The 65,729-nt window shown below is 39.8% G+C and overlaps 1 long non-coding RNA gene and 1 other non-coding gene across 3 annotated transcripts; one reads left to right on the forward strand and one right to left on the reverse strand.

Annotated features, from left to right (window-relative positions):
- The first annotated feature begins 4,055 nt into the window (after positions 1-4,055).
- Positions 4,056-45,146, forward strand: LOC108397930 (uncharacterized). Of its 2 annotated transcripts, none has more exons than XR_001853307.3 (4): positions 4,056-4,168; positions 10,736-10,792; positions 20,129-20,374; positions 44,439-45,146. It is a non-coding gene; the product is annotated as an uncharacterized lncRNA (long non-coding RNA). The 2 variants fall into 2 exon arrangements; XR_012129128.1 differs by lacking the exon at positions 4,056-4,168 and adding an exon at positions 4,322-8,817.
- A 3,867-nt stretch (positions 45,147-49,013) lies between these two features.
- On the reverse strand, positions 49,014-49,118 carry LOC118971766 (small nucleolar RNA U13). The gene has a single exon (XR_005060421.1). It is a non-coding gene; the product is annotated as a small nucleolar RNA U13 (small nucleolar RNA).
- Positions 49,119-65,729: the final 16,611 nt, after the last annotated feature.

The following is a 65,729-nucleotide window of genomic DNA, read 5'->3' on the forward strand; positions in this document are numbered from 1 at the left end:
AAATATCAGTGGATAGGCAGCTGAGATATTACCGTGTGTATGCAGAACAAAGTGACTTTGACTTTGGTGCTGAAGTTCTATTTAAGGGTTTTTGTGCTAGAGGAAAGCAGAGGTGGAAAACGATAGCACCATTCAGACAAAAGACAATGAATGCCCTGGGGAAGAGTAAATGTTCTTTTTTTTTTTCTTTCTTTCTTTCTTTCTTTCTCAGTTCTAGCAAGATTGATCCTGGAGTGTCACCTTTCCTTTTCTAAAGTGAGCAGAGCAACTTTGATAAAAGAGCTCAAGGGGTGGTAGCTGCCTGTGGGCTAGAAGGGGGCCAGCTCCACTTTCAGGGGAAAGGTGTCTAACCAGACTGTTGGGTTCTGAGGGCCTGGGATCCCTGGTAGCAGTTGGGGGCACACCCTTAGAAGCAGGGCACAGGGACACCTATCATCCCAGTGAGCCAAGCACTAGCAGCTGAGACCACATAGAGTCAAATTGTGGCATCCCATTAGCTGGGCTGAGCACCTAATGTCATCACCCACCCTTGAAGAAGGGCAGAGACTGAGGGCAGCTGCTGCTCAGCAGTCCTGCAGGTGGACGGCCAGGGATCAGCCTGGGCCATGTGGCTGTGAGCACCAGTGCAGGCCCTGCTCTGTGAGCGGAATCTGATTAAACCTGGCCTGTGGGATCACATGAACCCTCCCACCTCCTGGACAGTTTGAGGAAGAGAGAATCTCAAGGGGGTGAGAGTGGACTGTCAGACAAGATGGCCCTTGAAGGGTGAGTCCATTTTCAGTCATACAAGAAAATAAAAGAGATGCAACACATTTGCAGTCAGGCTTTAGGAAGTTGCTGCTGGGTTATGTGAGGGTGAAGTGAGATCCTGACAGCCTGACATGCCCCAAGGGCTAAAAACCGTTCACTTCCATGGCCCCCACTCTGGCATTCTCCTGCCCATTAAGGAAGAGAGATCCTCAGTCCGGCTGATGCAGACAGTCCTTGAGAGTCTCTGTGTTACAAAGACTGGTTCTCACTTTCTGGGTCTCCTGCAGCTGTACAAGTGAGCTGGCTGTTTGGCAAATCTGTCCACCACACCTACCCCTCTCCTCTTCCCAGAGCTATTTAAGACCTCAGTCCCCAGGACTCCCAGTTTCCCAGCAGAGATAAAAGAGCCCTTGAAGGTTCAGCTCCAGGAATAGTTACCCAAGAGCAGGGGACTGGGGTGGGGCACCAATGGAGTGAGACCCTTTGTGTGGGGCCCAAGCCCCCACCTGTGCCATGTTCTGCAGGTGCCATCCTCTCTGCTCTCATTTATGTCTTAGAGGGGCTGGGCAAGAGGGGCTGATGCAAGGAGGTTTCATTGACACTAGGCCTACTTATCAATGTTAGGAAACTAATGAAGTGAGAAGAGAAAATCAAAAGTAATATGCACTTGAAATTTTTTAAAGTGGCTTATTGTCTCTGCCTAATCACCAGGAAACACAGTCACGATGACTTACCCTTTCTAGGGGTCACATCTGCCTCTGTTTCCCATGCCGTTTGTTCAGCAGTGCACACCTTCACAATGCGTGGCTGTGGCTCTGACAAATGGGCTGGCTCACAAACTGCGCACACTTCCGTGTTATCCTTTTTTAGTGGTGTCTTCTCTTAACAAAAGAGTGGACGCTGCTCCCGAGAGATGACTCTTCAGGCCGGGCTGCAGATCTTGAGTCTCTTGTCAGCCTGGATCCTCCAAGTCACTATATTAGCATGCCTTTGTATTTTGATGCTTTTACAGTGAGGGCCTTGCAAACCTGAGGGACTGTCCCTCACAGGACTGGATGACTTCTGGAGACAGTAAATGATTCACTTACAAGTATACCTCCCGTATGCAAACCAACCAGTCCAGAGTCCCCACCCCAACACCTTCTTTCTTGGGCTCTCATCTGACAGGTCACTATCACCTCACCCTAATCACCGCAGGACCAGATACCAGACAACTAGGCAGCCCCTACACCCAAGAGCCCACTGTCTCTGACATGACCAGTTACTAAATCATGAGTGAGAACGGGTTTGCTTGTCCCCTCACTGAGACCACCAGTAACATCCCACTTGTGACCTGTGGGGTCACCCAAGCCCTGTGATCAGAAGGGCCTTACCCTTGGTTTAATTCTGAGCTGTTGCTGTCTTGAAAGTCTTACAACACTTTGAACAAGGTGCCTATAGTTTTATTTTATGCTGGGTCCCTCAAATTACATAACCAACCTTGGAGACCCTCATTTCCTGCCCAGTGGAAGAAGAGTATAACCCAGGCCAACGACCCCCTGGGAGGCTGCCTTGAAAATTGGGCCTGGCCATCAGGGCACCCAATAGGAGGCTGGCTGTTTAGAGAAACAATCCATAGTAGAAATTTAATGAGCAAATTTAAATCATTAAAAATTTAGTGCATACCAGCTGAGAAAAGATGAACCATTCTAATTCAATTGAAAATATCAGAACAAAAGGAAAATGTAAGGTCTGCATGTTTTTCTTCAAACCCTACCAGCTGGCTGTTCTCTCTTGTTTATCTTGGCATCTGAATCTTTATTTGGTAGCAAATTAATCTGGTAGTGATCCCTATCATAAGTCTTCTGGATTAGAGGGCTGATTTCATTATAAAAGGCTAAGTTTTTGATGCCTGTAGCCTGTTGGAAAGAGCCAGAGTTGGCAGGCAGCAAGTGTCGGCTGTTCTACATAGGGTCGATGGGCCAGAGAACTAAAGTATTGTGTCAAACAAACAACACAGGTCAGTCCAGCCCCAAACCTTTTCTCTTTGTCTTTGGCATTGGAAATAGTGAAGTGGATCACGCTGGTAATCATTAATCAGGGAACAGAAGCTGAGATGAACTCTGCTCTTAGCACCTTCCTATGTCTTTTTGGGTCCCTGTTTTCTCTCCGTGAGCTGTCCTTAACCCCCAGCCACCCTCTCTTCAGATAATGCTGTTGGCTGTCTGATGCTTCCTTCCTCAGTGGGATACTTGACTGTCCTTCCAGCATCCTTATCCTGTAACCTCAGGCCTTGGTCCTCAGCCACTTGTCCCTGGAGAACATTAGGCAAGTAGCACAACTGATGACATTGCAATGGCAATCCAGGAATGTCTGCACTTTGTAAAGGAGGAGACACCTAAATATGCAAGTCTAAACCATAGGTAGTGCCCCCACATGGGAACATTTGAGGCCTACTTCAACAGGGAGCAAGGACATGAGTTGGGAGTAAATGAACTGGAAAAAGCTGTAAAGATTTCCTGTAAGAGAGTTACATTTTTGTTTAAATATTGCTTTGAAAACTTCTGCTGTCAGAAAAGAAGATGGTTTCTTTAGCCAAGGCTGTCTCTCTCTATCTCTTTGCAAGCATTTTGCTACCAACTGGGATTTGCTGGTGGTCGCTCATAAGGGTGTGATCTGGCTTCCCAAAGACTTACCTTCCTGACATGGGTATACTTGCTCCACTTATGTCTTATTTAAAATTAAATAAGAAAACGGAAACTCTTTAGTAAGCTAGGCAGTCAGAAACATCACAGAATAAAAATGGTTATTCCCAAATCAAGTATTTAGAGGAGGTTAACATCAAAATTTAGACAGTCAAGCCAAATTGTAAAAGACTTTGAAATGGGCAATAAGATGACTGATGTCCCATCCAGCGCTCCCACAGTGCTGTCTCTGCCTTTCACTGCCCTTCAGTGACTTCCCAACTCCATAAATTGTAGAAAACTGACTGAAATGTAATTGATTCTTGTCTGTAAAATTCAAATGAGTTGTGTCCAACGGAAGGAGAGGCAGTTGATTATTGCTCCGGGAGCATTACCCAATTTAGCTTTTATTTGCAAATTCATTTTAGCATCTCTGATTGTGTTCGTGTGCGTGTGTGTTGAATTCTTGTTTGAACAGACTATAACATCTTAATCGTTTCCTCATTAATGAATGAGCTAAATCTGTAACACATGTTCATTTAAAAATTGTAGGGAGTTACCATTTGCAACAACATGGGTGGAGCTAGAGGGTATTATGCTCAGTGAAATAAGCCAAGCAGAGAAAGACAAATACCAAATGATTTCACTCATATGTGGAGCATAAGAACAAAGCAAAACTGAAGGAACAAAACAGCAGCAGAGTCACAGACTCCAAGAAGAGGCTAGCAGTTACCAAAGGGAAGGGCGTGGAGAGGGTGAGTGGGGAGGGAGAAGGGGATTAAGGGGCATTATGATTAGCACACATAATGTAGGGGGTTCATGGGGAAGACAGTATAGCACAGAGAAGACAAGTAGTGACTCTAGCATCTTACCAAGCTGATGGACAGTGACGGTGAAGGGGTGTGGTGGGGACTCGGTAACATGGGTGAGTGTAGTAAGCACAGTGTTGCTCATGTGAAACCTTCATAAGATTGTGTATCAATGATACCTTAATAAAAAAATTAAAACACTGATACATATGGAAAAAGAATTGTAGAGGGTTATCCTTTAAAAGAAATGTCTTATAACAAGAGTCCAACTCAGTAATGTGTGATGGTCATGATAAAGTCTCAATTTCTTTCAAAACTGCTGTTAAATTGTTCAGTTAAATTTAGCTGCAGCCTTTGTCCTTAGGGTTCAAAGCCCTTCTAAGGGTAAGTGCTTCTTTAGATGTATCAGCTGCTAATGACCTGAATTTCTTCACCCCCAGCAAAGAGTGAGAATGTCACATAATTTGTATGTGTTTGTTTGTTTTATGTCCATTTTTATGTTTGTTTTTGGTGGATACACCTTCACCAAATGCAAAAGTCCCCATCTGTTTTTAGCTTACTTCCAGTTTTTATGAGAAATGAATATTGAATTTTATTGCCTTTTTAGCATTTGTTGAAGTGATAATATGGTGTTTCTACATTATTTTTTTAATGTAGTAAATTGTATTAAGTTTTTTTTCTGACTGTCAAGGCAGGCTTCATTCCTGACCATAATGTATTTAATTTTTAATATTCAATTTACTAATATTTTATTTAGGATTTTTCATATATGTTTGTAAAAAGAGATGAATCTGTATTTTTTTGTTTTTGTCAAGCTTTGTATCTAGCTTATGCTAGCCATACAGAAAGAGTCAAGGACTTTTCCAACTTCTAGCTTGAAATGAGTTTGTTTATAATATTTTAACAATTAGTGGTATATTCAGATTTTCTATTTCTTCTTGAGTTAATTCATTAAATTATAATTGCTAGAAAATTATCGAATTCAAGATACAAACTTCTGGTGTTATGTTCTCTTATGACATTAAAAGGTTATATATTCTTTTACATTCATTTTTAATATTGTTTCTTTATGCTCTATTTTTATTTCTGGGATAATCTCACTCAAGGTTTGTCTATTGTACTAACCTTTTCAAAACAACTATCTTTCAATTTTCCTGACCTTTTGTCTTTATTTTTATTGTCTTCTTTCATTAATCTGAGGATATCTTTTGTATCTTGTCCATGACATAGAATATAAGGGAATAGCTCTGTGCTCCTTAGAATGTTTTTTACTTGATAAACTTCATTATGCAAACATGATACTAGCTCAAGGGCAACAAATATTTTAAAAAGGATTCTTTCCATTTTGATTAATATTAGAGTACAATTTGATGAAAATTATACATTCAGAGAGTGATGGTTTCAATGAGGTATAAATTATATTAGAAATGTCACATGCAACAAGATAAATAGTAAATGTGGGTGGTATTATATGGACCACATATTCATTCTGACAATATAAGTACTCATTTTCCAAATTAATTTATTCTACATTCATACTACAAGTACTTATGGCATACTATCAGGATATTGGAGGTTCACTGGTAAATAATACCAAATAGATCTGTTTTCCTCATTTTAGTGTGGGAAATGGATAATAAATAAGATAGTAAAAAATGTGTGTGTAATTTCAGATAGAGATAGGTCTTTTGAAGAAAATAAATCAGGATGCAAGACAATAGAGAATAAGTTGTTTTAAATTCTCTCCTGATGTTGATGGATATCTAGTAATGAACATACTTTTATGTTTTATGAACTTCTTAAGGCATGCCTCAGCAGAATCAGTGGAAGAGTAGTGGTGGAGAAGATTGTTAGAATAATTACAAAATTCTGTGAATTTTTATAGACTACCAATAGACTTCTCCAAGTAAGATTTTAAGATAAAAGAGAATAAACATCTACTTTAAAAACAGCCTACTTTATATACTTTCTAAAATATGTTGACACTTTCAGTTAAATACCTTCAGACACTGAAGGATATTTGACAAAAACACTGTAAATGGAGTAATGCTTAATTACTCCATTTACATCTTTGTTCAGAGGCCCCAGCAGAAAGCGATGACCTTCAGGCTGCAGTGGCTTTTCCTAAAATAGGTTCCCAGTCCACCTTTTAATAGGCAGCCTAGATTTACCCTCTTAAGCTCTCTTCTTCTTACCCCCTTTTCTTCTTTACTTTCTTTCGATTTTTTTCAGAAAGATTTTTTGAAGGCCGTGGTGGGGTCAATGATATGTAAATAAAATAGATAAAACACAGAATACACCTTTCTACTTAAACTGTGTCTTTATGAATGTGAACACAGTGAATATGTGCCCATGTTTTCAAAATACATTTTGCCTAAATTCTTCACTTTTTCTTAAAGGATATTAAGCCGGAGCTCCACTTACAGAACAAAGTTGGAGAGAAGGCATTACTGGTTACTTGAGTTAAATAAATGAAACTAGGCTTTCTAAATTATGTGGGTGATTTAAGAAAAGTCTCCTCCTATCGTGGCTGGATTATTCAATTAGTTACCACAATTATTTCACAATCTTTGATTGCAATTGTCCAGTCTCCAGTGAGCTATAATCACTTCCATGTGATCTCAGCTCGAAGTCAGTGGCAGGAAAACGAAACTGACATCCACATTGGAAGAAGACAAAGACACATTTTCAGGAATCACCTTTTTTTATTTGAGTTACAAATTTTAGCAACAACGTTAAACTCAAAGAATAACAGGAATTCCTCCTCTAAGCACCTAGGCAAATGAAACATAAAGAGTAAAAGGGCTAAAAAATTTAAAAGAGGCCCAACCTTTCCAATAAAACATTGTCTCATCTCTTGTAAGTCACTTGGCATACATATTTCTTGTTTTAAGTCATATACCTCTCAAAAGAATAGTGGGTGGTTGGATGAATGAATGACAGATGGATGGACTAAAAATTGATAAATGCATGAGTAGTCATTTAGAATGAATGATTGTGTTTGAATCATAAAGAATGAAAAAATGATTTTTGCCAGTTTGTCCATCCCATACACCTCTAAAGTTCTGAATGTATTTTAGGAATGTATTATTTACCTGAATATGAACCAAATTCAGGTTCATATTCTGACTGTGAACCACACATACAAAACAGATGAAATATTATTTACCTTACAAGAATCCATAGGTCAAATGGAGAAGCAAGCATATAAATCAAATGATAAAAATGGGAATGAAATGAAAAATTATGGGACACAGACTTTGAGTGCTATAGGCATTGAAGGAATGAAGTCTGTCCTCCAACTCAATGTATTTTCCACTTGACCCCTGATCTAGAAGAATAAGAAGGTAGAGCAGATCGGAATCAGAGTAAGTGGGCTGGACGCTCCAACCAGAGGAGAACTGAGATCAGAACTGGGTTGGTGGGGAAGCTCAGGGCTTTGAGCCCTTATGGCTGACACCCAGTTAGGTGGGCATTAATCCACATCTCCTCACACACTCAAGCTTGATGCTTGTGATAGTTAATTTGTAAATTTAGCAAAGCTTTAGTATACACTTATTTAATCAAATACTAATCTAGATGTGGCTACGAGGGTATTTTTTAAATATAGTTTATATCTATAATCAGTTGACTTTAAGTGAAGCAGATGATCCTCAGTAATAGGGATTGACCTTGTCCAATCAGTAAAGGGTCTTCAGAGCAAAACTGAGGTTTCTCAAAGGGGAAAAATATTCTGCTTAAGATTGCAGCATTAACTCCTGACTGGTTTTCTAGCCTGCCAACATGACCTACAGACTTTGGACTTGCTAGCCCCCACATTACATGAACCAATTTCTTAAAATAAATCTCTTAAAACTTTTTAAAAATCTCTCTTTCTCTCTCCCATTGGTTCTGTTTCTCTGGAGAACCCTAATGGCTACGATGCCTTATTTAATATAAACAAGTTTCCCTCTAGGGGAGATACAGGTGCAAACCTGGATATCTGTGTCTGCTGTGGCTTGAATTTAATGACGATTTTTTATGCACATTTTTAGGACAATATGGGAAGTCTGGTGATGTTCTGACAAGGTTCTGAAATATGGTTGGTAAAATATAGGAAATGAGCTCACATGCATGGTCCCTCAGGAATGCTTTCTGCCCCCCTTTTTTCTAGTTATTAAAGTATCATTGATAGACAATCTCATGAAGGTTTCACGTGATCCACACTGTGGTTACTACAATCACCCATATTATCGAGTCCCCCACCACACCCCATCACAGTCACTGTCCATCAGTGTAGTAAAATGCTACAGAGTCACTATGTAACTTCCTGTGCTGAACTGCCTTCCCCATGACCCCCCTACATCATGTGTGCTGATCATAATGCCCCTTAATCCCCTTCTTCCTCCCTCCCCACCCACCTTCCTCACGCCCTTCCCTTTGGTACCTGCTACTCCCTTCTTGGAGTCTGTGAGTCTGCTGCTGTTCTGTTCCTTCAGTTTTGGTTTGTTGTCATACTCCACAAATGAGGGAAATCATTTGGCACTTGTCTTTCTCCTCCTGGCTTATTTCACTGAGCATAATACCCTCTAGCACCATCCATGTTCTTGCAAATGGTAGGATGTGTTTTCTTCTTATGACTGAATAATATTCCATTGTGTGTATGTACTACTCTTCTTTTATCCATTCATCTACTGATGGACACTTAGGTTGCTTCCATATCGTGGCTATTGTAAATAGTGCTGCAATAAACATTGGGGTGCATATGTCTTTTTTGAATCTGGGATCTTGTTTTCTTTGGGTAAATTCCTAGGAGTGGAATTCCTGGATCAAATGGTATTTCTATTTTTAGTTTTTTGAGGAACCTCCATACTGCTTTCCACAATGGTTGAACTAGTTTACATTCCCACCAGCTGCATTAACAACTACAGGGATGGAGTGCCTGAAGCTTCTGAAAGTTCCCAACCTGCTGTGCTGAGGGTGCCAAGATGATTTTCTCCACCTGTCCTTTCTCCTGAGTAGTAAGCTCTGTGTAATCTATGCCCCTTTAGCAGCCCTCTCCCTGTTGGGAAGTCTCTCAGATTGCCTGCCTTTCTTTTGACCCACAGCTGCTGGTGTGTTCTCCACAAGTGGCTGGAATCTCAATCTCTTCAAGTATTCTTTCTTTACTTTCCAAGCCCTTTAATCTCCAGAGCACCATGTAATGTGGGTTCGTGCTCTGGGAGCACATCTCCAGGAGTGGGTGTTCAGCAGTCCTGGGGTTTTACCCCCTCCCTGCTCTGTTTCTCTTCCTCCTGCTGGTTAGCTGGAGTGGGGAGAGGGCCTGGGTCCTGCTGGATTGCGGCTTTGCCACTTTACCCTTTGCTGTGAGGTCTACTCTTTTCCCCAGCTGTAGGCAGTCTGCCTCAGATTTCTTTCCAGTCACTCTTTCAGGATCAGTTTTATTTGCTGTATTTTCTTATTATATGTGTTTTTTGGAGGAGGTTTCAGTCTCACTTCTGATGCCACTATCTTTAAGCCTGTGTCGATTTCTGACCTCTTACGAACATCTTTGGCAAACTGACAAATTCATCCAAGCCCCAGAGTTCTCACTGAGATTATGTTCATGGAAAGTGAAGGGGTACAGCTCCTTCAGGTCTTCTCACTCTGCTCCTTCCACACTGTAACCAAAGTTTTCCAGTATCAGGTAGTTAAACACTTGGAAGATTTTCTTAAGGGAAGGCAAGAAATGTAAAGCATCTCAATTTTAATTAAAAAAAACCATGTTACAAAAGTGAATAGACTATGGCACTGATAATTATCAAGCAAAAATGGTAATTTCTAGCTAGGAAATAAGTACCAGTTCACCCCCTTACTTAATCCATCAAATTTTAATTTCCTTCTTTATATAATTGAACAATAGCTGCCAGATTTGGGAAGAGAGAACCACATCCTTCTGCCTTGAAAGGAAGGGGCTTTCTTCTTAACTGTCACGTAATTAAAGCCTCTACACAGGGCTCTCTCAGATAGCTTTTTCTACTTTCCACTAAGTCATCCTGCCAAAAATAAGAAGGTTCATTAACCTCACACTGTTAGGAAACAGAGCATGTCACCAAGAAGTCTGGAACGTGTTCCTTCTGTGCACTGTGGATAAGGGATTGCTTCTCCTAAGATGAGGGTGATGCCAGGGGAATCAGATGCCATGAGACTTCTTCCTTCTTTAAGTCACCCTTTCTAGCTCACTTTCCCCAACCAGCATGAGCAAGGCTTAAGGAAGCAACGTAGAGTCTCCAAATAAAAATGCCCAGGGGTATAGCAATCAAAATCAAATATTGCTGAATAATGAACAGGATGTTGGATCTATTTTACTACACTGTAGGGTTAGAGACCACAGGAGGGTGGGTGTGAGGTGGGGCAGGGATGCGCTAACGTCTCTGCAGTTTGTTATGCTCAAGTACCGAAGTATCCTGAAAAATCATTTTAAATAGCCACTAGGGCTCCCAGATGCTGTGACACTTGATAGCTGTGTTTTTAACATTTGCATTGTCTTTTCAGCTGTTGAAATAATTAATGACACTCTGAGCCCCATCAAGATTTGGAGATGTTTCAAATGTAAGCATAACTTTTTTTTCCTTTTTTTTCTTTTCTTTCTCCTTTTTTCATTTTCCTTGCTTTCAGGTGGTAGCACCCTTCAGAGTAAACTGACCACTCTTGAAGCATCCTTAGTCAAAGATTAATGAGAGTCCCTACAATATGTTTGAAAGGAGCTTGGGTGGGGAGCATCCCAGACAACGAAGCAGGCAATGTCCACTGCCCTAGCAGGGAGTGAGTGCTACCATAACAGTGCACACTCACTTCAGACACAGTTTCTCTGTTTTGCACTAACAAGATGTGAAATTCTTCTGAGATTATCTTTCTGGTCATGACATCTCAGACAAAATGGGGCACAAAGTTTAACTGTGGGTTATCATGAAGGAGAAATATAATTTCTTTTTCTTTAGAGCAGAGCTACTGAATCTCAGCACTTCTGGCATGTGGGCCATGTTTTCTTCGGTGTAAGGGCCTGTCCTGAGTGTGGGATATCTAGCAGTTCTCCTGGCCCTTACCCCTAGATGTCAGTAGGACCCTCCCTAGCTGTGACAATCGAAAAGGTCCTCAGACATTGCCAAACATCCCCTAGAAGGTTTGGGGTGGGGGCCAAAATCAGCCTTGGGCTAGAACCACTGCCTTAGAATAATGTGGTTTGAAACTGAGCATATGTGAAAGGCATGGATCAGATATTACCTTTGAATTCTACAGATAACATATAAAGTTAGAAATACACTATTCAAATCTCCAAATATTCCTTTGTTGCCCCCTTTTTAAGATATTTGCATATAAATGACCCCAGCTATAACTGTTAATAAAGGTTATTTTGAAATAGTAATGCTGACAGCATTTGCCTCTGAAACAAAGACATAAAGTCTGAATTCTTTTGCTAAGAGTATGCATACTGAGCATGTTTACATTTACTTCCTAGGAGAATAAGAAGGAACCAGCCTCAGTAAAATGAACATAAAATAAAATTGGTTCCCCATAAACATAAATGAACTATCTCATGTTACCTGGTTTCTATATGATTATACCTAGAGTTATACATGATTATCAATTAACTGATATTTCTTTATGGATGAAATCTCTATTCTTTTCCCCCCCAACCCATATTTCTCTGACTGTAATATTATGTGGGTATTGCCAGATATTGCTGGCTGCAGCCAAAATGGAGAATTCTTTTCTCTCCATGCCTACATGGTTCTCTGTGGGATGCATGGTTGATTGTGGGATTTTAATGCAGCTCGGGAAAGGGAGATGCTACTGCTAGCAAGGGAATGTTCTCACTTCCTACACCATCACAAATCATCAGCATCCAGATATATATAATTATGCTTTAAACTTTGGAAAATGTTTCTGCTGGTTCATAAAAATTCAGTTGCCCATACCACTCAGTTTGGGTTTTTAGAACCTGCATTGGGGAAAATGGTCTCAACATTACACTCTGGGTGGGGCCATAATTTCAATAAGAAAAGGCAAAACAGAGCTCCAGATGCCCCACTAAGTTTCCCTTCTAGCAATCCCCCAACACACACACACACCTATATCACCTGTTTTCCAAGAGCGCACCCTGAACAAGGAAAGGTATACACATATTACAGTTACCATTTAGAATATCATTCCCCATAACCATGTGCCTACAGCTTCAGTGGGAATATGTTACCAGAGTCTTTCTGAACACATGTGGGAAGACAGTGCTGCTGAGATCTGGCCTCTCCCAACACGTATCCTAGACAGAATGCCAGGCAGACACCTGAGCCACACCGAGACCCTGCCAGCACCATACCTGGCCTGTATTTCCTCTCAGCACCATGGTCATAACTTCAGCCCAACTGTCTGGTGAATCTGGTGCAGGCGAAGCTTGCCCAGTCTCCTGTGCCTGAGAACTGGGCCAGAGGAGTCCCACATCCCATCTTCCTGCATGGCTCTAAGCCTCAGGGGCAGTGTCCTAGCCTAACACGACTGAGAGAAACTACTACTTGCCAGAGCAAACCCCTCATGTCAAAGGGAGAGGAGCTGAGACTGGGCACCATGAGGGGGTTTGTTCTGCACTGGGAACCAAGACATCCCGGTTTATTGAGCATTTTCTTTGTTCGAGGCACTATTCTGAGACCTGCTGTTGATACAAAGAAGTATAAATTATGGATTCTGCCCAAAGAGTTCACAACAATCCTGAAAAAAGTGACTCTGAAGAAAATATGCAAAAAGACCAAGACCATACTTGAAGAGATAACTCAGGAAATGCTAAATGGTGACAAATAGAATTATCTGTACATCATTAGGTTTTGTTCAGTGGAGCTCATTCAACTGTTTTGCCTAAAAGCTTGGAAAACATTATAACAGATGAAATTAGTTTAACTGGACTTTATAGGATGAGCCAGTTTTGACCAAAGCAGAGGAAAAGAGAGAGAAATCTATATAAGTAAACAGCAAGGTAGGGCCAGGAAAAATCAGTAACCCTGTGTGCTGATGTAGAGGTATGGCCATGGTAAGGAAGAATGCTTGCTGTAGAGCAGAATGTCTTGGGTTCAGATTCCATCACTGGACTTGACCAGCTCAGCAACTAGACCCCTCAGCTTCCTCCCTGTAAGTGCCATAGTGGCCCCCAGCCTGGAGGATTCAATGAGATTGTGTGTACGTATGTCACCCAGATGGTGGCAGCAGCCTTTCTGTGCTTCAAGTTCCCCACTCCACATCTGGGGGAAGTTCTATGACTGCTCCAAGATTTCTGCAAGCATCCAGTGGTTTAAATGGTCATCATCACTTTCCAGTCTCAGAATTCCCCTCCTGCAAATTCTTCTCTCCCCTCCCATGACTCAGTTCTCTGTGCTTGTGTTGACCTTGCAAGCATTGTGCAGGATGCCACAGTGATCAGTGGGAACATAGGTGGGGAGTTCGGAGGCAAGGAGAACCATCTGACAGCTCTTACACTGACTTGGGTGTATTAGTTTCTCAGGGCTGCCTCAACAAATTGCCACAAACGTGAGCCAACAGAAATATATTGTCTCATAGCTCTGGAGGCTGGAAGTCCTAAATGCAGGTGCTCAAGTTTGGTTCCTTCCTAGGCTCTGAGGCACAAATTGTCCCTTGCCTTTCTCCTAGTTTCTGATTGCCAGAAAGTGTTGGCATTTCTTGGCTTGGAGACACATCACTCCAATATCTACCCCAATTGTCACATGGCTTTCTTGCTCTGTGTCTCCATGTCTAAGTTTCCTTGTTCTTATAAAGATACCAGTCACTAGATCAGGGCTGACCCTAAAGCAGTATGACCTTATTTTAACTTCATTACATCTACAAAGAGTATTTCCAAACCAGACCCCATTCCCAAGTAGGCAGTGTAAGATTTGATCATATCTGTTTGGTGGATGCAGTTCAACCCACAATTTTGGATGTGACCTGATGAAAGTCTACAGTCAGGGCCATCAGTGAGAGAGCAAGGATGGGAGGGAATACACAGGTGTTCTGACAGAGTCACCTGATCCTCTTGATGCAGCAGTGAGGGATGGGGAGGGGAAAATCATGTCAGTTTTGAGCATTGTGTGTTTATAAGTGAGAAAAACCCTACAGACTACTTGGCAAATGTTCAGTAATATTTGCATCAGCTGTTACAGTTGTATGTAAGCTCCAAAAGCAGAGGTACCATATTGCCTTGTATCCATCCTCAGTATGAGGCTTTCAAAAAATGTAAGCGGAAGAGAGTGGCAGGGAGTGAGGGAAGGGAGGACTCAGTGAGATCCCAGCGGGAGGGACCGAGAAAGGACAGGAGAAAGGTGGGAACTCAAACCACTTCTGGAGAATGTAAGCCTTTGGTGTCAGTAAAGCGTAACATACATTCTAGAGTCCCAAGAATTAACTGGAAATGTGTTACTAGATCTCAGCAGATATCTCACAGTCATTTGACATTTAGAACACAAACAAATGAAATAACGAATGACAGAGCTCATAAGTGGAGGCAGAATGGTAACAATGAGTTTGGGAATCTTTTGTCTCAAACACTAGCCCTTCTCCTCCTCCCTTGAAGAAAGACAAAATAATATCTTCACTTTTAAAGGACCCCTGGGGCATTCTTGTTAGGACTCATGTTTATAGAGAATGTGACAGATTAACTGAAAGGAGCTTGAGCTTTCAAATCCCTGCGAACCCTACATGTCACATGGATGTTGTGAAGAGACCCACTTCATTATTCTGCCTCCTCAAACCCAAGAAATGCAGGTAATAAAGTCACTGTGAGTTATTTATTTTTTATTGCCTAAGATGAAATTGGAGTGCAAATATATACTTAGAGAATTCAGATTTTAATTGTGACTAATTACATGCAGACTCATAAAAAAGCAAAACAACACCCGAGGACAAGTGAGAGGAAGGTGAAGTTGCATTTCCCAAAAGTGAATTTACTCACCACTTTCACACGTGGTGTCTGAGAGCCATGTCTCATTACCTGGATACCACATGTGTGGGGGTGTTGCGGGGGCGCGATCAAGCCTCCTAGGGGAGAGTAAATGGGCTTGCTTTCCAGTTCCTGAAGCCTTCCAAGAGAATTCAGCTTGCTCATTCTTTCCCTACAAAAATACCAACTACAAGACCAGATGGTCTGCATGGTGCTCTAGCCTAGAGGGTGCCAGAGGGAACAGCCCCACCCACAGGGGGAGCCCTCCAATTCCGGGGCTCCTAGGAGACTGAGTTGGATTACCTATTCCTCAGGAAGGAGGCTATTTCCTATTAACATATGAGGGAAAATATCTGCAAAGAATCCACTGTAACACTGGTTTCCAAATGGTTTGTAATTTTTTTAATGTTTTGTTCACTGCTGAGCCCATTCCCTTAGAACAGGACCTGCTACATAGTGGCTCTCAATAAATATAGGTTAACATGAATTAAACTGCTCTTTAAAATGTTCAGTGAAAAAGGAGTTTGCCATTAGAAGTTTACAAAGCAGTTGTAAAAATCCAGTTGTAACCCTCTGTGGATAAAATGAGAGTTCCTGTGGCCAGGATTCTCACCTGGCCCTGGTTGACTAGCTCACTGCACACCTGTGGGCAATACATGGCTGTTGACTCTGTATAAAGAGCTCTGCCCAGTGCTCTGGGTGACACGATGGTAGGGCTGCAAGGCTGCAGGAGAGCAGAGCAGAGGCTGGAGTGGTGGCAGCACTGAGGACAGAGGCCCAGAGGATGTCTGTGTGGGATAACTGTGCAGAGAGGCCCAGAGGACGGCTGTGTGGACAGAGGGGCCCAGAGGCAGAGACTGGCTTGCTGCATGCAGACTTGCTCTGAGTGGATGGGACTTTAGTGACTGATCTGCCACCTGGAAATAAAGTTGGGTATAACCCTTTCACCCCAAGAATGTTTTGCTGTCAATTTCTTCAGTCATATTGAATCCATAGCAAACTTGCCTGGGGCTGAAGCCCATTGGCAAGAGACCCTCTCAATGTTGAAGACATTCAGTGATTGATTTTGATATTTTACAAATGTCTCTATCTCTGGAACAATGAGTCATGGGAATACATTTTCTGATTTGATGACAATTGCATGACTGATTTGTAACCATGTATAAGAATCATTCATATTTAAAAACTAAAGCAAAAAAACCCCCCAAAAAAACAGAAAAAAAAAGGAAAATAACAAGCATTGGCAAAGACAGAGAAACTGGAAGGTCTGTGCACTGCTGGAGGGAAATTAAATTGGGGCAGCTGCTATGGAAAACAGTATGGCCATTCTTTGAAAATTAAGCATACAATTTCCATATGATCCAAGATTCCATTTCTGATTATATACTCAACATAACTGAAAGCAGCATCTCATAAAGGTATTTATGCACCTTGTTCATGACTATTAGTTACACTAGCCAAAAGGTAGAAAAAGCTCAAATGTCCATCAGTGGGTAAATGGATAAACCAAATGTGGCGGGTATATGTACAATGGAATATTACTCAGCCTTGTAAAGGACACACTGACACACACTATGACATGGACGAGCCTTGAAGAATTATGCTAAGTAAAATAAGCTGGTCACAAAGGAACAAATACTGTATGATTCCAGTTAAATAAGTTATGTATGGTAGTCAAATCCACAGAAACTGTAGTTGTTGGGAGAAGTTGGGAGGAGAGAATGGGAAGCAAGTGTTAAATGGTTACAGAGTTTCAATTTAGGGAGATGAAACCTTCTAGAGGCGGACATATGTTGCCACAATTTAGACAGATTAAAATTTAAATTAAAAAAAATTTTTATAAACTTCTAGGCACACAAGAAGAGTGATGTTCCATTAGATGTTAAGATAGTTGTAAGGAAGCAGTAATTTAGTACTGACTCCCCTGCTCCCACTCAGTGAAATTCAAGATAAAAGCAAAATTAATATCTATATATTTGGAACATAAATAAATTGAGATTTTGAGATAAAAGTAAGAGTGGATAGAAGCAGCCAGTCATGGGAAGCCCCGAGATAGCAACCTCTAAATTTTACATTAAGTGAAGAACTTCAGTTTAACTGAATGTGAAAAGGAAACCAGAGTTCATGAGAGATGTTAACAGTTGGTGTTTAGTTAAATAAACTGCTGAGTCAGAGCTGTTGCTCCGATCAGCACTTCCAGTACTAGGAACCAGAAGCAATATGGGGTTACAAAGCGTGTGTGTGTGTGTGTGTGTGTGTGTGTGTTTGGGGTCGGGAGTGGGGAGAATGTATGTGACTACTTGTATTTTATGCTTCCCAGCCTTACGTAACATACTCTTTAAAAAACCTGACACTAGTTCTGAATTTGCCGTCTTTGAGCGTTAGTGCTGATAAGCTTTATTAAGGGCAACTTGGTGTCATGGGAAAAAAAGATTCACAATCCTGATCAATGAGGAACAGAGGGTTCATAAGGTACATGCATACAGCACGGCACAAACCAATACTGAACACGCTTCATCAGCCAGTCCTGGCAGGTGACAGATGGGACGCTCCAATGGTGTAACTGAGCTGAGTTTAATGAGGGGGCTATTTACAAGGTGTGGGCAGAGCTATGGTAAAACAATGGTGGGTGTTGGAGTGTCCATCAAGCCTGCCCTAGGACCCAGGGTGTGGTAGGGAGGGAGGACGTCCAGACCCAGAGAGGGCTGCGACTGCAGCTGCAGGAAAGGGCTGGGGACAGGGGCCTTCAGCACGGGAATACCACCACTGTCAACACACGGCCTGAGAGGAGCATGAATACCCTGACCATTCTGTCCTTTTGTCCAGTTCCCTCCAGTGCCTCCATGGAAAGCCTCTGGACAAAGGAGCCCCCCTGGTGCTATTCACAGAGGTCAGCCCTCCGGGCCACAGGGGAAGGGGGGAGGTGGGCTTGGAGAGGCAAACACAGAATGCCCAGCACATTGTTATTACAGTTTTTATCTGATGCTCCTAAGCCTAGTCCATAACATACTACATTTGAAAACATATTCTGCCAAATGTTTATATTACTGTTATTTGACTTTAGTTTATATCTGTGATGGCTGAGTTTGTGTCAGCTTAACTCCCAAGGGAGGTCCAGATACCTGGTGAAACACTATTCTGGGTGAGGATGTGTCCAGAAGAGCACAGCATTTGGATCTGTGGCCTGAGTGAAGAAATTGCCCTCCACCATGAGGGCGGGCCTCACCCAATCTGCTGAAGGCCAGAAAAGAACCAACAGGCAGAGGACGGTTGACTGTGCCCTCTTCCCAACCATGCACCAGGACATCCACTTCCTCCTGCCCTTGGTACTCCTGTTTCTCGTCTCTTTAAACTCAGACTAGAATCTACCCTGTAGGTTCTCTGGCTCTCAGACCTTCCAACTATACCACTGGCTTTCCTCGGTCTCAGCTCACAGAGAACAGATTGTGGAACTTGTAGGCCTCCATACTCACATGAGCCAATACTTTATAGCAAATCTTTCTTTCTGTCTCCGTGTATATATTCCATTGTATACCTCCCATTGGTGCTATCTCTGACTAATACAGTATCTGTGCATTTACTTCAGATAAATCAGTTCTTTAAATGTAAAATGTAAATTAATAAGAGAATTGAGAATCATAATTGCCCATTAGGCATCATAAAGGACAAAATATTCTAAGTGTTTTAAGACTAAGAACTCTACAAAGAAAAGGACTGGTTATCTGTGCTTATGCAAATTATTTCATGGGCATTTTATCACCATGCTCATTTTTAAAAATATCTAACCATTATCCTGTTGTGCATGCATTATCTAGAGCTTTTCGTTGTTCAGAATTCCCTGCTGGCAGCCAAACTCCTGTCTGGGAGATGTACGAGCCAGCCTGTATCTTCCTTGATGACTTCCCAAGGAAGCATTACAGTAAGAGAATGTGAATTACTTATAACCAATGACTGTAAATGAAATAATGTTCTAAGCTTTTGTTAACTATCTTTTAAGGCAGGAAAGCACATACAGGAATGCCTTGGGGGTGTTGCAGTTCTCTCCAGACCACTGCAATAGAGCAAATACAGTGGGTCAGGTTTATGTTTTTGGTTTCCCCATGCCTATTAAAGTTATGTTTACACTATAATTTGGTCTACTGAGTGTGCAATGGTATGCTGTCTGCAGAAACAATGCACATACCTTAGTTAAAAAACACTTCATCGCTGAAAAAGATGCTAACCATCATCTGAGCTTTCAGCGAGGTGTCATATTTCTGCTGGTGGAGGGTCTTGCCTTGACGTTGATGGCTGTGGACTGATCAGGGTGATAGTTCCTGAAGGTTGGGGTGGTTGTGGCAATTTCTTCAAATGAGACAACAATGAACTTTGCTGCATCAATTGATTTTCATGAATGATTTCTCTGTAGTAACAGAGAAGCTCTGTGACAGCATTTTACCAATAGTAAGACATCTTTCAAAATTGGAGTCAGTCCTCTCAATCCCTGCCACTGCCTTAGCAACTAAGTTTATGGAATATCCTGAATCTTTTGTTGTCATTTCACCAAGCTTCCCAGCACCCTCACCAGGGGTACAGTCCATCTCAGGACTTACGCTCCTCTGTAAGGAACTACTCCTCACCCATTTCAGGTTTCAGTCATATCTTGAGGTTCCACTTCTAATTCTGGTTCTCTGGCCATTTCTACCACATCTGCAGTTATGCCTCCAGTGAGGTCTTGAACCTTGAGTTTGTCAAAAGTGCAACATCTGGGAAGCACGAAAAGGGTGGAGTGCAATAAAGCGATGCATGCCTGTTCTCACAGCACGTGCTTAACAGACGCCACCTTCCATGAAGGAAGACCCCTCTCACAGTAAGAGAGATGGGTCCAAGTTCCTTCATCTTAGCTCAGGAGGTGGAGGTCAGGAAGGAGGAGAGATCATCTGCCGAATCATCGTAACGACTCTGCTTGTTCTTGGTAATTGCCTCTGCAGACCCAGGACAATGCTATCCATGGCCCCTCTGGGTACTGAGGTGACAGTACCTGCACAGAGGATCGGTGGCCCAAGAGGAGACTTCCTGGCTGGCGTAGAGCACCTCGACTCCACAAACCCAACGAACCAACAGAGAGGAGGGTCAGCAGCCCACTGGACACGCAGGGACTTCAGCCGGGATTCTTGGGGTCCTGAGCTATCTTCGCCTGGTGAGGAGGGCCCCATTTGCACAACACTGGAAGGAGGGTAAGCTCCCTTAACAGTCCCATCAAGTGAAACTGATAACTTCTGCTATTCGTTTAAAATAATGGACATTATGTCAGGCCAACAACAAAGAGGTTAAACATGTTAAGAAACCAAATACAAGTGATGAGTGGCCCAGAGCCCCCTAGGGATTGAAGGGCTTCCTGTCGCAGCTCCCGAGGCTGTGCCACCCACGCCTTGGCTGTCAGGCCCCTTCTGAGCCGCCTCACCCCTTTTCAGGGCAGCCTGTCTGCAGTGTTGGATTGGTTCGGGATGCAGAGAGGCTGCCCTGTCGCTGACTCAGCACAGCTCTGAAAGGTCGTGCCCTCTCCCCATCTCCCGGGAGGACTGGCCGAGGCTGCCGTGGACGCTGACCGCAGCTCCAGTCCTTTCTCAAAGCTTGCCTCCCCTGTCCCTTCCACAGCCTTGGATCCCAGGAGTGTGCCTGGGAATCACACTGCAGGCCATCTCCACTCAGTCGGCCTCCCAGGGGATCCAGCCTGCAACAATTACCAGACTTACCTTTGTTAACTAGCCTTTTTTTTAAACTCAAATATAACGTGTTTTCAAATGTGTTAAAGTCTGTCTGACGATTAGTTTTCTGTGTCCACGAGGCCAGGCTATCGCATCTAGTCATTCAGTGACACAGCAGTCTAGGTGTGGCTGCGAAGATGTTTTGTAGAGGTGGCTAACATCTACAATCTGTTGACTTAAAGTAAAGGAGATTAGCCTCAATGATGTGGGTGGGCATCACCCAATCAGTTGAAAGCCTCAAGAGCGGGAACTGAAGTTTCCCAGAAAAGAAAAAAATTCTGCCTGAGGACTGCAACATCAGCTCCTGTCTGAGCGTCAGCATGCCAGCCTCCCCTACAGAGCTCGGGCTTGCCAGCCACACACCGTGTGAGCCAAAAGCTTAAAATAAATCTCTTAATATATACATCCTTGTAGTTCTGCATCTCTGGACAGCTCTGATGTATACTATCTCCCACCATGATTGTGGATTTGCTTATTTCTCTTTGCAGATCTGTCCATTTCCATTTTACACATTTTGAGGTTTAATTATTAGGTGCAAACAAATATAATATTGTTTCATCTTAAATCTAAAACTTAACTGCTCTTAAATGAGCCACTTGAAGCTCTGGCTTCACAACTTTTCGCTTGCAGGAGTATTTTTCCCTTCCTTTAATTTCAACCTATTTATCTCTATAAGGCGTGTCTCTTAAAAGCAGCATCTATTTTATTATCTGGTCTGAGGATCTATACATTTTCATTGGAATACTTAATCTGTTTAAATTCACTATAATTTACATTGAAATCTACCACCTTATCTGCTTTCTGCCTGCCCTGACTACTCTGGCTTTTCCTATCCTTTCTTAAGATTTTTTTGGATTCATTTAACATTTTATAATTACATTTCTTCTTTTATTAGCTTCATTATACTTAAAACTTATTTTTGCTACTTGCCTATAGATTACAACATGCATTCTTGACTTACTAAAGTACTATTGCTGGTGTATATTTTAATTTTACATTTTAAATCTCATGATATTTGTTATTTTATAGTTAATATTTATCTAGATTTGTCCATTTGTATATTCTTATCATTGCTCTTCACTATTTTCTTAAGTTCCTTGTTTTTCTTTACTGTATGTCATTTCCTGTGATAAATGCATTACATATGTTGCCTGTAAATCTTAAAACAGATTTGCAATGTAGTTTCCATTTTACGGATTAGCAAATCAAGGTTTAGAGAGACATGGTATGAGAGATACAGATACTGCAGCTTAGTGACTACGAGCATAAGCTTTGGAAGCCAGTAGACTGTACCACTTACTGTTCTTACCATTTTGAGCAAATTGTTTGCTATTGTGGGCTTCTTTCTTTGTCTCCACGTGAGACTGATGCATTAAGACATGGCACATGTTAAGTGCAAAGTCTGGCCCTTTGTCAGTGCTCTGCAGGTGCTCACTTTGATTATTATGACGACTAACATTGTTCAGAGAGGCGTGCTACCCACGTGCTCTTCTAAAGGAAACTCGGTCCTCTTTCGCATGTTGAAGGAGTAGCATGGAGGAAATCTTGAGAAAGGGGAGGCCAGAGATCTGACCCAAGGCCAGCCAGTATAGCAGGTGGCTGGTGACCTTCAAAATGGCCTGGGCTCCACACCAAGGGATGGCTGTGATAATCCAAGGCCATCAGACTCTCTCCCATTAGGGTCTGAACAGGGAAGCCCTGGAGAATGGGCAGGCTGGGAGCTACTGGAGAAACAGCAGGACATGTAAAGGGAAGAACAGAGACAATAAAGACCTGAGAGCAGTACCGCCTTGGCTGCGGCTGAGTTCAGGGCATCAGAGTGAGAGGGAGTGAACTTCGAAAGCCCAGCTGTGAAGTGCAGCTGACATTCTAGGCTTGCAGCAACCGTGTCACACTATCCTGACAGCAACACGGAGGACCTGCCGGCACATTCACCCAAGCTGTCCAGTTGCTCAGTCTTGGCAATGACATTTGCCTTCAATATGTCTATCCACCGAGACGTGCCTTCTCTGCTGTGCACTTCAGCCTCTCCGTGACTATCTAAGTTTCTCTAGGATTGGGGTATGTCTACTGTGGGCCTATGCTGCCTAAACCTTACAAATGGCATAGATTGAAAGCTAAATGGACTGTTAAGATATCAGGGTTTTGTGTATGTTACTGTTATTGTTTAGGAAAAAAACATATAAATGGCAACCATGACAGGTTGAACTGTCTTTAATTTTAATTTTTAGACATAAAGCATTTATAGCCTTACTGAAATATGCATTGATTTAGATTGAGTTCATTTTACTATTTCGTATTGCCTGGCTAATCTCTAATTCTTACAAATAAGAAACAATTATAACCTCATGTGGAGAAATGAAATGTTGGTTCATAAAGCACAGCAATATTCCTCCTCTGCAAAATGGGAGTAATAGTGACTGTTGGCATTTATTAGACCAGCCCACTCCAATTCCCACCTGGAACTAGGGCCTCCTTGAATTCCAAGGGTAATGTACTGAAGACACAGAGACCTGCCTGGATTGGGGTCTTGGGAAATGTTTTCATGACATCATACATCAATGTACCACAGACGTGGGTCTATAATATCCTATGTCTCATTTCAGGAAGAAACTGTTCTACATGCTAACCCATCGGTAGTGTAACACACTTTCTAATCCTGTCCCAATTTAAGTTTAGAAGCACAAACCCCATAGTTAGCAGCAAAAGCTGTTACTAAGAAAAGCTGAAGGGGGGTGAGTTTTGAAGTATAAAAGCTTTTCTTTTCATGCAGTCCTATCAATCTCCTGTTGTGACTATTTTGTATTGCTTTTATAATTATAAAGCTCCTTTCCATTCTGAGATACACAAATACTCTGCGACATATTCTTCCAGGACTTTTATGACAGCTAACTTTTAACATTGACATTTTTTTTCGTTTTTTTGAGAGGGCATCTCTCATATTTATTGATCAAATGGTTGTTAACAACAATAAAATTCTGTATAGGGGAGTCAATGCTCAATGCACAATCATTAATCCACCCCAAGCCTAATTCTCATCAGTCTCCAATCTTCTGAAGCATAATGAACAAGTTCTTACATGGTGAACAAATTCTTACATAGTGAATAAGTTCTTACATGGTGAACAGTACAAAGGCAGTCATCACAGAAACTTTCGGTTTTGATCACTCATTATGAACTATAAACAATCAGGTCAAATATGAATATTCGTTTGATTTTTATACTTGATTTATATGTGAATCCCACATTTCTCCCTTTATTATTATTATTATTTTTTTAATAAAATGCTGAAGTGCTAGGTAGATGCAAGATAAAGGTAGAAAACATAGTTTAGTGTTGTAAGAGAGCAAATGTAGATGATCAGGTGTGTGCCTGTAGACTATGTGTTAATCCAAGCTAGACAAGGGCAATAAAACATCCACAGATGCAGAAGATTTCTCTCAAAACAGGGAGGGTGAGGTTCTAAGCCTCACCTCTGTCGATCCCCAATTTCTCACCTGATGGCCCCCCTGCGACTGTGCCTGTCTTAGGTTGTTCCTCCCTTGAGGAATCTTACCTGTCTCTGGCTAACCAGTCATCTTCCGGGGCCATACAGGGAAATGTAAAGTTGGTAAGTGAGAGAGAAGCCATATTGTTTGAAAAGGTTAGCTTTTAACTTCTTTGCAGATTTATGCCCTGTGGCTTCTATGCCCAGCATTTGTCTTGAGGTATCTTTACCACTTGGAGGAATTATGATACTCGGTGAATTCGATATGAGGCACGAATTCTATTTAAGGGTTGTAATTAGGAAGGAAAAAGAAAAGCTATAGAGGTAGCAAATGGAAGAAAACATGGGAAGATTGATTATTTCTTTGACATATCTTCTTGTAGAGTAACTTAAGCATGTATAGGTTTTAAACTACTAATTAAATTGTGCACACACATTAACATAATAAGAATACAGTTACATAACCAAAGCATCTATAATTACCAGCCATCTCCAGTGAAGCCAAGAAAACCAGTTAGGCACCCTAGGCATTTGTGAAAATTTGTCTATGGTATAATGGATATTGTCCAACTGTACTTGAACAGTCTGAGAGAAATCAGACAACTTAAAACAACCCATTCCTGGGAACTGTTCACATCCCATATGTTCTTTTAACAGTAGATAGTCTGTAGTTGTAAGATTTTGGAGCGCTACCACTTGCACTTCTCCTAATTCTTGGTTGAGTTCCAACAGTATAGATCCAGTCAAATTTGTTGTTTTACTGTATGCACAGGCCAGCTTAGATGTCTCCTTCTTCATTCCAATGGCAAGTCCAGGAACCGGTGGGATGAATGCAGCTACAACTGCAACATCACCTGGATCTTTGTTGAGGTTTTTTGATGATCATCTTCTGGTATGCATCTTCCAGAGAGTGCTGATGTTGGAAGTTCTTCATATTGTATCTTAGTTCATTTTCTGTGTAGCCAAATTAGGCTTTGATCCTCTGTATAAACACAAACAGACCCTTTGGCCACACTTTGATATGCCCTTTATACCATTGTGTAGAACTCATAGGAGGTCACCACCCAGGAACTGCTTTTTTTGCTTTTTTTGTTTTTTTTAAGAGAAAGGAATATTATCAGAAAAGTGTACCTCCATAGCCGATCATCTGACACCCTTTAAGTGATCAAAATTAAGGGTATTTAAAGCATGCATTAATTGTTGATTTACAGTTAGTTTTATCCTATCAGGGAGTAATACCCCTTTTCTTTCTTTCTTTTTTTTTTGTTATCTTTAATCTACACTTACATGAAGAATATTATATTTACTACGCTCTCCCCTATACCAGGTCCCCCCTATAAACCCCTTTACAGTCACTGTCCATCAGCAAAGCAAAATGTTGTAGAATCACTATTTGTCTTCTCTGTGTTGTACAGCCCTCCCCTTTCTCCCACCCCCCCATGCATGCTAATCTTAATACCCCCCTTTTTCTTCCCCCCACTTATCCCTCCCTACCCACCCATCCTCCCCAGTCCCTTTCCCTTTGGTACCTGTTAGTCCTTTCTTGGGTTCTGTGATTCCACTGCTGTTTTGGTCCTTCAGTTTTTCCTTTGTTCTTATACTCCACAGATGAGTGAAATCATTTGGTATTTCTCTTTCTCTGCTTGGCTTATTTCACTGAGCATAATACCCTCCAGTTCCATCCATGTTGCTGCAAATGGTAGGATTTGCCCTCTTCTTATGGCTGAGTAGTATTCCATTGTGTATATGTACCACATCTTTATCCATTTATCTACCGATGGACATTTAGGTTGCTTCCAATTCTTGGCTATTGTAAATAGTGCTGCGATAAACATAGGGGTGCATCTGTCTTTCTCAAACTTAATTGCTGTGTTCTTAGGGTAAATTCCTAGGAGTGGAATTCCTGGGTCAAATGGTAAGTCTTTTGAGCATTTTGATGAACCTCCATACTGCTTTCCACAATGGTTGAACTAATTTACATTCCCACCAGCAGTGTAGGAGGGTTCCCCTTTCTCCACAGCCTCGCCAACATCTGCTGCCATCTGTCCCTTGGATGGCAGCAATCCTTACTGGTGTGAGGTGATACCTCATTGTAGTTTTAATTTGTATTTCTCTGATAATTAGCAATGTGGAGCATCTTTTCATGTGTCTGTTGGCCATCTGTATTTCTTTTTTGGAGAACTGTCTGTTCAGTTCCTCTGCCCATTTTTTAATTGGATTATTTGATTTTTGTTTGTTGAGGCATGTGAGCTCTTTATATATTTTGGACGTCAAACCTTTATTGGATCTGTCATTTACAAATATATTCTCCCATACTGTAGGGTTCCTTTTTGTTCTATTGATGGTGTCTTTTGCTGTACAGAAGCTTTTCAGCTTAATATAGTCCCACTTGTTCATTTTTGCTATTGTTTTCCTTGCCTGGGGAGATATGTTCAAGAAGAGGTCACTCATGTTTATGTCTAAGAGGTTTTTGCCTATGTGTTTTTCCAAGAGTTTAATGGTTTCATGACTTACATTCAGGTCTTTGATCCATTTTGAATTTACTTTTGTATATGGGGTTAGACAATGGTCCAGTTTCATTCTCCTACATGCAGCTGTCCAGTTTTTCCAGCACCATCTGTTGAAGAGACTGTCATTTCACCATTGTATGTCCATGGCTCCTTTATCAAATATTAATTGACCAAATATGTTTGGGTTAATGTCTGTAGTCTCTAGTCTGTTCCACTGGTCTGTGGCTCTGTTCTTGTGCCAGTACCAAATTGTCTTGATTACTATGGCTTTATAGTAGAGCTTGAAGTTGGGGAGTGAGATCCCCCCTACTTTATTCTTCTTTTTCAGGATTGCTTTGGCTATTCGGGGTCTTTGGTGTTTCCATATGAATTTTTGAATTATTTGTTCCAATTCATTGAAGAATGTTGTTGGTAATTTGATAGGGATTGCATCAAATCTGTATATTGCTTTGGGCAGGATGGCCATTTTGATGATATTGATTCTTCTTAGCCACGAGCATGGGATGAGTTTCCATTTGTTAGTGTCCCTTTTAATTTCTCTTAAGAGTGACTTGTAGTTTTCAGTGTATAGGTCATTCACTTCTTTGGTTAGATTTCTTCCTAGGTATTTTATTCTTTCTGATGCAATTGTGAATGGAATTGTTTTCCTGATTTCTCTTTCTATTGGTTCATTGTTAGTGTATAGGAAAGCTACAGATTTCTGTGTGTTAATTTTGTATCCTGCAACTTTGCTGTATTCTGATATCAGTTCTAGTAGTTTTGGGGTAGAGTCTTTAGGGTTTTTTATGTACAATATTATGTCATCTGCAAATAGTGACAGTTTAACTTCTTTACCAATCTGGATTCCTTGTATTTTTTCTTTTGTCTGATTGCTGTGGCTAGGATCTCCAGTACTATGTTAAATAGCAGTGGGGAGAGTGGGCATTCCTGTCTGGTTCCCGATCTCAGAGGAAAAGCTTTCAGCTTCTTGCTGTTCAGTATAATGTTGGCTGTGGGTTTATGATATATGGTCTTTATTATGTTGAGGTACTTGCCCTCTATACTTACTTTGTTGAGAGTTTTTATCATGAATGGATGTTGAATTTTGTCAAATGCTTTTTCTGCATCTATGTGATGAGATGATCATGTGGTTTTTGTCCTTCTTTTTGTTGATGTGGTGAGTGATGTTGATGGATTTTCGAATGTTGTACCATCCTTGCATCCCTGGGATGAATGCCACTTGGTCATGGTGTATGATCCTTTTGATATACTTTTGAATTCGGTTTGCTAATATTTTATTGAGTATTTTTGCATCTACATTCATCAGGGATATTGGTGTGTAATTTTCTTTTTTCGTGGGGTCTTTGCCTGGTTTTGGTATTAGGGTGATGTTGGCTTCATAGAATGAGTTTGGGAGTGTTCCCTCCTCTTCTACTTTTTGGAAAACTTTAAGGAGAATGGGTATTATGTCTTCTCTGTGTGTCTGATAAAATTCCGAGGTAAATCTGTCCAGCCCGAGTGTTTTGTTCTTGGGTAGTTTTTTGATTACCATTTCAATTTCTTTGCTTGTTATTGGTTTGTTTAACTTTTGTGTTTCTTCCTTGGTCAATCTTGGAAGGTTGTATTTTTCTAGGAAGTTGTCCATTTCTTCTAGGTTTTCCAGCTTGTTGGCATATAGGTTTTCATAGTAGTCTTTAATAATTCTTTGTATTTCTGTGGAGTCTGTCGTGATTATTCCATTTTCATTTCTGATGCTGTTGATTTGTGTTGATTCTCTTTTTCTCTTAATAAGTTTGGCTAGAGGCTTATCTATTTTGTTTATTTTCTCAAAGAACCAGCTCTTGGTTTCATTGATTTTTGCTATTGTTTTATTCTTCTCAATTTTGTTTATTTCTTCTCTGATCTTTATTATGTCCCTACTTCTGCTGACTTTAGGCCTCATTTGTTCTTCTTTTTCCAGTTTGGATAATTGTGATGTTAGACTATTCATTTGGGATTGTTCTTCCTTCTTCAAGTGTGCCTGGATCACTATGTACTTTCCTCTTAGGACTGCTTTCGCTGCGTCCCACAGAAGTTGGGGCTTTGTGTTGTTGTTGTCATTTGTTTCTATATATTCCTTGATCTCTATTTTAATTTGTTTGTTGATCCATTGATTATTTAGGAGCATGTTGTTAAGCCTCCATGTGTTTGTGAGCCTTTTTGTTTTCTTTGTAGAATTTATTTCTACTTTTATACCTTTGTGGTCTGAAAAATTGGTTGGTAGAATTTCAATATTTTGGATTTTGCTGAGGCTCTTTTTGTGGGCTAGTATGTGGTCTATTCTGGAGAATGTTCCATGTGCACTTGAGAAGAATGTATATCCTGTTGCTTTTGGATGTAGAGTTCTTAGATGTCTATTAAGTCCATCTGCTCTACTGTGTTGTTCAGTGCTTCTGTGTCCTTACTTATTTTCTGCCTGGTGGATCTATCCTTTGGGGTGAGTGGTGTGTTGAAGTCTCCTAAAATGAATGCATTGCAGTCTATTTCCCCCTTTAGTTCTGTTAGTATTTGTTTCACATATGCTGGTGCTCCTGTGTTGGGTGCATATATATTTAGAATGGTTATATCCTCTTGTTGGACTGAGCCCTTTATCATTATGTAGTGTCCTTCTTTATCTCTTGTTACTTTCTTTGTTTTGAAGTCTATTTTGTCTGATATTAGTACTGCAACCCCTGCTTTCTTCTCGCTGTTGTTTGCCTGAAATATGTTTTTCCATCCCTTGACTTTTAGTCTGTACATGTCTTTGGGTTTGAGGTGAGTTTCTTGTAAGCAGCATATAGATGGGTCTTACTTTTTTATTCATTCTATTACTCTGTGTGTTTTGATTGGTGCATTAAGTCCATTTACATTTAGGGTGACTATTGACAGATATGTACTTATTGCCATTGCAGGCTTTAAATTCGTGGTTACCAAAGGTTCAAGCTTAGCCTCCTTAGTATCTTACCGCCTAACTTAGCTCGCTTATTGAGCTGTTATATACACTGTCTGGAGATTCTTTTCTTCTCTCCCTTCTTATTCCTCCTCCTCCATGCTTTATATGTTGGGTGTTTTGTTCTGTGCTCTTTTTAGGAGTGCTCCCATCTAGAGCAGTCCCTGTAAGATGCCCTATAGAGGTGGTTTGTGGGAAGCAAATTCCCTCAGCTTTTGCTTGTCTGGGAATTGTTTAATCCCACCATCATATTTAAATGATAGTCGTGCTGGATACAGTATCCTTGGTTCAAGGCCCTTCTGTTTCATTGCATTAAATATATCATGCCATTCTCTTCTGGCCTATAGGGTTTCTGTTGAGAAGTCTGATGTTAGCCTGATGGGTTTTCCTTTATAGGTGACCTTTTTCTCTCTAGCTGCCTTTAAAACTCTTTCCTTGTCCTTGATCTTTGCCATTTTAATTATTATGTGTCTTGGTGTTGTCCTCCTTGGATCCTTTCTGTTGGGGGTTCTGTGTATTTCCATGGTCTGTTTGATTATTTCCTCCCCCAGTTTGGGGAAGTTTTCAGCAATTATTTCTTCCAAGATACTTTCCATCCCTTTTCCTCTCTCTTGTTCTTCTGGTACTCCTATAATATGGATATTGTTCCTTTTGGATTGGTCACACAGTTCTCTTAATATTGTTTCATTCCTGGAGATCCTTTTATCTCTCTCTATGTCAGCTTCTATGCATTCCTGTTCTCTGGTTTGAATTCCTTCAATGGCCTCTTGCATCTTATCCATTCTGCTTATAAATCCTTCCAGAGTTTGTTTCATTTCTGTAATCTCCTTTCTGGTATCTGTTATCTTCCTCCGGACTTCATACCATTTCTCTTGCGTATTTCTCTGCATCTCTGTCAGCATGTTTATGATTTTTATTTTGAGTTCTTTGTCAGGAAGAGTGGTTAGGTCTGTCTCCTTCTCTGGTGTCTCTGTGATCTTGGTTTGCCTGTAATTTTGTCTTTTCATGGTGATAGGAATAGTTTGCAGAGCTGGGACGAGTGACAGCTGGAAGAACTTCCCTTCTTGTTGGTTTGTGGCCTTCCTTTCCTGGGAGAATAGTGACCTCTAGTGGCTTGTGCTGGGTAGCTGAGTGCAGACAGGGTTTCTGCTTCCTGCCCAGCCGCTATGGAGTTTATCTCCCCTGTCGCTGTGGGCGTGGCCTGGCTCGGGCTGCTACTCCAAAGTGGTGGAGTTGCATTGGAGGGGGAGTGGCTGGGAGGCTATTTATCTCCGTAAGGGGCCTCCGTGCTCCCTGCAGCCCAGGGGATTAGAGTGCCCGGAGATCCCCAGATTCTCTACCTCTGGACTAAGTGTCCCACCCTCCCCCTTTAAGACTTCCAAAAAGCACCCGCCAAAACAAAACAATGACCACAAAAAAAAAAAGAAAATGGCTGCTCATTTTTCTTTATTCTCTGGCACCAGCCTCAGGCACCCGCTCACCAGTCTTGCTGCCCTGTTTCCCTAGTATTGGGGTCCCTATCCCTTTAAGACTTCCAAAAAGCGCTCGCCAAAACAAAACAACAACAACAACAACAACAACAAAAATGGCCACTCGCTTTTCTTTTGTTCTCCAGTGCCGGCCTCTGATACCCACTTGCCGGTCTTGCTGCCCTGTTTACCTAGTATTGGGGTCCCTGTCCATGTAAGACTTCCAAAAAGCACTCGCCACAACAAAACAACAACAACAACAACAACAAAAAGTGGCTGCTCGCTTTTGTTTTGTTCTCTGGCGCCGGTCTCTGATGCCCACTCACCAGTTTTGCTGCCCTGTTTCCCTAGTATTGGGGTCCCTGTCCCTTTAAGACTTCCAAAAAGCACTCACCACAACAAAACAACAACAACAACAAGAAAAAAAAAAAAGATGGCCACTTGCTTTTCTTTTGTCCTCCGGTGCTGGCCGCTGGTACCCTCTCACCATTCTTACTGCGCAGTTTCCCTAGTATCCAGGGCCCCGTGCATGCACTGTGTCTGCGCTCTGGTCTGGATGGCTGGGGCTGGGTGTTCAGCAGTGCTGGGCTCCTTCTCCCTCCCGCTCAGACCTCTCTCCTCCCGCCAGGAGCTGGAAGGAGGGGCGCTTGGGACCTGCCGGGCTGGGGCTTGTATCTTACCCCCTTTGCGAGGCGCTGGGTTCTCGCAGGTGTGGATGTGGTCTGGATGTTGTCCTGTATCCTCTGGTCTCTATTCTAGGAGGAGTTGTCTTTGTTATATTTTCATAGATATATGTGGTTTTGGGAGGAGATTTCTGCTGCTCTACTCATGCTGCCATCTTGGCTCCGCCCCAACATTGACATTTTTAACCCACCTGGGATTTCTTTGACAGTAATGCATCAAAATACATATCTAAATTTATTTTATCTTACTAATGTATTTATTCTCTTTGCAGAGCTTCTGTTTCACTCTGTTGTTCTAGTAATCTATTCTGTGCCATCGCCACCTGTTTTGATTAAATTAATATTAAATTGTTTCTATATCTAGAAAGGCAATGCAAGTTAATCCTTTTAATTTTGTTTCTGTTTTGACTTGTCTCAGCTCTGCTCAAAAATGTGTTCTTGCAGATGAATCAGTTTTACATGAACACAGTTTGGAATAAATCCTGCTTGGAATGTAAATGAAGTTACATTAACCCTATAAATGAATTTGCAAAGAATGGGTATCTTTCCAATATTCAAAAAATGGGGTGATTTTCATTTAATACTTTCTTTTTTCATGTAGCAGCTTTCTTTGTTACCTTCACATTGTTTACAAAATTCTTTTAAGGATATTTAGGCACTTAATATTTTGTGTTACTATTATAAATGGGATATTATTTCCATTAAATATTATACTTAGACTTTTCCCCTGGATTTTGAAATTGCCATTGATTTTTATAGTTTTTTCATATATTGAGCTATTTAATTTTTAAACTTTGTGGTTAAAGGGCTTTCTAGATAGAGAACTGCCACTGACAAAAAATAATAAAAGGTAAATTTCTTCTTTCCCAGTGTTACAAATCTTACTGCATTGGCTAAAATTTCTAGAAGATTACATGATAATGTTGGTAGAAAGCATCCTTCTCTGGTTCTTGGTTTTAGTGGGAACATGTTAATATTTCATTGCCAGGTATAGTTTTGGCTATTAATTTCACATAGAGATTCTGTCTTATGTTGAGCAATAATACTCAAATTTCTGGCTATGTTCCCAGATTCTCTTCTCCCTCTAATGACTAAAATAATATTATTAAATATATTGATTCTTCATATATCATATTCATCAATACCTTATAGACATTTACAAATCATCTCAATATTTATAACATGTTTGTTATTATTCCTATTTCATCATAAAGAATCAGAGACTTTAACCATTGGTTCCACAGCTGCTAAGTGCTAGAACTCAGCTTTGAACCTTGGTCTGTAATAGTCGAAGGGTGACATACTGATTTTTTTTTTTCTATAAAGAACCTGTGGTCCTTATTTTTCATGTGCCCTGCCCCACATGGATTTCCCACTCATCCTGCCTGGCCCTGTGCCCTGGGAGGCTAACCTGTGCAGACTGCCCTCCCCAGCCTCCCTTGCTGCCTGTCTTCTTCTCAGTTTGGCCAGTGAGGATCACTGACATGATGCTGGAAGGTAATGAGAAGAGGTAAGGATATTCTTCCTAGGTCCTCTCCCTGCCTAGGCATGTATCCAAAATACACAAACAACTCTTAAAAATCAACAGTAAGAAAACAAACAACTCAACTTAAAGATAGGCAAAAGCTCTGAACAGATACCTTACCGAGGAAGATACATGGATGTTGAATAAGTATGTGAAAAGATGCTCAATATCATTAGCGAAATGCAAATGAAAGCAAGAAGATATCACTATACACCTGTTAGAAAGATCAAAATCCCCAGCACAGACAGTATCAGATGGGGAATGTGGAGAAACCGAAACACATATCTGTTGCTGGTGTGAATAGTCTGGTAGAGAGACTTTCAAAGTCGGTTTGGCAGTTTCCTACAAAGCTAACATGCTCTTATTATATGATCTAGTAACCATGCTCCTTGGTAGTTACCCAGATGAAACTTATTGAAAATTAATAATTTAGAAAAATAATTAAAATAATAAATATAAATAATTTTAGAAATAATTTATAATTTAAAAATATGTTTATTTTTTATAATACATAATTTTTATATTTAAAAAATAACAAAATTAACAATTTAAAAAATAATTAAAATAATAAATATAATCTAAATATAAATAATTTTAAAAATAATTTAAAAATAAACATAAAACTTATTTATAATTGCCAACACTTGGAAACAATCTAGATGTCCTTCAATAGGTGAATGTATAAATAAACTGTGGTACATCCAGACAATAGGCTATTAGTCCGAAATGAAAGAAATGAGCTATACGCCATGAAAAGCCAAAGAGAAACCTTAAGTGCGTATGGATAGCTAAGTGAAAAATGCCGGTCTGAAAAGGTACATATTGTGTGATTCTTACGTTAGGGGAGGAAAAATAATTTTCCTGCTACCTTCTGAGTTCTTAGCAGAGACACCTGTAATAAAAGACAGATTGAGAAGAGAAAAGCAAACAGAAGTTCATTAACATGTCCACCTCATGCCCATATGGAGATACCCAGGGAAACGAGTAACTCCCAAGGTGGGTTAGAATTCGGGATTAAATGCCGACCGAACAGGGAAACGGAAGGCTATAAACCTCTTAGCGCAGAGCAGTGAGGTTTAGGAAAGCAGGGAGTTTCTCTGGGTGTGGTGCAGGCTTCCAGTCCCCTTTCCTGTGATGAATCAGTCCTCCCTGCTGGCGCCACTCCTTGGGAGGGCATGGGTGACAGTTGAGAGGATCTGACTTTCCGCAGATAAGGGGGCTCAGAGAAAGGCTTTCCCACATTCACTGTTTTTCCAGCACCTTCAACATAAAATCATACATGCACCAAAGACGCATATTTGGGGGTGGCCTATCCTGTACTCCTGCAGTCCTATTTCGGGGTGGCATGGTCTTCTACCCTTCACTATGAGTGACATTCTGGAAAATTCAGAGCAATGGAGATAGTAAAAATATCAGGGGTTTGAGGGGTGAGAAAGATGAATAAGTGAGGCACAGGGGGTTTTTAGGGCAATGAAACTGTTTAAAGGTGGATATATGTCATTATACATCTGTCCAAATCCATGGAATGCATAGTCCAGAGTGAACCCTAATAGAAACCAGGGGCTTCAATTAATAATAATGTATAAATACTGGCTCATCAGCTGTAACAAATGAACCTCACAAATTCAACATATAAATAAGAGGAAACTGTGGCTGGGGAGGGAGTACATGGAATCACTCTGAACCTTACACTCCATTTGTGTATGCCTAAAACTGCTCTAAAAAATAAAGTCTATTAATTTTTGAAATGTATCTTAATTTTTTTAATGCATTTTCGTTATGTATAAAGATAATTGTGTAGCTTCAGATGTGACACATTAAATTGATAGATTTCCTAGTGGGGAGTGACCCTTGTATTCCTAGAATAATTCTGTTTGATTAGAATATGTTCTCATTTTTATTTAGCACTGAAATTGATTTGTTAGAATCACATTTAGAATTTTTGCACCTATGTTCATAAGTGACAATGTCTCATATGCTGTTTTCTTCTTTAGTTGAGTGGGTTCAGTGCTATTTTTCTCAAGCATTGGTATTAAGTTAACCAAGCATTGGTATTAACATAACTTCATAAAAATACATTGAGATTTAAATATAATTATATATCATGCATATCTGCCATTATATACAGCTTAAAATATTTTACATAAAACCACTTGAACTTGAAATTTTGGGGAATAAATTTTTAAATTTCTGAATAATCGTTTCAGTAACATGCATAGCAATTTGCCTCATCAGGTTTTCTGCTTCTTTTTAAGTAAAGTTTTGCCATTTATACTTGGCCAGAAAATTGCCCTTTTCAGAAAAATATCAAATTTATTTATAGAATGTGTTTTTAAAATTACCCTTATTTTTGTAGTTTCCCCTGACTCTTGAGTCATGTCATTTTTTTTCACTCCCACATTTATGCATTTCTATTTGAACCAAATTTATGTACTTAAACTAGTAAAAATTAAAAGTGATTGCATTACTTTATTGGGTTTTCCTTATTCAAATAACTAGCTTTCAGACTTAAGTGTATCAGTTCAACTGTTTTCCCCTTTCCGAATGTAAGGAGAACAATCTCCTCCTGTGCCCACCTGGGTTCTCCAGCTGGCACCTGTAGATTAGAGGCGCCAAAGACACATTCATAAGGGAAGAACGACCAGAAGCTCCATAGCAAGTGCACGCGAGCATGGGGTACTCAGTGACCCAGGGGGGTGGCAGAGCTGGGTCCCAATACCAACATTAGAAAAGGGCTTTGGGAGCTTCAGAGCAGGGGAGGCAATTCGTGGGAAGGCGGCCAGAAAAAAGTATGGTAAACAAGGGTTTTTTAGTAAGGTTTGTTACGCAGATTTAAACCACATTGACAGTGTCCTCGTCCAGGTACAGGAAAGGGACACATCTTTACAAATGCAGATTTCCTTTATAAAAGGAAAACCTGCACGCGGTTTTCAGACTCTTTCTTGTGTCTGGGAGTTCTCAGTGGCCTCTTCCTCAAAATAATCCCTATGCCAAAGCTATATATATCTTGGGGTGCCATATTTTGGTACCTTTCACTGATAATTTTTTAATGAGATATAATTGACATATGACATTGTATTAATTTTAGGTATACAACATAATATGTTTATATAGTGCCAAATAATCACCACAATAAGTCTAATTAGCATCCATCACCTTACATAGTTAACAGAAATTTTTTTCTTGTGATGAGAACTTCTAAGATTTACTCTCAGCAACTTTCAAATATGCAACACAATATTGCTGACTATAGTCACTATGCTGTACATTACAGCCCTATGACTTACCTATTTTATAGCTGGAAGTATGTAGCTCATGACCATCTTCACCTATTTCACCCACCCCTCCACCCCACATCTGTCAATGGCCTATTGACTGTTCTCTGTATCTATAAGATCAGAAATTTTTTTAAAGATTCCACAAATAAGTGAGATCATACAGTATTTGTCTCCCTCCGACTGGCTTCACTCAACATAATGCCCTCAAAGATCCATCCTTGTTGCTGCAAATGACAAGACTTCCTTCTTTTTGTGGCTGAATAATACTCCATTGTATCCATCATCTATCTATTTATATATATATATCTCACATTCTCTTTATCCATTCATCTGTCAATGAACACTCAGGATGTTTTCATGTCTTGTCTATTGTAAATAATGCTGCAAAGAACACAGAAGTGCTGATATATGTTTGAGATAGTGATTTCATTTTCTTTGGAATACATGCCCAAAATGGGATTGCTGGATCCTATGGTATTTCTACTTTTAACTTTCTAAGGAAACTTCATACTGTTTTCCATACTGGCTGCACCAAATTTACATTCCCACTGACAGTGCACAAGGGTTCCCTTTCTCCACATTCTTGTCAACACTTCTTATTCCGTGTCTTTTTAATAATACCCACTCTAACAAGGGTGAGGCGATATCCCATTGTGGTTCTGATTTGCATTTCCGTAATGATTAGCTTTTCATGTACTTTTGGCCATCTGTCTTCCTACACTGATTATGTTTTGTGGGATGTTATGTTTATTATATCCATTTTCCTGCAAAGTTTGTTTGGGTATTATTTTCTTAATTACCTCAGATGAATATACAATTTAAAAATATTTTAATATTTATTTCTTAATAGAAGGCTATGACTTTGTTTCACAAAAGAAGTTTAATTCATCTGCTAAGTTACAGCTGTTTTACTGCAGTGTACCAAAGGATGATTTTCTTCTGTTTTTCTCAATGTTACTTGAGGTTTGCTGAGCTGCTTGGGGTTTCTTGAATCTGTGGATTGGAGTATTTTATCAATTTTGGTAAACTCCTGGCCATTATCTCTTCTGAGTTATTGCTTTTGCCCCATTCTCTTTCCCTCTTTCTCTCTGTACTCCAATTATACATATACAGCTTTAGGAAGACTCAGTCCATCTCTGGCTCTTCCCTGCGGGGCAGGCAAGACCTTCCAGGAATTTGAAAGCCTAATGGGTGATTATCTCTTAAGCCAGACTTCTCAAGTCATATCATCTCCCATGCTAGCTCCGGCTCGACGTGACCACCAAAAATCTCCAATTTCTCCACCCTGCTGTGTGGGTTAAGTCTGATCATTAGTCCCTACGGAGAATTGACAGAAGCCCTGCCTCAGAAGGCTCCCCTCTGAAATTCCAGTTGCCTAATGATTGCTGTTCCCACAACTTTGTCTTTAAAAATATGACTTCTGTAATTTACCTGGCTTTTTTCTGGTCATTGTGTTGGGAGCACTGGGCTGTTGCAATACCTGCACCCCACCTGGAAGCTGAAGTCATCCCACAAATGGTTTGTTTCTTAAACAGCTTAATTTAGATATAATTTAGATATAATTCACATGCCATTCCATTCACCTGTTTAAAGTGTATGATTTAATGGCTTTTAGTATAATCAGAGTTGCACAACCATCATAACAATCAATCTTATAACATTTTCTTTACACCACAAAGAAGCCCCCAAACCTTCAGCCTCATCCCCCAATTGCTCTAACCCTGCCAATCCTCAGCAACCACTAATCTCCTGTGATTTTCAGTAAACTTCCCTATTTAGGACATTTAATATAAATGGAATCCTACAGTATGGTGTCTTCTTTGAGGGGGTCCTTTGTAGATTTGATTTAGCATAACGTTTTCAAGGTTTATCCACACTGTAGCAGATTTCTGTGTTTCACTCTTATTATGACTGAATAATATTCTGTTATATGGACAGACCACATTTTATTTATCCATTCATCAGTTACTGGACATCTGTTTCCACATCTTGGTTATTACGAAAAATTCTGCTATGAATATTTATATACAAATTTTCATTTCTTTTGGGTATACACTAGAAGTGGAATTACTTTGTCATATAATTCTATGTTTAATCATCTGTGGAACAGCCAGACTGTTTTCTAAGGTGTCTGTATCATTTTATATTCTTGCCATAGTATTTGTGGGTTCCAATTTCTCCAATTCCTCACCAACACTTGTTTTCATCTTTTTGATTGTAGACATTATAATGGATGTGAAGTACTATCTCACTGTATATTTGATTTGCATTTCCTTGATGGCTAATGATGTCAAGAATTTTTTGATGTGCTTATTGCCATTATTATTTGTTCTTTAGAAAATTATCTGTTCAGATCCTTTGCCAAGCTTTAAAAAAGTTTTTTTTGTTATTCAGTTGTAATAGTTCTTTATCTATTCTAGATATGAGATCCTTGTAAGATAAATTATTTGCAAAATTTTTCTCCTATGTGGGGTTATTTTTCTCTCTCTCTTGATGGCATGTTTTGAAGCACATAAGTTTTTAATTTTGATGATGTCCACTTTACCTAGTTTTCTTCCATTGCTTGTCTTTTGGTATAATATCTAAGAAACCACTGCCTACTCCAAAGTCAGGAAGATTTATGCTTACGTTTTCTTCTAAGAGTTTTATAGTTTTAGCTCCTCCATTAGGTCTTGATCCATTTTGACTAATTTTTGTATGTGGTATGAGATGGGGTTCTGACTTCATTCTTTTGCATGTATCTGATTGTCATGGCACGATTTCTAAAAAATACTATTCTTTCCACATTGTGTTGTCTTGGCATGTAATTTTAACATACAGTTTTTCAGGATCATTATTTTAAAAATGGTTTATAGTTAGCAACTTTCATTTCCTAATGAGTTAATATTTAAAGGTTTGCTTTTTATTATCAAGTGGTTAAATGTTTAAAGGTTTTAAAACCATTAATGTTTTATTTTTTATCACATTGTGGTGACAGACTGTCACATACAAATAAAATATTTTTAAAATCTTATAAACCATGTAAGATGTGTGTTTGGTAAATGTTTCCAAAAATTTGGGAAAACTGTATTGAATCTTTGTAAGGTAAAATGTTTAATATTTATTAATTAAACTTATTAATTATATTATTAAAATCCCTAAAGACTTTTTATGTTCTTGATTTATGGATATTAAGAATAACATGCTGAAAATTCTCTTATTTCTTATTTTTCCAAATGCTTTTATTTTATCTTTAATGCATTAAATTTCATGGCAATTTTATCTTCACTGTGTTTTTTTTTCTCTTTTGTTCACATAAAATGAGCATCTTTGCATTGTCCCATGTGTTTTTTTACATTAGATTCTCCACTGTTATGTTTTCTTTTGGTTTGTGTTTATTTGGTATGTCTTCCCATATGCTTTAATTTTCAATTCCCTTGGCAATTTTACTAATTATATTAATCTTTTCCTTTAATAAGGAGGGTTAAAAGTCAGATGGAGGAGAAAAACAACAAAATAAAAAGCTACTAGTTTTCTAATTCAATTTTTAAAATATTTTATCAAATTTTATCTATTTAAATTGATTCTTATAGCTGAGATATACTGTTATACTTACAGTAAATAATAACAATAACGACCATTGTTTGAGCTTTTTGAGTCAGTCATTGCTAAGTACTTTTTGAGCATTATCCTATTAACCCTGAAAATTAACCTATGAGTTAGGTTTGCAATAATCCACATTACAGATGAAGAAATACACTTTAAAGGGTTGGTATTTTATCTTTGTTTTTCTGTTTGCCTGCTTTTTTCTTCTTGTTTTCTCTTTTTTGGTAAGTTTTAAAAATGTTTTTAAACCTCTATAACTAGAATGGTTTATACATATGTTGTTAATTATCTGAGAAGCTTCTTTCAATCTTATTTCATGCTTTTTTCAAAAGCATGCACTTGAACTGATATGTATTTAATTACTATTTCCAGGGAAGGACAGTTTCTATTTACAACTTTACATAAAATTAGAAAATTAGTAGTTTTTTATTTTCTTGTTCTTCTCCTCTATCTGACTTAGCTTTGCAACAATCTGAGATTTTGAACATGTGTGTGTGTTGTGTGTGAGAGAGAGAAAGAGGGACTGCTTCCATTTATAAGAACATTTTAAAAAGATATGCACTATTTTTAACAATATTTTCAATAATTACTACAATTAAAAAATACATCTAAATATTCTGTAGCTGCCATAATTTCCTCATTCTCAAGATTTTTATTTTGCTCTGACGCAACACATACTCAATTTTTTTTCTAAGGAAGAGCACAGAAATGAACTACTTTCTAAAGCCTTGACTATTTACTCTGCCTTTACAGATGAAGAAGAACTCATTTAGATTCCTGGGTTATGACTTTTCCTCCTTAAATCTCTGTAAATGTTACTCTTGTTTTTATCTGATGTTCATTACTATGGAAAAGTCTGAGACAAAGATCATTTTTCTTAATTTTGGGTAAATTGACTTTTCTGCTTAAATACTTGGAGGGTAGGCTTTTTTCCCTGAGATTTATAAATTTCACAGAGTTACGTCCAGATATTGATTCTGTTTTTATTCAGAAATAGGTAAAGCATTTTGATTTGCAGATTTAAATTCATCAGGTGAAAAGCACGTTCTTTGCACTTTGATGCTTGCTTTTGCTCTGCTTGCTACATTAAAACATGCACATACAGAGTTGAATTTATCAATCTTATTATATCTGTATTTTGATTTTATTCACTCCCTCAAAGATTATGTTTTATTCAAGTATTTATGTGGTTTCAGTGCTAGATTTAGATCCCTGATCATTTTCGGTTTCTTCTTATGTGAAATACAGATCCAATTCTACCCTCTCGTAAATGAAACTAGCGGTTCCAACACCTTTACAAGAAAGTTTTTAATTTCCTCCAATGATTTGATATGCACCTTTGTCATATACAAAACTTCCATGTAATTGGATCTGTTTCTGAAATTTCTATGTTCCGTTGGTCTGTCTGTTCATGGACCACTTCCACATTGCTTTACATGCAGAAGCTTGATGGTGTATTATGATACTTCATAGGTTAAGACCCTCTCCACTTCCTTTTAAGAATTTCCTTAGCTATTATTCCCTATTTTTTAGAATTCATGTGAATTTTAGAATAAAATGTCTAGCCCCAAGGGAAAAATGCAAACTTGTATTTGATTATATTCAGTCCATTCATTGATTCAGGAAGAATGGACGGGTTTATAATGTTGAGTGGGTCCATCCCTGAACAAGGAGTATCTTTCTTATTGTTCAAGTCTACTTTGTGTCTTTCAGGAGTGTTTTATAGTCTTCATCTCCCCCCATTTCTTGTAACATTAATTTCCAAGTGTTTTTCTTTTCCCTGTAAGTGGGGTCTGCTTTTTCACTGTCATCTTCTTATTTGTAGGGGTGGTCAGTGTGTCCTCTGATGTGCAATCTTTTCTTCCTGGAACTCTGACTTTGGCCACCTTTGTCCCTTCACCCTCAGACCTCCACGTTGCCTCTCTTTCTTGGATGACTTATACTTCTGATCCTACGGAATTTCAAGCCCCAGAGGAGACAGTGGTCCAATACCCGAGGTCTCAGACCTGTTCTCAATATCTCCCCACTCTGGCAAGACCCCTCTTTGCCTGAGGGTGTGAGCCCACCACTGTGATGGGGATCAGGACGTACTGCCCACAAACATGGCGCAGTGGCAGACTGAATATATTAAGCTGGCATCTGAGAAAATGGCAGAAGTGGGAAGGTCACACTGACCTTCCCATGCCCCGCCCTGAGTCCCTGAAACAGGTCATGAAACCCTCATGTGACAGGTGCCCTCTTCCGGAAGATACCCAGAGAAGGGGACCATCTGTATCTCCAAAGACCAAGGGAGAGCAGTGAGAATGCTAACAAAGAGACCTCGCTGTGACACGGCTTATTATACTAACGTTACCTCCTCCGCCCGCTGTATTCCTCTGTGACCGTCTGCTCCTCATCAGACCCAGCATGAACACTCACAGCATTTCTCCCGGTCTTCACTTCCTTATGAGGGATCTTCTGTCACTTCGAATGCATATTAAGTAGAATTTGTATACTTTTCTCCCATTAATCTGTCTTTGTCAGTTTAACTTTCAGACCCAGCCAGGGACCCTAGGAGAATCAGGAGACCATGCCGGCTCCCCCAGGCCCCCACCAATCTATGCCACATCTCCACCAGGGTCTTATCTCTTCCGTTCAGTAAGACCATCTCTCCCACTCAGTCCTTGCCTGACTCTCTCCTTCAACCTGGAATCTGAAACTGGCTTTGCTGGTTTGGAATGTGCCCCCCACCCAACCACCAGTTACACTTACAGTTCATAGTATACTTTGTCTCCTAGTTTTGTTGTAGGGGAGGGTTATGAGTGACCTTTTTACAATACTGATTGATGTGTATGCTTTGTGAAGGATATGCGGAGAGGTTCAGATTTAAGTTGCTGTTATTTGGAGTGGCAGTTGGAGGGTGTCACCCTCTGCTGTTTAATTTGGCAAAATGTACCATAAATGTTCACTCTTGTTAACTACTCTATTCAAATCAGATGAGGAGAGACCAATAACCTTCAAATAATTTGCTTAACAACTAGGTTAGAGTTAGAAATTAATTTTCTGCAATGTGTTGTTTTTCTGATTAAAGTTCTAACTACATATCCAGCCCTAATAGTGGTTCCTGCCCTTTGTCCACCTGGTCCAAGAATCTTGTAAACTAGTTGACATTAAGCTTTGTGTTACCACTGAAGGTCGAATAAGAGAATGAGTGCATAACCTATTTGAGACTCTGCATATATTTGTAAGTCAAGTAACCCATTTGGACTACTGTCGTGGAAATCAGTATGGCACCTCAAATGACAATCAGTCTGACACTGCCGCTGTGTAGCTTACCAAGAAACCAAGTAGTAGCTGTATGTGTATGTGATAAGATAAAATATGCATAGGACTCCTTTCCTTACATTTTTGAAACTAAGACATTTTTCTTCAAAGTAAATAATCAACAGCTTTCTTTTTTTGCCTGCCTAGGAAGGCAGTAAGTTGGTTCTGAAAAGTCTATGAGAAATCTCATTTTTAAAACAGCTCAATGGAAATTCAGCTAGGTTTTGGTACAGTGTTGCTTATAAAGTTTCTAGATGCCAGTTTATTACAACAAATAAATCAGAAAAGAAAGCCTACTTTTGCTTTGTGCAACCAAAAGTGAGCTTAAGGGCATGAAATAGGGCTATGTCAACTAAATGACTATGAAGAGAGAAAGTTTACAGGTAGGAAGCACCAATTTTTTCTCAGAAAGTAATTATTCTCTTTAATCATCTAATCACTATTATCTTCAAACATGACCTTTCTAGGCATTCTTTTTGAAAAAAAAGTTTGAATTTGAATCATCACTAAGTCATTATTATTCATACTGTATTCAATATTTTAAACAAAGTGGCTCATGTTTTAGTTTTAGAAATCGATCAGCCTAAGGATTCTGGGATTCTACAAGAGTAAGGGCCCTCTTGCCAATTCTCAGTTCCTTTAATTAGCAATGTTGCATTGTATATTGGCCTTTTTCTTGTCCTTTGTGTGTATGGATGTCTAATAACTTGGTACTCAATTGATATTTGTGTTTCCTATCTACACAGAGCTCAAGTGCTGCAGTCAAAACATATAAAAAAAAAAAACGCTGGATTCCTGGATTACAGACATTCCCCTCAGCTCCCTGGTGATCCTCGGAGCAGAAGCTCCCTTCCTGTCCTGGCTGCCGGCCCTGCTCACAGCTGTTCCCGGGTGGAAGAAATTAAGAACCTCTGCCTTGCTTTCCAGGAGCTTTTTCCCTTGGATTCATGTTCTGCAATCCTTCCTCTCCCCACGTCCCTCCCTCTGCTACCCGCCTGCTCCCCCCATCAGACTTTGAGATTAGAACAAATAGCCTGCCTGAAATCCTATTTGGTACAATAATGTCTCCATGTCTTTAATTTTTTTCCAAGTTTTTCTAATCTAAGGTCCAGTGTCTTTCTGACAAAGAGAACATTCAGAGAACTAATTTCTATTTCACATGTTCACAATATAATGTGATGCTCTGCCCCCAATGCTTACTGCATTATGCTTTCACTAAATATACTCACAGCTGCCAATTTTCATGTGCCTCTTAACACTTGGAATTGGAATGCTGCCTTTAATAGAACTCACCACTTTCCCCAAGTTAATATCCACTTACCACTCTAGATGAGAAGGGGGTCTTTAATTTCCACAAACTGGGGGCAGATTCCTGCCCTGTAAACCCCTCTGGGACATAAGTTCATTCACTCCTTAGGGAGAAATAAAGACATATCTATGTGCTCTGTTCCAAACTTCTTTTGTCCAGCTTTATTTATAGGTCAGTTTACAGAACTTAAATCACTGAGGTTAAGCATTTTGATTCATCTATTTTGAGATTCACAAAAATTAAAGAACAGATTTTCAAATTTCATCCAAAATTTCATCTCAGAAAAACTATGCCCAATAAGTACAAAATTCATCTGTGTGCTAATTGCTAACTGTCAAGTATATTTATTTTGTGCAATAATGAGGATCAATTCATCGATTTACAAGGAAATTTCACCGTGTTCAGCAAGAGAAAGAACTTCCTAATAGCTAAAACTCTGGAACATAAAGCAAAGTTAAGTTGGTAGAGGATTAATGAGCCTCCAGCCCTGTGGGGCTCAGCAGAGGTCATCTGGTCCCTGGTGTTTCAGAGGATTCAAGCACAGCCTGAGGAATATTAAACTAGATCAACTATCAGGCTGCTTCCTTCTTTGACAGCTAAGATTCCAAGATAACCAAGCATGTGACAAAAGTTACATAACATTCCAGCCAAACAAAACAAAAATACCATTTTCAAAGGTATCCTCAGATGACTCATGAGGAGTCTAATGTCTTAAATGTTTTCTTATTACGTACTTGGGTTTATTATTCTTTCTCTACCTCATCCCTTTTTGTCTTATCACAGCCATCCTCATCATTTGAGCCAATGAACAGTAAGAGCATCGACATCTCCCTTCTTTCCCTGACGCTGTCTCAGGTGGGATGTAGGGGTGATGGAGTTGACAGCAGATTTATGAGGATGGTCACTTTTTTAACATGTTCACAAATTCCTCCATGCCTCTTAGGCAGGAAATAAATGACTGTTTCATGCCCTCTTTTTCTATCCTCATTAATATTATATTTTTAAGACATTTACCCTTTATAAAAGTCTACAGGATTTAAATAACAACACAAAGGACCAGTTTCTATTATCCTTCTAGTTCCAACATGGTATGATTTTGTGATTTTATGGATTTTCATGATTTTATGAACAATAGACCCATAACTGGCCAGGAGGCAGGAAATGTTTGGAAGTTGCCTTAATCTCTGAGAGTCTTGCTCCCCTACAAAATGCCCCTGATTGTCACAGTCACACAAGGTACTGGGCTGGATGGATTGTTGTCCTTTTCCAATAGTATGTCCAAGTTTTTATGCCCCAAAGCTATTTCAGAACTTTTCTGCAGTCTCCCCCCTCTGTAGAGGACAGGCAAATAGAGAAGTTAATACATTCTCAGGTAAAGTGAAAGGTCTACGACTTCTGGTTTCTACTCTGCCATGTAAAGAACTTGGAAATCATTTTATCCTTACAATTTGAAATGGCTAAACTTTGTCTTAGAAAATTAATGACATTTCTTGGACTTATGAGAGAGAATTGGGGTTGTAGGGCAAACTACCACCCCAAACTCTAGAGAGACAGAGTGTAGATCTGTTTACTTGAAAGAGAAGCTACTGGAGCCATAAACTGGTAGGAACACTCAAGAGGTAATTTTGATGAATTTCTCAGGGCTGAGTGTGGACTAGCATGAGACTGAGGAAGTCCCGAGGGCTACAGTCATAGGAGGGACACACATTTTCATAGGCTTTACCTTCAGGAAACTCACAGATTCTCATGAAGATGTGAGAGATCCACTCATGGGCCTGGTAGAAGGAGGGGAAGAATAGTCTCTGTAAATGTGACTCTAACAAGCCTCTGCTCCATGGGAAAAGACTCTACTAGAGCCGTATCCAAGCTAGGAAAAGGGTAGTCCTCCCACTACAGTGCCCTCTAAACTTCTTGTCTACCTGAATAGGGGATAAAAACATATTCAACAAGGATCATGGCTTCAAGGGAAAATATCTGGAAAGCTGTATGCAGTAAAGAGAGATGGGTTAGTCAGGGGAAATATCAATAGAAGAAGCACTTGTGAAGTCCACAGCTCTATGACGCAGAGCCAACTAAAAGACAGAAATTTATTCATGAGATTATGGAACGTTTCTCCTGCTCTACATCTTACCACCATATCAATAGGACTCCAGTATGACAATAGCAGAGTACAGTCAAAGAGCCAACACAGACTCTCTTTGAGGAGGAGTACTTAGGGAAGCCCACAGTCAAGAGCAGAGATAAACACAAGGATACTGGAAGAATTGAAACTTCTGGCATCAACAGCTACAGCAAATACTAAACACACTCAAACCCCCAGCCAGATGACCATACATTTTCATACTAAAAGTCTATTTACCTTACTTCCTATTACCTAATATAATACATCTGGATTTCAACTAAAATTACAAGGCATAACAAAGGACAAGAAAGACACAGTCTGAAGAGAAAAACCAAGCATTAGAACCAGAATCAGATATGATTCATATGCTTGAAATATTAGACAGGGATTTTAAATAACCATGTTTAATATATTAAGAGATATAAAGGAAAAAGTAGACAATATGCAAGAACAGATGAGTAATGCAAGCAGAGAAATGGAAACTCTAAGAAAAAATCAAAAGGAAATTCTAGAAATAAAAAACAATAACAAAAGTTAAGAATGCCTTTGATGGGCTTGTTAGTAGACCTGGCACAGCTGAGGAGTCACTGAATTTGAAGACAGGTCAATAAAAATTTTCCAGCCTGAAATGCAAAGACACAAAGGAGTGGTAAAAACAAAACTGAACATTCAGGAAACTTGGGATAATTTCAAAAAGTATAATATATTCATAATTAGGGTACTGGAAGGCAAAAAGAGAATGGAGCAAAAGAAATAACTGAAGAAAAAATGGCCAAGAACTTCAAAAAGCTATGAAAAATACCAAACCACAGATCCTAGAAGCTCAGAGAACACAATGCAGAAGAGGAATAAACATATCTAGGTGTATATCTCATTAAAACTGCAGTAAACCAAGGACAAAGAAAAATCTTGAAAACAACAGCCTTGGGCTTTAACAGAAATGGGTGCAGTCTTACAGCCAAGAAATAGTGGACTTTAAGTATTTTACACGTTGGTGGTTATCTCCGTTATACAGATGAAAGGCTACATGTAAAAACATTTCATAGGCATTACTTTCTTCTTCATGTAAGAAAAGATCAAATAAAGTCATATGTATATGAGGAAGCACTTTTCAACTGCAGCATTCTCTAAATATGAAGAGTTCCAATTATTAATGGATTGCATCTTTATATCATTCCTCCAGAGACCTTGAAATAAGCTTTCTCAGCAAAGAGAACCTTGAGGTATATTTTTAATCACAAGGCATTACCCTAATGGATGTAAAATTAGATATGTTTTTTGTCTTAGATGGGCATAGAACTGATGTTTCCAAAGAAAAGGTGAGAGAAGGGTGAGATGAAGTTTATGAGATAAATGGTTAGGGTAAGAGTAAACCAATGGAGATATATCTGTATAGACATTAGAATTCCAAATGACGTATCTTAATACAGGAATAATGAATTTTAATTATTTTAACTAACTAGAGCAAAAATATACCAGCAGTAAAATGATAAGAAAAACAGGTTCTAGGATGTAAAAGAGAAGTTAAAGTAAATACATTTTCATTGCACATTAGAGTTTACAGAACACTTTCACATGCATTATATCATTTGGGTTTCATAACCAAAAGCATTTAGACACCAACAAATTAAGAGATTTTCCAACTTTGCTTGACATCAATTATAATTGAATAATTATTCTCCCTGCCTCTGTCTTTTAAACTCTGAACCAAACAGTTCATGAAAATATTTTTTCCATAAGGGCAGGAGGTGGTGGTGAAAATTTCCATGTAGACATTTTTTTTAAATTTCAAGATAATTCCCAAATGAATTATTCATATAACATTTAGTTTAAAAAATGCTTTTGTGCAATGATCTCACCATATCTTTTTTTCTTTTTAATCAAAGTTCATGTCATATGGGTAATGTGCCAACATCGTAACAAGCTTTGAGGAAGGCACATGTCACACAATAAGTGTGAACACCCAATCACGATGCTCACAAGCTACAGAAGAATCTGGTCTCATTTTATCTTTGTTCTCCTGCCTTCTAAGTCAGGCAGTGGCCATTGTACTCATTCTCTTTTAGATTAGGAGTCCAGGCACAACTCCAGGAAGTATCATGCCCACCATCCCACAGCTACTGAATGCCAGGGCTGCAATTCAGACAATCTGAGAGTTCTGACTCCCAACCTGTCCTGTTGCAGGCTGCTGTAACGAAGTACCATACCCTGGATGGCTGATCAGCAGCAGACATTGATCTCTTACACTTCTGGAGGCTGGGAGTCTGAGGTCAGGCTGTCAGCATGGCCAGGTTCTGGTTGTACATACGGCTGCCTTCTCATTATGTCCTCACATTGCAGAAAGACAGCAAGGGAGCTCTCCAGGATCCCCTATGAGGGCACTGCTCCCATTCATGAGGGCCTCATCCTCATGACCTAACACCTCCCAAAGACCCCACTGCCTAATACCATCACACTGGGTTTGGATTTCAGCAAATGAATTTTAGAGGGATGCAAGCATCCAGTCCTTCTCACTACCAAAGTTAGTCTTATGTTGCTCTACTCATTGTTGTATTTTTCCTTTGTCATTAGAACACCCCTCATTTGACCCTCACAACAGAAAAGTGATAGTTTCACCTTCAATCTTTCTAACATCTTAATGTCATCTGCTAATCTGACATCAGTCAAATCCATGTTTTCAATAAGTTATTGAAATAACTTGAATTGAATAAGAAAGGAATCCTTTTCATTTTCCTTTCTGGCAGCTTCTAAAAGCTGCCTTTAAAAAATGTGATCAGTAATCTTTGAGGGATAATTTGCTTAAAGTTAAATTATCTCTGGCTATTTTAGACACCTTGAGCAGAGGGTTCTTTCTTATTCCTCATCTTGGAAATCTAAATGCAGGGAATTCACTTCCATCAACACCTCTTAATAAGGGACTGGTTATCTCTTATCAGTTCTAGGGCTCAAAACTTAGGTCCCACAGTCTGACTGCATTTACTTCAAATGAGAATCCAGGCTATACATGTGCCAACATTTCTCAAATCAGCTACAAAGGGCGCAGCAAATGTCTTTAACTTTATAGAATATGTGTGTTGATGTTTCAGTTCCGAAACAAATCTGACAAATCCTATTACCCCCTTCTGTTACTATTGCTCTCTGCATACAGGACTTCCTTCCTAGATATTCTGTCACAGCACTGTTGAGATATAACCGCGTCACCACTGCAGCTAATTCAACATCATTTAAGTTGCACCGGGAAGAGGGAGGTTATTTCTAATTGATTGCATTGCTTGCTCTCGTCAGTGCATTACACCCCATATCCCACCCCTGAGTCATTCAGCCACACTTCAGAGTCATCTCAGGGAACATCCTACCCAGCCCTGGATTAGGAGGAAAGCATCGGCATGTATTGAAAGTAGATTTTAGTGTCTGAGGCTTGTTGACTTTATGCGCTAACTTATTAGCGAGAGGATTAATGAACTGTAGCATTAACAGACATTTTGAACGTCATAGATAAATCCAGTGGTAATGGATAGAACCCAATAACGGTTATGTGGTTTTAACCTGTGTTGCTTATTTTTAAAATGATAACTGAACATTTGCAGAGCATTTTAGAGTTTGCAAACTCTCTATTCATATTATTTCCTTTGATTCACACTACGATATATTGAAGTAGATCCTCCACATAGGTGGAGTTGGGGGGAGCTCCATGGACACCTGCCTAAGGAACAAGGGGTCTCAGGCTGGCCTAGGCCTTTCTTTCTCCATTCCTCACTGGGTCAGGCCCTGTTCAGCTGACATCCTGCAGACAGGCCCTTCTTGAAGACACATTCTACAGTCATTTGCATATTTTACAAACTCTTGGGTTGTGTTTATCGTTAAACTTTTCGGGGTTAAGGACCCATTTGAGAAACTATTGAAAGCAATTGGTCCATTCCTCAGACAATACATACACACCCTCCACTTCACATGCAATTTCAGAACACCGGTTACTGGGCAACACATTTCAGCCATTTCATTTCACTTCAGTGTCTTATTTTGGGCCATTCTTCCATGTCCCAGCTTCCTGCTCCCTCCACACCAAAGATAGAAGTGAAGTAAAAAAAAAATAACATAACTTGAGTTAATTATATTCCATCCTTAATGAAACTCCAGTTTTAATATCCTGAATACCTACATTTAGGACCTGTTTAAACACATGTGGAAATGCTACAAAGAGAAATAATAATATCCCAAAAGAGATAGAGAGGAAAGGAAAAAAACCTGGTTTGTTGCCATAAATTGTCCTAACCAGCCTGGTTGATGTGTGTTTACCAGATAACTACCTTTCCCACCCCTTTGCCTGTGTAGATGCACTCGATGTATAAAATACCATCCAAGGAACATTTCAGGTTAAAGGGACACATGCCTGCTTTAACATGTGAGTAAATCCAATATACATTAAAAGCTAAAGCACAAATGGTTTCCAGGGCATTTTCATCTCCTACATCAGCCTCAATGGCTGTTGGCATCTACACGAGGACTGTACATACAATTATATCTCACGGCCAATCAGCTGGGTCTCCAGGAGCAAACAATCTTATCTCTCCCTCAGGTGAATCCAATTTCCTCTCCTAAAGGCTGGCAGCTCAGTTTTCCTTTCCCTGCATCATGTTACCCTCAATGCAAGTTTTCCTTTTTTTACAGTCCGGCCTCACCCAAGAAAGAAAAATGAGTGTTTACATCAGATTATTCAACAGCTACAGTCACTGAGTTCTCATTCACTCTCAGACTGGCCACCAGGCTTTGGATCAGCAGTTCACATAAAATCAGATTTAAAGACATTCTGCTTTCAAAAGAACACATGTATTAAGACCGTGGATTATTAAATCAGGCTTTTGCCCTGACCCTGAATCACCACATCTTTTGTCAAATGAACATGTGAACATTTATTTGGAATTTGTTGAGAAAAGCAGGTTAAAAAAAAAGAAAGGAGATAAACTCTCAGTTAACCACTTGAAAAAAGCATGCAAATTTTGATTTTATAATCACCTGCTGGGAGTAATTTAAAACTCTTCAAGTTGATTGACAGGGATTTAATTAAAAGTCTCCCTACCCCCAAAATATCAAAATATGGGCAGGGCAGCTCCTGCTTTCTTTGAAAAACATTTGGAAGCAAAAAGTGTGAGGTGACTCAAATAAACATGAGTTTGGAACCTCCTACACACATGTGCATGCGCGCGCGCGCACACACACACACACACACACACACACACACACACACACACTCAGACTCAGCTGTTCTGTTCAGGGTATCCAAAATGACAAAAACAAGCGATTGATCCATTAGGCACACTTAATTTAGGTCCCTCTGCTTTGAAAACTGCCTTAATTTTTCACATCACATTTAGTAGGCAATCCTCCATCACCCAGTCTGATAACATTTGCATACATTTTATAATTAGTTGTAAAAGAGATCTTTTTGCCAAGCCCAAAAATTAAGTTTCTGCTTCACCAGCACAGAGACTGTAAGCAGCCAGCAATAGCCTCTTCTTAGTAGTTCACAGTGTGCATTTTTGGTTGCCGTGACAACTGGCTGGGGCTTTCTTGTTTGGAGAATGAGGGCGCCTTTGCCTGATGCAACCCCTCAGAAATGATAATAAACACTGAGCAGAATGATGCCAACAAGCAGATATTCTGCCTAAGTGACATCTGCAAGGACAGTGGAAGGGAAGGTGGGAAAAGAGACAGTGGGATTAGAAAAGCTTTGCAATTTTGACCAAGTCTTCTTAAAAATGTAGGGTAAGGTCAATGCTCAGCCCTTGTTAGGAAAGAGTATAAAACCTGTTAGGAAAGAGTTTAAAACCTAAATGTGATTTATTCCCACTAGGATGTTTAAACATTTTAACAGTAAGGTATTAACAAAGGGCCACATGGTGGAAGCTGCTCAGGCTGAAAGTAGGGGTGGGGAATTGATAAGGGCCTGGCAATACCTGTTTGAGTTTTTTTAAACCTACCAATAAAATTAAGACAAATGTAAAGGAAAGATATAACTGACTTAGGTGACGTCCGGGGAAGAATGTGAACCCTGTAGTACTCAGTCAATGAGGAACCAGGGGAGGGACTCACGTACTAGGAGATAAATTATTGGTGCCAAACTCCCCAGGTGTGCCTGCCCACCAGACATCGGATCTTGCAAGACCATCATTAAAGCCTTGCTCCGCTGTTCTCTTTGTCTCCATGTTCACTTACTGAATTTGGACCAGTGAGTGTGTTTCTCACAGCCCTGGCTGTGAAGCAAGGGCTGACTGTGTGAAGCATGAGAGGCATGCAAAGTTTGAGACTCATCTAGGCCTCTAATAGCTTTATCAAATCAGTACATGCAACCCTGATACTTTACTACATAAAACCTAGAAAGACATATTCTTACTCTGGTCACAGGCATTCCTGACTCAGCCCATAACATTTGTTAGTTTCTTTTCCATTTTTGTCCTTGTAAGTCCAGGGAGAGGAAATCCCAGGACAAAATACCTCTAAAAACTGAAATCAGTCAAAGGGAGAAATAAAATTTTAAATCCGTTTATTGCTTACAAACTGCAATCTTGGGTCTTCTCTCTTTCCTGCTCCAGCAGAAGCAAAACCTGCCCTCCCCTCACCTCTCAGGTACTGATAAGCCCTCCATTGCCCAGGTAATTACCCATTGATTTGGAGATGAACTTCTCTCCACCCCAGGAATGATGCAAATGCACTAAAGCCATACTTCTCTCCACCCTTGAGCATCTGTTGATATGCAGATGTACTAAAGCCAGGCGAGACATTCTGGAAATATTACAATTTTACCCACAGTCTTCCTTCTCAAAATTAAAAGCATGTCTTTTTTTTTCACCTCCATTATTTATTTTTGTTGTTGCTTCAGGTTGGCTGGAATTGCTTTCTGTTCTTTGAAACCAAGAGAAACTTCGGGTTGAAGCATATATACAGATGACTTTGATGTTTTGTTTGATGTTAGATTCTTCCTCTAGTCTTGTGAGCTCCCTGGAGAAAGAGATTGTCTTTCTCATGTCTGTGTCTTCAGCACCTACCTGCCCTGACACACAGAAGGTCCTCAATGTATGTTTGCAAAGTGGAAGCATTACTTTTCTATTGCTGCCATAATAAAATGCCACAAATTTAGCATATTAAAACAGCACCATTTATTACCTCATGTTCTGTAAGTCAGAAGTCCAGGCTCAGTTAGTTCTCTGCAGTGGGTCTTCTAGGCTGAAGCCAAGGAATCAGCAGGGCTGTGTTGCTTTCTGGAGGTTTGGGACATGAGTCTTCTTCCAAACTTGTTCAGGTTGTTGGCAGAATTGAGGTCCATGGGTGTAGGACTGAAGTCCTTGTTTTCTTGTTGGCTGTTTGCCAGGTGCCACTTCCCCCTCCTGGAGGCCATGAGCGTGACTTCCTTTCTCCATCTTCAAACCCAGCAGTGACAGATCCAGTCCTCTTGTTTTAAATTTCTCCAACCCCACTCCACTGCATCTCTGACTTGCTTTTCTGCACTTAAGGGCTCGTGTAATGACATGGGGTCTACCCACATAGTCCATGATACAATTACCATAGTTTAAGGTCAGCTGATTAGCTTCCACTAATTCCATCTGCAAAGTACCTTCACAGCACTATCAGGATGAGTGTTTGATTAAATAACCAGAAGACAGCATCTTGGGGAGGCAGCTCGAGCAATCTGCCTCCACAGTTAAAGAGCGGGGCCAGGTGAGATGAGTATTGTTTCAGATTTGCCCAGACCAGGCAGGAAAGGCATGCAGGACCTGGCCTTCCTCTCTTCAAGAGCCTCTGCTTCCAGTTCCCCTGCTCTGTGAGGCTCCCAGCTGGGAGGAGTTTGATTCCCAGCAGCACTGTGGCCCCAGTATTTGGTTTGTACCAGAACATAGAGATCTTTACTTCTAACAGTGAATCTATTCAACCAGGATTTTTTGCCCTCTGAACAATACATAAAAAACATCATGACAAAGTGAGGTTTGTTTCAAAGACTACAAGACTATATTCAAAAATTAATCCATGTAATTTACACATTAACAGATTCAAAACAAAAAAAAACATATAATCCTCTCAACATATACAGAAAAAGCTCTTAGTAAAAATCAAGATCCATTCATGAGAAGAACTTCCAGCAACCTAGGAACCTATCCTTAATCACTAAAGAGAATCTAAAGGATTAAGTGTCATCATACTTAATGTGGAGACAGAATGCTTTCTCCCTAAGATCATTAACATGGCAAGGATATTGTCCTGCACTACTTTCTATTTGATGTGTTGATGGATTCCTAGTCTGTGCAGTAAGAAGAAATAAAGCTGTCTCTATTATGAGACATTACTGTCTACATAGAAAATCCCAAAGAATCTCCAAAAAAAATTTCCCAGATCCAATAAATTAGACAAGGTAACATAGTCAACATACAAATGTCAATTTGTATATACTAGAAGTGAACCACTGGAATTCAAAATTTTTTGAAAAAATTTTGAAATCTAGAAAAATATGTACAAGATCTTCTTACTGGAAAATGATAAAACTGATGAAAAAATAAAACACAATCTAAATACATGGAGACATTTATTGTGCTTAAGAATCAGAAGATGTAATATTCTTAAGATCTCGATTCTGCTTAATTTGACCTTTAGATTGAATGGAACCCCAACCAAAATCCAAGAAGGCTTTATTTGTAGCTATTGAAAAGCTGATTATAAAATATATATGGAAGATTAAAATAGTCAAAATTATTTTGGGTAAGAAGAACAAATTTAGAGGACTCATACCACCTGATTTCAAGACCTACTATATAAATTTACAATAACTAAGACAGTATAATATTGACAAATGCCAAACATATAGATCAATGGAACAGAATTGAGAGTCTGGAAACAGATCCACAAAACAACAGCCAATTGATTTTGAACAAAGGTGCAAACACATTCAATGTGGAAAGAGTTTTTCCCATGAATGGTAATGGACTTATGGGACACCCATAGGCAAAAAAAAGTGTTGAACTATGTACCTCATGCTTTATACAAAAAAACAATCACTTAAAGTGGTTAATAGATTAACTTAAATTATAAAACTTTTAGAAGGAAACATAAGAACAAACCTTCATGACCTTTGGTTAGGCAAAGCTTTTAATAATAACAAATCACAATCCATAAAAGGAAAAAATAATAAAGTGGATTTTATAAAAATTAAAAGTTTTGCTCTTAAAAGGACACACTTAAGAAATTGAAAAGACAGCCACCAACTTGGGAGGAAATACTTGCAAATCACATTTCTGACAAAGAACTTGCAACTGCAACCAGAATACATAAAGGACTCTCAAAACTCAAAAAAAAAAAAAAAAACAAGCCAGCCCAACTTAAAAAGAAATGAGTAAATGATATAACCAGGAATATCACTAGCAATGGTATATAAGCATATGAAAAATGACTAACATGACTGGTCATTAGGGAAATGTAAATCACACCACAATGTGATGTCATAGTCCCCTGTTCAAATGGCTTAAACTGCAAAACTTGACAATCCCCAATGACAGCAAGAATATCAAGCAACTGGAACTCAACTACTTTGCTGGTCTGCTGGTGAGAATGCAAAATAGTAAACTACTTTGCTAAACAGTTGAGCATATACTTATAGTGTTAAATATATGCCTACTGTATGACTCAGCAAGCCCACTTATTTATCCAAGAAAAGGAAAACTTATGTTCACATAAAAACCTGATTGTGAGTTTTTATAGAAACTTTACTAATCATTTCCAAAATCTGGAAATCACCCTTGTTACCTTCAAACGAGAATGGATAAACTATGACACATGCATGCAATGGAATACCACTAAAGAATAAATAGGAACAAACTACTGTTTTACACAACAATGTGGATAAATTGTCAATGCATTTTGCTGTGCAAAAATGTCCAGCCCCAAAGACTGCATCTGTAGGATTCTATGTGTGTGACATCCTGAAAGGGGCCAAGTGATAAAGATGGACAACAGATACACGGTTGTCAGCAGTTAGGAAAGGCTTGACTCTAATCAGGAATCATGAGAGAGGTTCAGAGGTGGGGAATGGAATTGTTCTTTAAGGAGCTGTGGCAGTCAATAAATATTCATTTGTAAGAAATCCATAAAACCGTACATCATAAAGAATGAATTTGCTGTATGTATATTACATTTTAAAAATTGGCAAGCATGGTGGGGAGTGATACAGACTGTGAGAAATGACTGTTACAAAGAAATCACTAAGCTCACTGATGGAGGTGGTTGAGAAAAGCTGACTATGTATCTTTGGGGAACCTGTTTTGACTGGATACTGAAAAGCTACAGACATAAAGAACTGAACATGACACTGTACTTTATTTGGTAAATTTGTTTTTCTCTGGGGTATAGATTAGCAGTTTTAAACTGAATGTGTGTTCTAGGACTGAATGAATAAGAAATGTATTATAGATCATGAGAGTCAGGTTTCTCAGTCAGAGAAAGAGACTACAAATAAGGAAGTGGAACTAGACAGCCAGTGGTATAAGATTAGAGTCACAAGTATCACCATGGACTTACATTTTTATAAGATATATATACAGATAGACATCTGCATAAATAAATATACATGTGTATGTACAGGTTAGTATAATACATGCATTTTTCTTGTTCTGTTGGTGGAAAGGACCTAGAAGCAATGGTATTCCAGAAGCAATGAGCACATTTAGTGCCCAGATCTTGGTTCCTAAACTCTATTTTGCAATGAAAGAAACCAGTGCTGGTTGATTCCATAGCTGCAGCAAAGGATATACAAGATGGATGTGGAGGCTTTGTGGTGCCAAAATGTGAGGATCTGCTTCAACAAGAAGGAGGAAAGCATACAACAGGGTGCAGAGTAAAACTGAAAGAACTTCCTGGTGGCCAAAGCAGAAACAATTTGAGCAAAATAAATAATTATAGTATTGGATTATAACATGGAGAATAAGATAAATAACTGTTAGTTCATACTGACCCAAATAAATAACTGAGTAAATTAATAAATGAGGGACATGGAATAACTCTTCCTTCTCAAGAAATTTCAATTGCTAAATGTAAAAAGAACAAGGAAAATAAAAAATCACCATTGGACCCCACAGTAAAAATTTCTACAGTCAAGATCCACCAATGGATGTTAGGATTAGAAAAATTTCAAAAAGACTCAGGCCATTTTCATAGTCTCAAAGGATCTCCCTCAAACTAAATATTTATTAATTACAAAGGGAAAAATGGTAAGTTGTTAAGTTTACAGTGGAGAATCCTGACTGACAGCACCCTAACCTAGTGGTCAAGGTTAACCTCACCAGCAGTAGGACAGACAGACACCATGTATATACCTAAGTATGACGCACTAAGAAAGACCCACCACTTCAGTGTGTTCATTCCCAAAATGCACATGCTCAATAATTATGGGAGAATATCACAGAAACCCAATCTGAGGGACATTTGACAAAATAACTAGTTCTCTTCAAAAGTGTCAAGATCATGAAAGACAAGGAAAGCCAGAGCATTGTCACAGATTGGAAGAAGCCAGAGAGACAGGACAAAATAAATGCAAGGTACCATCCTGCACTGGATTCCATGTGGAATGAAAAAAGGACCTTTGTGGGACAACTGGTGAAATCTGAATAGTCTTCAGTTTAGTTACTGCACAAATGTTCATCTCTTAGCTGTGATCACTGGACTACGGTTTTGTTAGATGTTAACATCAGGAGGCACTGACGATGGGACACAAGAATTCTGTGCTGTTTTTGCCATTCTTCTGCATGTCTACAAGTATTTCAAAATGAAACTTTTCTAAAGGAGATGGGTTAATTCCCACTACAAATGTCTTAATTCTTTGAAGCTACTGGGATTCTGTTGAGGTGCCTTCTCTCCCCAGGAGGCCCACTGACGTTCTTCTGTTAGCCTGTAGATACAGATTAATTCTGGGGGAAAAATGCATTCTACCCTTTTTGAGATTCTCTTATTCACTCAGTGCCCACACAGTTCATGCTCATCATTGCATAAACGAACACACTAAATGTGCTGTCAGTTCTGTGGCTCCTATTTATAGTTCTCATGTTTCGAACAATGGAACTGTTGATCCAATAGACAGTATTATGTCTCATGAATTCAGACAGATCGTTCAGGAGTCATTTAATTAAAACCTTCAGACAGAATTACAGTTCTGTCTATTGGGATTGGGTGCATGGAAAAGGATCAAAACTAATTTCAGAGAGATCAACACAAAACCCAGCTGCTTTCATGATTTCTAAGGGCTATGTGCTTACAGCCTTGGCCCTGTAAACACATTCTTCCACCCCAACAGGGTGAGGCTGGCATTAGACAGCAAAGGCTGCTTGGCTAGACATGGACATGGGCATCTGTGGGGAGGACATGAGGAAGGGAGCAGGGAACTATCCCCTGAACCCAGAACCACAGCCTGCATATTCCCATAGTCCCGTGCAGCCCGTTGCACTTTGTGTTATGAGGTACCACTACGGATTTAACCAGTCTTAGGAACTGCCCAAGTGGAGGGGTAAAGGTCAATGTGTGCATGTGTGTGTGTGTGTGTGTGTGTGTGTGTTGGGGGTGAGATGAGGAATATTACCGATGATTCACAAATGTCGGCTTACAGGAATAAGCAGGAACAAGCCATATTATTAATCTATCTGCTGACTCCTCTGATCTACCCGAAGACCAGAAATAGCAAATGACACAGTGAGGGTGTGCAACATGCTCCACCCAGATTTTCCAGGATTTGTCATTTCAGTTAATGAGCATTCTCACCTCAGGGGAGGAAAGACATTGAGAGAAGCTTAGTTTCTGCCCAAGACATGCTGTGGGTCCCCGTTTCAGAACCCAGTCAGCACCACCTATTTGGCTGATACAGTTTACCATTGTCTCTTAATCTTGCCTGGGATGGGCTCTTGGGCAGAGCAGAGTAATTTCGAAAATCTGACAATTAAGAAAAACCAAAATAGTCTGTAGATCTCTCCAGATAAAGTATGTCTGATGGCAAATTTGAATTAATTGTAGTTCAGTATATCATCCTTGCTGTTACAAGATGACTAGAAACATGCAAATAAATGATGCATTTCTCATCATTTCCTATTTCTCCCTAGAACACAGGATGGAAGTCAGAAGGGTGATACGGCTCTAAGGAAGGAAGCATATGAGTCTTTGGCATTTTGAGGTCTAAGACTTCCTGAGGTATTACTGGGTCTTCATTCTCTGCAAAATATGTTTTTAAAGACTCAGACTTATTTTCTGTTCTCTAAGGTTCAGTGTTCTAGTACGGGTGTCTAATTCCTATAAATAGCTAACAGCCCACCACCCTCTACCTAGACATCAATTTCCTGATTCCAAGAAAGGGACCCTGGTCTGAAAAAACAAACAGCAATAGTGTATGGTGGGGGAGGGGAGCAGGGAGGTGGGTCCCATTGGATGACATGCATGAAAGGAAGATCAAAGTAATACATGTTTTTTTGAGAGGGCATCTCTCATATTTATTCAAAGTGATACATTTTTTTAAAGACTTCTATTAATAACATTTAAGCCTAGTATGTGGTCATGTGACAGAGTAGTTACATCTAATGTCTCCCATCCCACGCACAGGTGTGCTCAATCTTTATTCTCTCTCACATTCACACCCACACTCCACTTTAAGAGGTTCTGCACGTTTTACAGTTGTTGAATGAAAAGTGTCACCTTTACTTTTGCCACTCAGGTAAGACTGCACGTCCTGCTACAGGCTGGTGGGTGAAACAGAAAAAAGTACAGGGAGAAACCCACACCTTTGGTGTGGTTCTGTGAACAGAAACAGGCCATGCTTGCGTCAACACACTCAGCTCTACATGAATGACTTTGACTTGGTCCTGTAGAGTCAGGCCACTAAGGAAAGAAATCCTAAAGTCAATCATCGTCACACATCCTGTTTTAAACTATGAGAAGTGGTCCTGATCACGAGATCACTTTCCTCACTGTTGGAATTAAATGTTCTCAGGGTGATTCCATTTAAATCCCATGCAAATCTTTTGTGTCTCAAGATATTAAATAAGAAAAAGTTCTGACTTAACATATCCTATTACCATTCCCATATTCTCAATAGATAAAGGTTACATGCCACAGGGTCCTGAATAACCATGGGCAGCTCACATGTGTGGCTTTATCAGCATTTAGCTGCTTTTCTTGGTTTAAAGGCTGAACCAAAATAATAACCTATTTAGATGATGTGATTGTCCTTAAAATGACATTAATTCTACTGAAGACAGAAACAGGCTGTGTTTCCATCAGTGGGAAGAGAGAAGCAGTCTGGAATGCAATGCCTGGGTAGGCAACAACCCCAAATTTCTTAGGAACAGGAATGAGAAAGCCCAGCAATGGTTTTGAGTTACTTCCATTTTTGAGATAAGTCAAGCCACTAGACACAAGCAGAATATGTTCATTTTCATCTATTTTTTCCATCAAAGTTAGGTTTTCTCACAAGTATAAGTGAATCACAGATACCAAGGACTTGTCAACATTGAATCTCTGGGAGTATTTTCCATAAGAATGGAAGAGCTGTGTGTCTTGATTCTGATATTAATCCTTGAAATCTTAGGGATTTTGCCTTGCTGTCTTTCTCCCTGGCTCTGCAATGGGGACTCAGACATTCCCTTTTCCTTCTCCTTTTATTTCCTTGACTGTATCTTAATGATCATTTTTGGCTTCTTGCTCTCAACTTATTTTCATCCTCACCATCCTGACATAAACATGGGTCGAAATTAATGGACACATGCTAGCTAATATGAGTTTAAACGAATATGTGTCATGGAAATTAACATGCTTAACATCTTAAAAAATGAAGTCATGAAAGAAGCATGGAGTGTTCAACTGAAAATATGGTAGATTTTGAGTATTTGATTTGAAAAACAGAAAATTTTGGAAATGGTAAAGCCCCAAATCATGGTACTCTGGCTAAATGGTAAAGAGTCACTGAAAGATGGTTTAACCTTCGGATGCCCAGTGTCTAACGGGGCATCTGCCTGATCCTCTAGGTCCCCCTGATTGTGACATCCTGAGGCAGGTGTTAGCAGGATGCAGGCAGATAGAGTTCCAGGCCCCAGTAAGTTTCAGGGCCCTGGTAAATTGTAGTCAAGAAGGGCCTAGGGACAGAGTTCCACAGTAAACAAGAAGTCACACCTTGGACACCTGGAATTCAGCCTGAGAAATAAGGAAGTGTTTTCTTTTGAACCCAGCTCTGCTGTAGCAACAAGCTCCCACCAATCATGTAAATGTCTCCATTTTGGTGCTTATAAATCCTAGACACCACAGCCCTAGCAACATCCACCCTTGGAGCCCCTCCCGATTAGTGGGAGTCTTTTTCTTTCCTTTTCACTCCTCATTAGAAGCTTTGCTGGTTGCTCCGTACTCTTGTCTACTGGCTTCATTTCGCATCACCTCGAAGACACGATCCTGGGAATAACAGTAACCCCTCCGCAGGTAACAAGCCCATGGCCTCTCCCTAAGCCAGGCCCTCATTTCTTGCCAATGGGGTGACTGCCACAAGCCCCTCAGTTTCCCTTCATCTCCTCTCCAATTCAATCAGCCTGCCAGGCAAACCCAGCCGAACACAACTCCAACCACTTCAATCTTCTTTTTAAAATAACTTCAGTGGTTCTCCATTGTCTGCTGAGCTAGGCACAGATACTCAGCGTAAGTCTTTAGAAGCCTCTAGCCTTTCTTTTCAGCTTTATCTTACACTTTTCATACATACACGTTCCCTCAGCTACACAAATTCAGTTTCCCAAACGCAGTGAATAGCACTTCCTGTCCTCCGGGGCTTTACTCTGTTTACTTCGTTAATTTTCAAAAAGGCAAAATTAGACTGTTGGGCACATACAAAATGAACATGTGTTAAAGATTTATTTGACTCATTAAGTACAGAGGAAACCAGTTACATGTTATGAACAACTCAAAGAACTTCTGAGGAATCAAAGTATTTATAGGCAACTTAATAAAATAATATTCGAATAAGATTGAGTTGGATATAAACCTGGTAAGTGCTCAACAGGCCATACAACTGTAGGGTCATCTGTCCCACAGACAGAAATTATATTTGCATCTCTAGCCAGACCCAAAAAGTTAACAAGTAGCTTCATTTTATTATTCTGATAAGCAATGAACAATGAGATGAACTAAGTACATTCTCCGAGTCAACTCTTGAGTGACGTCTGTCCCCCATGATATTGAAGGACATACCACCCACCTTTTCTGCTCTATTTCTAAATTTTGGATAATGTTTTCTGGTAACTTTTACACGTTTCAAACTGTTGGTGCCCCTCCACCACCATTATGAAAACCAGCGCTGTTGACTTCTCTTTCTATGCACACTTGGTACAAATAATTAGGAGAAGGAGCCACCTCTGTGGTAAAAAGTTGCATCAGTGGGGAGCCAGGCTGTAGTTAAGATGGAATGTGGATGCATGGAGACAGCAGAGTAGGAAGGTCCAGTCATGGTAACAGGGGTTCCACAGGCCCCAGGGAAAGAGCTCCTAGAACAAATCTCTGGAAGAGGAGGGCTGCCAGCAGCAGGAATGAGGATGGAAAGAGATGCCAAGGGGTGGAATGATCATTAGGACACCAAACTGTGGGAGGAAGTAGGAGGCTAGACATCAGGCAGGGGTGACATGTGAAGAGCTAGGGACAAGCCAGGGAGGGCAGGGACCTTAGATGACTGAAGGTGACAGCTACAGGACTACCTGTGGGATGCTTCCCAACATGCATTATCCATCCAGTTCTTGTTTCTGAGTCAAGGGTGCTTCAAAGTCATTCTAATCAAATGCCCAGATTTTGTAGATACCACAGAGAAAATCTAAATAAGCTAAGTATTTTGCTCTGTGTCCTGAGACCTGTTAATGTCCCAGCCATGCCTTTGGGGCTTCTGGTCCCATTTTCCAAGTCAAGAGATAAAAAGTGAAAAAGAAATGTTTAAGTAGTGATTTTTCATAGGAAGGAATTATGACAATTGAGTAATGCTTATTATAAAATGGACCTGAGCCATATTTTTCTTGTTGAATAATAATAATCATAATAATGGTTGGAGCTGTTTGGTCACTGGGTTGGAGAACTTTTGTTGAAAAAGCATGCTCATGTTTTCCTACAAGGAGTATGGAACAGCCACACAGGGGGTGTTTCTACTCACACACAAGTTTTTTTTTTAATTTGGTATCATTAATCTATAATTACATGAGGAACATTATGTTTACTAGACTCCCCCCATCACCAAGTCCCCCCCACATACCCCATTACAGTCACTGTCCATCAGCGTAGTAAGATGCTGTAGAGTCACTACTTGTCTTCTCTCTGTTGCAAAGCCCTCCCTATGCCCCGCCCCCCACATTATACATGCTAATCGTAATGCCCCCTTTCTTTTTTCCCCCCCTTATCCCTCCCTTCCCACCCATCCTCCCCAGTCCCTTTCCCTTTGGTAACCATTAGTCCCTTCTTGGGTTCTGTGATTCTGCTGCTGTTTTGTTCCTTCAGTTTTTCCTTTGTTCTTATACTCCACGGATGAGTGAAATCATTTGGTACTTGTCTTTCTCCACCTGGCTTATTTCACTGAGCATAATACCCTGTAGCTCCATCCATGTTGTTGCAAAAGGTAGGATTTGTTTTCTTCTTATGGCTGAATAATATTCCATTGTGTATATGTACCACCTCTTCTTTATCCATTCATCTACTGATGGACACTTAGGTTGTCTCCATTTCTTGGCTATTGTAAATAGTGCTGCAATAAACATAGATGTGCATCTGTCTTGTTCAAACTGAGCTGCTGTATTCTTAGGGTAAATTCCTAGAAGTGGGATTCTTGAGTCAAATGGTATTTCTATTTTGAGCTTTTTGAGGAACCCCCATACTGCTTTCCACAATGGTTAAATTAATTTACATTCGCACTAGCAGCACACATGAGTTTTTTATTTGCTTTTACTTTTCCCTTTAAAAAACTCAGAGTGATTTAGATGAAGTCACTTTTTCATCCTCTATCTCGGAACCAGCAGGAGTCTGGATACCACCAAACTATGCCAGATTGGGAAGAAGAATGTGCAAGGAAATTTCAAATGTCACAAGTGTGTAATTGGACATATAGACACGATCATGGGACTGCATCGTCATGAAGGAGCCACACAGGGAAGCTATTTGGGGATGATGGAGCAGTTCTGTGTCTCGATGGTGGTGGTGATTACATAATTACACATTTGTCAAAATTCGCAAAACTGTATAAGATTAGAAAGAGTAGACTTCACTGCAGGTAGATTAAAAAATATATATATCCCACAATTACATATGGTGGACTGGAGTTAGCCTTCTATTGTTAAAATCCTTTCACAATAATCATCCTTCCATTTCTTAGCATTTTACCTCTCATGTAAGTGTTATTTGCAGGAACATTTAAAAACCTATCCTAGACCTTCTCTTCAACTGAACCACCATTCTCCAATGTGCCTCATATTTTTCTTGCCTCCCCGCACATCATGCAGGTGCCCCTGATCCTACACCCCACCCCATCCGTCACAGCTCCGTGCAGGAGTCTCAGCCTCTCCTGGAAGCACCCTCAGGCCTCTACAG

Source organism: Manis javanica, chromosome 3, assembly GCF_040802235.1.
Source record: "Manis javanica isolate MJ-LG chromosome 3, MJ_LKY, whole genome shotgun sequence".
Lineage (NCBI taxonomy): Eukaryota > Metazoa > Chordata > Mammalia > Pholidota > Manidae > Manis > Manis javanica.